This window comes from Hetaerina americana, unplaced genomic scaffold (assembly GCF_022747635.1).
Source record: "Hetaerina americana unplaced genomic scaffold, ioHetAmer1.1.p SCAF_4, whole genome shotgun sequence".
Classification (NCBI taxonomy): domain Eukaryota; kingdom Metazoa; phylum Arthropoda; class Insecta; order Odonata; family Calopterygidae; genus Hetaerina; species Hetaerina americana.
In genome coordinates, this window is record NW_027286985.1 from 96,944,932 (window position 1) to 97,017,020 (window position 72,089).

Below are 72,089 nucleotides of genomic sequence, written 5' to 3' on the forward strand. Positions count from 1 at the left end.
GAATGGCAGTCGATAGAAACAACATCAGTCAATGTGATGAGATTTTTGAGGACGAAGAAAGTCATGTCAAGTGTTAACAGGAGCTAATACACGAGAGCCGGTGGAACAGTTTACGTAATCCGGAATTATTTTTGACGAAGATGGTTAACATACGCGGGGCATAAGGAGAAGAATTGCGTTAGGAAAAAGATGCTTTTAGATATAGCATGAAATAAGGGCACAGGGTCGTTGAGTAAAGACGTTAAGAATTGGTCAGTGAACGCTTAGATAATAACTTCTATTTTTTCGCCACGGATACAAAGTTGTGGAAACGAGGTGATAGGCTTAGTAAGGAACAAGTGATAAAACTTTTCTGCTCGATCAATATTTCCACTAGATATTGATTTACTACACAGTGGTGTAATAAATCAATATCCAGTTGAGATTTATCAATTGTCCATTATTATGTTCGAATTCCACCATATCACGCCTGAAACTACGCAACTTGATGATGATAGGTGTAGATTGGAAGCTTTTCAAATGTTAGTAGGGAGATGGATTGAGAAGGTGAAGTTGAATGAAAGGAAAACAAATGAGGATCTAGATCTAGATATGGTGGTCGAGAAGAGGGAGTAGTTGGAAGAAATCATAAGGAGGCAGGAAAAATGGATGAAGGTCGTATTGATGGGCAGCGGGACGTTGAAGACTGTGATATGGTAGCGAATGTTAGGCAAGTGAGAAAGGGGTAGGAATAGGATAGGGATGTTGGACGGGATGAAGGGAGAAAGGAAGCATACAGAATAAAAGAGGGACTTGTTGTAATGTTGGATATCTACTCTTGTCCCATGAGGAGAGGCAATAATGTGTATCTTTGTTCTTCATGTGCCCAACAAAACCTACCTTAAACGATAGACTACCTGAAAATTAAAGTTAAGATCCTTAATTCTAAATGTACGGCAACTTCAAACGCTAGTCTTTCAAGCCTCAATTATAATTGTAATATGCGTTTCATCGAAAAAAACACACAAGAGGTTAATTTTGTATCCCATTAAAAACAAATATTTCGATAATAATGTACAGAAGGAAAACTAATGATTCTACACCATTATCAACTCCACGCACCACCTGTCTTCCCTTCTTCCTCTTCAATGCGACTCCTGGTCTGCCTGCCTTTCTGATTTGAAGAGAGAAGAGAAATCCACGGATCCTCTCCCTCGTTCGATTGCCGTCACCCTCCTGTGCCTTCATTTCGACAGTGAAGTGGACATGATAAAAGGGCGCCATCCGACCCTCAGGTGCGAGGAAAGAAACGGGGGTATTGAGGCTGCGAATGAGTGAATAAGAAATGAATACTACTTATCCGCTCGTTACTCCCACGGCCTCCTCCACCGCAGCTGCGTCCACTACGGGCTGACGTGGTGTGCCCAACTCCGTGAAGACGTTTGTCCTTCCCCTGCCGGCCTCCCGAACCCCTTTATCCCTCCTCAACCCCGGTTCCCCCCTCTCCTCTTCCCTTGCCGGCCGCCTGCCCCGCCTTCCGCAGGGCTGGGGCGGGTGTCGGGGTGCGCGGAAGCCTGCCCTGCCCCCGGCGACGGAGAGAGAGGCGAGGTGGGGGGGGGGTTACCTCTGCAAACCCCGCGACGCGCGCCACTGCTAGCCCTTGCCCAGCGCAGTGTGTCTTTCGTTAAGTTTAATGATCTCGTTATCGTGGAAGCAGGACTATTTGCTGGCCCGCCCACCTAATACTCCCTAGCTTTTCCCACAAACCTCATTCTTTGCTTAGACTTTCCTCATTGTTATTGTACTCTATCTTCACTGTCATTTAATTTGAGTATTTGAAGGAGTATTCTTAATTTATATATGTATATGTATGTATGTATGGGTGTGTATGTGCGTACTTATGTATGTATTTATGCATGTGTATGAATGCATGTATGTATGTTTTATGTGTGTATATGTATGTGTGTGTGGATATGTATGTATATGTGTATGTATGTGTATGCATATAGGTATATATGTGTGTGTATGTGTGTGTCTATATATATGTATATACTTTTTTCTTTTCGATGTGCAAATTTGGATTAATGAATTTATGTCTATCTCTATGTGTTTATGTTTAGATTTGAATGTAACTGTAAGTTTAAATGGCTAATATAATATGTATATGACGATGGGTTAAATGGAAGAAGGGACCATTTGGTCTCAATTTCGCCCAAATAAAGACCGCTATCTATTTATCTATCCTCCGAAGTATCTATTATTAATAATTAATTAATTTTGCTTTTTTGTGTGTGATTGAGGTATACGTGGGTCACTGTTTCCCAAACACTCCCAAATGGCCTAGTGTGTGCTCCCTATCCTACTACCCCTAGGACGGTAGGAGTTTGCATAATTATTTTTAGAAATATCTTGCTTCTCATTACTCCGCATGTGTTGTCAATGTATTTAATTTCTCCAATTCAATTTCAGTAACTTAATAATATGTATACTCTGTAAAAATGATTGTTACAATGTACATGTATCTTTCCTCTAATTAATAGGGTTTTCGCAGGTTTTTCACACCCCCCTTCTCTTCGTGGGTGTTTTTCCTGCGTGGGTTTTTACTAGTTGAGCAATGCCACGCTCTCCCTAGCTTTTCCCACAAACCTCATTCTTTGCTCAGACTTTCCTCATTTTATTGTACTGTTGACTTCACTGTCATTTAATTTGAGTATATGTAGGTGTATTCTTAATTTATATATGTATATGTATATGTATGTATGTATGGGTGTGTATGTGCGTACTTATGTTTGTATTTATGTATGTGTATGAATGCATGTATGTATGTTTATGTGTGTATGTGTATGTGTGTGTGGATATGTATGTATATGTGTAGGTATGTGTATGAATATAGGTATGTATGTGTGTGTATGTGTATGTATGTGTATGTGTGTGTCTATATATATGTATATACTGTTTTCTTTTCGATGTGCAAATCTGTGTTAATGAATTGATGTCTGTCTATATGTATTTATGTGTACATATGACTGTATTTATAAGTTTAATGGCTAATATAATATGTATATGACGATGGGTTAAATGGAAGAAGGGACCATTTGGTCTCAATTTCGCCCAAATAAAGACCACTATCTATCTATCTATCTATCTATCTAGTCCTGCGGCTCTCAATTCTCCACCTTCCTCTCCAGTGGCTTATTTGCATGCGACATATTTTCGGCTTTTCTCTCCTCTGCTCGATGAATATTCGTCACGGGCTGGGGGTGGCAACGATTACCATACATAGAGGTCACTCGTGCCAGTACCCAATTGTATTCTCGCATGTGAAGAGGCCACCGAGCAAGGGCGTAGGTTAAGTTCATTTTAATCGCCAAAACAAGCGCGAGAAGAAATACATGCATTACTTAGGATCGAGAATAAATAAATTTCTCAATTTAATTAGGGATTTGATTGAATATAAAATATTAATGAAGTACAAAGCAGAGTTAATAGAAATGTCTTCGGCTCGATTCACTTGGTCGTAAAAGCTGATTGAAATCAATTGTTTGTTGATTTTGTGATTATTCTGTGGAATATCTGACAGAATCTATGTTCACTTCGTCGTTCCTTTCTTGGTTAACATATTTCTTCCACTCACCTCTTGCCCGCGTCTTCATTTTTCAGTTAATCATTAGGAATGAAGACGTACAACGTCATCTTCAGGTGACGTTGTACGTCGAAACCCGGGTCGTGTGTTTGTGAAATAAATCTGTGGAATTACAAAGTATTATTTTATCCGCTTAAGAATGAACCGATTCCATAAAATAACGCCTGAAACCATCGATTACATTAGGAATGAGTTGGGAAGTTAAACGAAGCCTGAGTGAAAGGAATGTTGGGGTCTTTAACAACGTACTGAGATTTTCTCTTGCCAAGTAACATTTTCTCAGGGCACGCGATGACCCATGGAGCCCTTGTACCTGCGGTTGCAAGCGAGGTATTCCCATTGAGAGTGAGCGTGCGGAGATAGATTGATGATTAAAATGGAAATTACTACCCTCAGTCCGGGTTAGTGGCACAATAATGCAATTAAGGCCGTTCATTTTTATGATGTAAAGTTTTGTCCACAGCCACGCATTCCCATGTCACACCTTTCAACGGGATTAAGTAATTAAAAACGTCCAAGTAACAGGTCATATCATAATTCCATGCTATTTAACTCCTACACTGGAACTATTATTAGCCTATTTTTTTGCTGCACGATACAATTAGCTAGGCTCGCCGACTAAAAATAAATTGCGACTTCTACATAATATTGCTCCATCTCCACCTTTAATATCCTACGTGATGTATCTCCTTCCTCTCGACAGAGCTACAGAAGGGACTTGGTTTAAAGAACAAAATGATAATATACATCGATAGTGAGCCATGGCAGACCGCACGATCAAACCTCGGTTTATCCAACTATGTGAGGGGCAACCAATAATAACTGTTAAGTACAGAATGTGTACTTTGCAATACGATCGGAGGTTGAGTCAAAGAACGTAAACCAGAAATGACATTATGAGGATGAAATAACAGGAGAGCATAAAATTTCCATTGGGACTTCGTAATGCCAGCTTCCCATTGAATAATGGCGTTTCATAATCAATCGGAAATATAAATCCAAAAGTAATATATCAGTACTTACGTTTCAAAATGGCACTACGCTGCGGAAATATAGTGGTAAATATGATTTATATAGAGAATCAGGTACTTAGAAAGTATTGAGAAAACCTTGCATCAGAGTGGATTGAATTACAAGGACCGAATCACTTTATGCTTTTAAGCGCGAATGTATGTACATATCTCGTTGCATGCATGCGTTTGAAAAAAGGCGTTTTGTCAGTTATCGGTCAGTCTAGCTGAGCGACCCAATTCCCTTCTTATTCCCAAATCCTTGAGCACACTGCTTCGGCGAAAAAACCCGGTTCTGTCCGCTCCCCAAACATCATCTTTCAGGGAAATAAAAGAGTCCACAAATGCGGAGGAAAATGAGAATCGAATGCCGCGAGTGTGATTGCATATGCTGTTTGATGAGTGTGCGTCTGATTTGGCGCATTGAAAAATTATTGATGAAAGCATAGTCATAGTCTATATCACGACGGAGTACTACGTTCAATCGATCAGCGTGCGATTTCATCACATTTTCCTAGAGAAATAACTTGGACTGACACACGTCGAAGCAAGGAGGATGCTTGAGGGATCCACCCAAGCGTTAAGCCGTGGCATAAATAGATCGATCTTCTCGTTCGAATCGCATCGAGAGTTGAATCGACCTCTCATGAGAAAGATTGCTGCGTCATTGCCACCGCCTTGACGACGGCGCGCGTTTTCGGCCAAAGGTTTGAGGATTTGTCGATGGAGTAAGTGGTTTCAACCGATTATACACGCTTCCACTTCCCTCGTGCCGATGCTGTCTGCTCTTCGAGGGAGTCCGCAAATCCACAACCACACACACACATCGTAACGTAACCCACTCAAACCAGAGGACTACCGGTATAATTTTAGAGATGCAGTGTATTCATAGGGGTTCTCAACCGGTCGATCTCGGCACGCCGGTCAATCACATCTGGCGTTTTTCGCCAAATCTTTCTTTGCCCCTCAATTACGTGTTTTTACAACCATCATTTTAGTTGATCCTGGCTAGGAAAGCTAAACAAACGGTATCTGCTTTGTATTTAACCGTAGAAACAGATATACTGACCTATCTTATTCACAATATGTGGAAGGAATTTCATAAAATTAATTTTCGAAACTATTGTAAGAGAAAACCTGCTCATTGTCAACCGTTCGTTGATTTCTGAATTCGATGAGTTCGATTCCACGATAACGCGTCGAAAGTAAAATAAAATGCAAAGGAAACAAAACGCACTTACAGAAATAAAGTGGTTTAAGGTTGAAAAAAATGATGATACTTATTGCATTGGGAAATACCAGAAATAAGTATAAAATATTAATATTAGAATTCGAATGGATTTTTAATACTCCATAATCACGGTAATGCAAACAAAATTTGAACACTCAAACCAAACGTAAGCAGTCTAAGATAACTGGTTTACATGATGCATGTTTTAAAAAAATTAATTTTTTTTAAATATTAGCTTAACCTCAGTATTTGATGTACTTTAGTTATTATAATTTTTGCAGCCACTGAATATTTAAAATTATTCAATATCCAGACCTAATCATGAACACTAAAAAAAATAAAAAATATCATTAGCACCTTTAATAGGGATATGATTATTTTTTTACTATCATTAGGAATAAAAGTTGCTCTAATATACTGCTCACCATTGTTGATTCCAAAGAAAATTAATGAGAAAATACATTTTTTAACACTACAAAACGAACACAGAATATCCAGGAAATACTGAAATGCGGGGAGAAAATGTCATTGGACATGGAATTTGACTACGCAAGCGTTTTTGACAGTCCCAGAAGGACTTTTTCCGATTTTTAAACAATAAAAAGGATATAATTGTGTCGGTGAATGATTAAAATCTTTAGAGAATGATAGTTACGAGAAGAATTGAAAATCTACATTTAAATATTGGTAATCCACTGCAAGATGCTAAAAGTTCACCTATACGTATTGCTCCATTTTCCTTTCACGAATTTTCATTTTCCTTTTCGAATTAGCCGACGTAGTTGATCCTGCGAAATTAACGATAGTGATTCATTGAATTTCGAAGGCTGCACAGCTTAAGAAAAATATTTAAATGAAGCCATTGCAAATAAGGACGAGATGAACAATTTCTGTTCATTTTGTGTCGGAAAACGCGTACCATATTTTTAAATTGATTTACATTATGGCTGGTGGACCCTCAGAGACTGGGATCGGTCGAACATCTCTCATTCGTATTTAAACTGCTGGCTAGGTACGCAGATGCAGGATTCAACTTTCTCTTGTTCCTCTCCCCGAATATTTGCCTTCCACACACAAGACTTGTAGTTTTATTCTTGTTGCTGCTCAATCTATATTCTCAATGTGCTTGGTCGATGGCATTTTAGAGGTCCTTGCGGGTCCTCTCGCGTTTCTGCGACAACTGTGATGTGATCTGCAAACCGAAGGATGCTCCTTTCTTCGCCATTCACCTTAGTTCCTTTGATACTTAATTACATAGCTTAGAAAAATTACATAGCTTAGGTATACTATATATATATATAGTATACCTAAGCTATGTAATTTTTCGGGTATCAGATCTTCCTGGGAAACCATAACCGGCGCAGGGAAAGGAACTGGCCCCTGATGTATGAATTTCACACGCCGTCGGGCTTAGTGGTGGGTGAACTCAACCATCACCCATTAAACTGACCTTCGGGTTGATTACTGTGTTTATGGTTTCACCCAGTACTACATATATATATATATATGTAGTACTGGGTGAACAATACATATACATATATATATATATATAAATATATATATATAAATATACAATATATATATATATAAATAAATATATATATATATATATATATATATATTGTATAGTGAGGTGTTGTATCTTTGTCCTTCTTATTGTTTTATTTTAGCATCTATTTTCTTTCCACTTTTCATTTACATAGTTGTAAACGGATACTTGTAGGGTGTAGAGGTTATTTTTCCACGGTCGTAGCTCCTTCCAAGCTCTTCCAATATCTTGTAAATCTTTTTCCACTGGGCAATAGTCGAAGGCCTTCTCTAAGTACACGAATGTCAAATATAATAGCTTGTTTGCATGTATCATTTTTCGGCCAGCACCCTCAATCTGAGTATTGCCTCTCTAGTTCCTCGGTTTTTCGCGAATCCTAATTGATTTCCCGTTCAGTTTACCTGTACTCCTACCGTTGCATCTGTTCTTCGGTTAATAATCCAAATCAGTATTTTCGAGGCATTAGACATCAGACTCAATGTTCTGTGCTCTTCGAATTCATGTACTCTTGATCTCTGCCATTTATGAAAATCATCACACTCCAATCGAAATCCTCTGGTAGACTTGATCATTTCTTTGTTTACATTAACAAATTCTGGTGCCTCATCGCTCTTCAGATCTCTCACGGCTCTGTCGAATCAGCTTCTCACAGCTTTCGGACCCTTTTCGTATTTTTCTATCGAGATTTTCACTTTGGTTAGGCAACCACCAAGTGTTCTAGGCCCCTGAGAATAGTTAGTACTTGTAAATGTACTCCCCCATTCTCAACCAAATATCTTCATTTTTCCTTTGTATATTTTCATGAGCATCTCGGACGTTGTGAGATTTTGTTTTCCCTTCTCTGAATCGACTCTTAACAGTGACAAATCAGTTTCGCTGTACCCCTCTCCTTTTTGACATTGATTTTCTCACAGAAGGTACCTATCCATCCATCCCCGACCTCCTCCAAGTCTCATTTGACTTGGTTCCGCTATTTGCGGAACAATGCGTTTCCTCTGCTTCATTTCTTGGATTCTTGTATTTTTTGGCTTGCCTTTGTGAGTTCTCTTATTCTCTCAAGAGTTGCTCATATGTCGCTTCGACCATTATATTCTTCATTCTCTTCCGTCGCCATGCTATGCTGTCTAATTTCTCCGTTCCACATTTTTGTCAACTTTTCTCTTGCTTACTTTTCTTCCATCATCTCTGTGCTTATTCTTGGTTCCTGTGTCACTTTCTTCATCTTCTTGTATCGCTCTCTAATTTTCAAGACCACCAGGCTGTGTTCGCTATTTATATGTGTGCTTCAGGAGCTCTTAAATTTCGTAACTTGGCTCTTGTATCTCATTGGTGACATTGGTGCTAGGACAATAGTGTAATCAATTTATTTATTTTACCCTATCCCCGACATCTTCCATGAGAAATGTGGGATGAGGTGTAAATTATCGAATTGTACAAGCCATTCACATCTCTGCACTGCAATCTAAAAAAAAACTGTTTTCCATGTCATGTGCTTTTGGTTACATTCTGTAAAATTGAATACGAACCAGACAATTTAATAAATTGGGGAATAAATGTATGAAGAGGCATGATGATGAGTATTTCTTCATCTAACGAGGGGAACGTGTCGCTGGGTTGTTCTTCAAACAACGGTGATGTCGAATGAGCAAGGACGTTTGGAAGGCTGAGGGCCTGCCACCTGACCTCGGGCATAACGACACCCTTCGCGGAGACCTCCTCCCCTTGGGCAATCCCCTGAATCATCCATTCCACGCCCCCGCCCCCCCCATCATCATCCCTCGACCCCCGGTAAACCACCTCCCCCTTCGGCCCAACCATCCCCTTGCCTGTGAACTTGACCCTCCCCTCCCCCTCCCAGTCATGAGCAAATGACATCCACGACAAACACCAACTGCGGAGGCGGGAGATTTAAGGGGCAAACAGGAGTAGGAAGGGGTCGCCAGGGGCGTGGTTGGCTCCGGGGAGACACCCTCACCCTCCCGGAGATGGACGCACCCTCAGCCGGCGACCTCGGTTGAAAGAAAAACCACCAGCCGGAGGAAGTGGGCCTTCGGGATAAATTCCTCGGCAAGGTAATAATGGGTTGAACCAATTCCACGATGCCTTTATTCATAAATTGTGTCGCGATTTATACTCCCTGTTCTTTATACTTCCTTGATTCCCGGATGTAAGGTGCGGAGGACGGATAAGGGTCAAATAGAGGGAGGCACCCGAGGGCCGGGCGTTTCCGTGCCAACAGAACACCCCACGGCGAAATTAGAATTCTGTTCACGGGACGAGTCGGCAGCACGTCGTCCCGGCGCCCGAAGAGGCGTGCCGAAAGCCCACCGGTTGAGCGCGTGCGTGAGCCTCGCGGTGCTGGTGCTTTCCGACGACTGAACTGCCCCCATTGGAATCCCCCACGGAACAGTGATCTCGGAAAGTTCCATCGTTTCCATATTGACATTTTTTTTCAAATCCTTAAGTAAATCATGCAAATGTGTGCTGTTGGATTTCTTGTTTGTGCGGCGATCGATAATAAACAGCGTTTCGGTGAAACCCTTATCTTGGAATCTGAAAGGAATTTCCATCGAGTTTTTTTTGACATGGATTGAAATTTCCCCCTTCGGGACAGATTATATACGCTACTTGAAAAACAGGGGTATGCGTCTGAAAGGGAGGGACTTTTCCATTGAAAGCATTTATCTGCAGTCCGCGTGAGCAACAGCAGTCTCTCCTTATCTCCAATCCCCCCTCCCCCTCGCCCCATCCACCCCACTCCCGTCACCCTTTGATGCAATGGGCGCAATTGATCCCCGCCCGCACTCTTCTTGTCCGAAATTCGCGCCCGGCAGCCAAAGGGTGGTGTACGTCATTCCCGCTCTCTTGTCATTGCCCCCATGAACAGCGGCGCGGTCGGTGTATCCTGTAATACCTTCACGGCACTATCGGCCGGCAGTAATCATTAATTGATGCTGAGTTTGAGTGGAGGAATACCTGAGACAGAAAAAAATACGTACGCACTCTTTGTCATGAACTCGATAAATGCACACTTTCAAAGTCACGGTGTACTTTGAAAAAACAATTTATCGCCAGTATTAATATTTTCATTGAAAATGGAGCGACAAATACATTGAAATTAGGAATCGGATCGTATTGAGAGTGTACTTTGAGTCGCGTTTTACAGTTTAATGGAGTAATTATGAGGGGCAGTCAAATGAAAACCGAACCCCCGCCAAAATAACCAGTCCGCGCACCAACAAGGACATAACCCAGTAAATGCGTGCGTCTGTGAGTTGTCAATAAGCAGTTCTCTTACCACAGCGATGGCAGTATCGATACGTAAAAAGCTAGCCTCCAGATTTTAGGGCTCTGAGTGTGTTATGGCGGGTATTATTCGGTTTTCATTAGACTTCCCCTAGTAATGTAGGCCTCATCGCCATCACTGGTCAAATGTATTGAAGACTCATCTCAGCACTCTCCCGCCCTTCCCCATCATCACCTCTGATCTCCCCCCACGTCCGTACCCTCGTGCTCACTCCCTCGTGGCAACCACCGCTCCCTTAGGGCACCTCCCAACCCCCTCGCCCCCTCCCTCTCCCCCTCACCCCTTCCCAACACTTGCAGAGCGCCGCGAAATATCCATCCCTCCTTCCTTTGGGAGTTACCACTTACCTTGCAATCCCCACACCTCACGTTGGAATCCCTTCGTTTGTCATTTTACCCGTCCACTTGATCACTACGGCACTGCAACACATTTCGAATTCTTCCCATATCTTATCTTTCCGGCTGCTGTCGTTACTCATGCCTCATCGAATTCCACTGAGGGAAGCACGATTCTGAAATGTTTTAAAATCTAGGAAACTTGAGCTCTACGGTCTCATAAAATAACAAGTAAATGAAAAATTCTGTAGCCGTAATAAGTTTTGTACCATTCGTCCCGCAAAGAAAACTAAATTACGACGCACACCCTCCTCTTTCCCTGGTTGTTGTTTCTCTCTTTACTTTGCTCGCTTTGAGTTATATTCTCCCATTAGTGAGGGCCTTTTTGAATGTGTGAGTGAGTGTTTGCCTGAGTGCTCGTTAGTGTGTCAGCTCTGTGGTTGTCTCTGGCGCGGAATTTGTTCCCGTAAACAGTCGCGGATAATGCGTATCTGTTCATAAACCCAGGAATTGTTAAGGGAATCCCTTTAACCCTATCAAGGATCCCATTTTGGTTTGAGTGTGTGTCTATCTGTAGTTGGACACTGGCGAGGAAGTAACATTCCCGCAAAATAACACAGAAGGATATTATGGCTGAGAGGTTGTAGTTGGTCATCGTCGTGGAATTTCTTTTCCCATAGACTGTTTGCGGCACATTTAGTTTTCTTTTTGGGACGAGTGGTGCTAAATTAATACGGCTGTAGGAGTTTTCCTTTAATTTGTTATTAAAATGTCTTAATTAAGTGATTATTTACCTCCAGGCTTGCGTTCTATTCCTCCGGGAAATCTGTTTATTCTATTGGAATGCCTGCTTTTCTTCCGGTCTCTTCCGAAAATACTGCCATTGTTTTCTCCACAGTTGCTGATTCCGCTTAAAATAAACGAGGGCGGTCTTCCGTTTCATATGAGTTTTTATTCATAAGTTTAATGGCTGGCAACCTATCTCTGTCTCCCTTAGCTTTTCTCTCCCTGACTAGAATCTTTGTTCATATTTTTGCCTTCGCCTTTCCATCGCCTCCTTCTGCTGTCGCACGCCCGTCTCCTCCTTAGTTCGCTCTCTGCTGTAACAGCCCGATTACCTGTCGGGAAAACGCAGCGAACTGATTTCCATCTTCAATCCAGGGTTTTTCCTTCTCTAATTTACCCACATCGTGTGATGATTTTTGGTGGACAGGGCTATAAAATATTCTCCCAGATATATCATCTGGATTTTGAATGAATGCTACCAGAAACTTGGTGGTTTCAAACTGTTAAACTTGAAGTCAGTTTTTGGTACAGTAAAAATGTCACACCTATCAAAGATGTCTTGCTATCATTTTAAATAAGCTCAGCAGCAACGCCATCGATTCCAGGGGCCCTGCTATTGGGCAGGCTCTTATCTGTCACGTAGAATTCCTCTATCTGTCCATTAAATTATCTCCTTTTGTCAATTTCGTCTTTTAATCTTCAAATATTTTTGACTGAGATATCTTCTATAGCAAAATTGATCTCAGAATTTTTCCTCTCTTCACCTTCAAATCAACATATTTCATCGTTCTTCACACGAACTTTTTACATCTTGCGTTCTTTCCCGTGCTATATCTCCCCTATCACGTGGATGGCTTCGGCCTTTCCATGTACCCCAGTTGGATCATTTTCCATAAATTCTTCCGTCCGTATTCCAATGAATTTTTTTTCCTTCGAGACAGTTTACTTCATATCCTTTTTAGTACAATTTTCCATTTTCATATCCCGCGTTCTTGTACTAAATTACTCTCTGAAAGTATTGCTTTTTTTCAGTGGTTCTTCTTGATGAAACTTTCTATCTTTCGTCGGAACATTGCTTTAGGGCTTTCATTAGTTCGCTCGCAGTAATAATAATTATTTGGCCATCATCCTTCTGGCAGTCCAGATGTCAAGATGCTCCCACAACTTCGTCTTCCAAAGCCTTTTGGAAAAAAAGGCTTCCTTTGAGTTTCCTGTAATTATTCCACTCCCATCTATGTGATTATTTTTTTCTGTTTCTTGCATTTATGTATTTTTAATTTTCTCGCACTTGGCCGTTAATCAGTCATGAGTACCGTCTGTATATCCATCAGAAGAGTTTATATGACCTTCGGCTTCATTCCCTCCTCCCATGCATACTCCCTCTTCTGCGCTAAAACGTCATAGGCTTGGGCAGAACATTTGAAAGTAGGGACCCCATACATTCTTTCCGAAAAATCCTTAAAATAAGCGGGTGGGGGAGGGGACAACATGAAAAATTCGTAATTCTTTACTTCGTGTCGTAGGGGCCGTCCCCGTTTCAAGTAAGATAAACCTTTTCTCCGTTTGATCTCTGTTTTCCCAATCCGTATTTTCCGATCGTATTTTTTATTTTGCCTTTTTCTTTACCACTCGTGGATCTCGTGCCGATTATTCCCTTCGTCTCCTCCTGCGTAATTCTGCTGCTCCTCCTGACAATTTAATTTCACTGGATCCTCTGGAGCCATTGATCGCATTTTTCAGAAGTTTTCTAGTCTTCCGCTTTTTCGAATTGATTTGTGAAGAAGTTCAGCTCTCCTTAAACGAGTGCAAGGGCTATATACATATGAGGCATTGAGAAGCCTCAGTGAAGTTTGAAGTTGAGGGACGAACTCGGCTGCGTGCGACACGGGTGGTGCGGCGAGCTCGCTTGGAGCGGTGGGAAATTCCCCCCCTCCCTCCTTTGGTCTTTGGCGACGCAAACTCATGGCGCGGAGAGAGGAGCCCGCGTGTCCCGCTTCCCCTCACCCCCCTTAAAGAGGTGATTATGATAATTAATTTCCGATATATTCATCGAAGAAGGGAGAGGGGTCACGTCTCGTCGGTCCCCCTGCCCCCTCCCTTCGTATCCCCTCGTCCTTTTCCCACTTGGGGAGAGCTGTCCTCGATAGCGGGAGGGGGGGTGTGTATATAAATGTCGCGCGCGCTATTGGCGGGAGAGTCTATCGCGCGCGCGCGCGTCGTCCCCTTCCGTTGAGCGAGTGTGGTGGCCTAGCGGAGAGAGATAGAGGGAGGATTGGTGGTGCGGCGGCGACGACAACGGACGTGTCGTACACCGAGATCGCCTTTCTGTGGACTCCGACAAGGGGTTCGTTCGCCTCCGCCTTCCGCGTCTCCTGCCTCCGAGTGTCGTGCACCCTGAGGGTCGTCGTGGGGAAGCTCCCAGGTTTGCGGGTGAGCCTGTACATCTTCGGGTCGGCTGCCCTCCCTCCACCTTCTGGAGGGCCCTTATGTTTCACCTTCGTGGCACCGATTGCTATATTTTTCTAACTTAACGCAACCTTTGCCCGAAATTAAGTGTTAAAACTTTCTTTGTCAAAATGTTTCCATTTATAAAGACGTGAGAACTGATGATAACCGAAAAAATTGATGTCATGCTTTGATGTCTCGGTGTTAAATGGACTTTATTAGAAAACCACAGACACAGTTATCAATTTGAAGGTCGGTTTGATAGGTGATGGTGGTAGAATTCACCCAATACTAAGCCCTATACGGCGTGTGAAATTCACTCATCAGGGTAATTAGGAGTTCCTTTCTCTGTACAGACTATTGTTTTCCAGGTGCTCGAAAAATCATACAGCTCGGGTGAAGCTGAGGGTGTCCAGAAAACACGAACGAACCCGGGCTCTCCAGTGCTCTAGGCCTGAACTAGCACAGGCGCCATTAAATTGAATATGCGTTTCATTATATTTTTTTCGATTCGTCCCCTGAAGCAGTTTCTATCGAATTCAATTGGTTTAGAAGTAAAAGGAAAATCGAAATAATGGGACCTCTCTCACCTTATACTTCATAAGCCCTATAGTCCTTGCTAGTGTCAAAAGTCTGCCTTTCTATGGATTACGGCGGTTCCCAGTTCGAGTGATCCGATGATTAAAGCCGCGTCTCCGTATTTCTTTCATACAGAGTCGGTTTGGTTGAAGCGTCATTCAGTGTCGCTGAATCTTTACCGTTTACTGTCCTTAGCATATTTTTCGCAAATGGCGGAAGTTCTTTCCCGAATCCGTGTCTCGTGACGAATGACACTTTGTTCGATTTCGGAGGGCGGGAATTGTGGTCTTGACAACGGATGTCTATCTAGGAAATATATTTGTATTCCCCCATAGCATATGTTTAAGTGTTTTTTTGCTATAGTTCGATTTCAGAGAAGAGAAATGAAATACTGGGAAAAACCCATGTTTTCAGAAAGACTCCGTAGTTTCCTTAATTACTGCAACATTTTAGCTTGTTAATTATTGTTCATTATATCATTTAGATTTACTAATTTAGGAGTTCATAGACCAATAATTGCTTTGCGATCGCCATGTTAACGACGACGCATTCAACTGAATGAACAGTAAGAAATCGTAGCAAATACCCGTAATAATACACTTCCATTGTTGATAGTCATTTATTTCGAACTAAATTTCGACCTTACTTCATCACAAAACTAGGTCGAAATAAATTTCTTTCGACACTCAATTATTATTTGCTAAGAATCGATCACGTTCGCCTTCCGCAGCATAACGCTTGATTCGATACAATTGAATGAACTTAGTTGATTCAGTTGAAAGCGTCGTTATTAACGACGGCAGTGATATCAAGGATGCTATCAAGATAAGCATGATTGAATTTATCTCCTATAGTGCTGAGAGCAGTTTTTTTTTGCCTGTTTTGGCAACGCTCGGGATATTATTGCTTTTGGTTCTTCGAAAACAATTGCGTAGTTACCCTTTGAGGATGACCGGAGAGAGGAATTCGACTGCGGGTTGAGTGGGGCTGTTCCCTCCCGCAGTGGGTGTCGGAGCCGTAGGATTCGGTCATTTGTGGTCTCGGGGGGGGGGGGGGGAGGGAGGTTGGGGGGTCGCGGTGGCGTCATATGGATAAAGGGGGAGGGGTGGAGCAGGAGCAGAGAACAGTCTGTTTCCCTGTGTTCGTTTCTCGTCTCATTCGTAGAAGAAAAAATCCGCCGTCCCAAAGAGATCTCTTAGCGTGCTTTTTCAGGATCTATATTTAGATCCTCGTGTGCGATAGTCCTTCGTCGGAGGATGTTTGGCAGCAATGGAGAAATGAAGTGTCGTTGTCCGGTCAGGGGTGGACGTGCCCGTGGATTTCGGTGCTATCTCAAGTTCAGAGGAGGAGACGTTTTTGGCATTTGACGGATATTACGAGTCTCGTTAGTCCGTTAGTCGTTTTTTTTGTTCTGAAAACGTGCCAGGTTTAAAGGGACACGCCTCTGCACAGGATAGATGACCACGTGCTTGTCACTTCAGCTTAAGTCGTTCCGCCGCTTTCCTCGCCGCGAATCTTTGCTCCTTTCAGCCGCACCTTTGGTGCTGTGTTTGGCATCTTTCGCTTCCCATTCGTCCCGCATCCTCTGCTACTTTGAATGGTGTACTCTTGATTCCAGGGTTATTATGGGAACATAGCCCTTGTGTTAAGGGGTGCGACTCGGGAACATTCTGAGGGTAAAATGTGTCTGAAGGAAATTAATAAGGAGTCAAGAGGGCACGTGACCAATAGGGAAATTGAGACTCATGAGCCTCTTGGCCCGTTAATTGCATTAGCATGCATAAATTGATTTAAAACACAAATGCAACCATCTTATCATCCAATTACTCTAGCCGCGCAAGACTGAGCGAAACGAAAGGTTTTGAAATGAAAAATTAAGTGATAGGTTACCTATTACTACTCATCGCTCCAGTTGGGAGTGACAGAAGTGCCTGCATCAGGGGCAAGGAGAAAGGAGAAGGTAGGATGAGGAAAGGGGTTCTTTTGCCAGGGACACTTTACTGAAAGGGTTCGAAGAAAGAGAAAAATACGGGTGGGCTACTGCGTTGGAAAGCAACTGACGACAGTCGGGGGTCGAAGACAAGACAGTCATCAACAAAGATGGGCCACTCTGGTGATCTTGCAATGGACGCTTGAGTTTGGTGCCAATGCCACACGTGTCATGTGGGTTATGGACGATGGCACTGCTTTCGAAAAGGAGGTTCTCACGAGATCATCATTGTGTTATTTAGCCCTATCGGCGATCAGAGAGGTTGCGAGTAGTAAGATGAAATGAGATTGTTCTCTTTTATAATGAAAACCATAAGCTTTAAGAACCAAGGCATTTTTTCTCGGCGAGACGGTGTGGTCAAAGAGTTGGGTACAGTTCTTCAACTATGACCTTGAGATATAAATCTTCAAGAGTAGTGGTTCAGTATATACACGTATAATTATTTAGGGGTAGTAGTAGTAGTTTTGAGGGGAGGCGACCAACAGCTGAGGTCATTTGTGCCACAGGGAATGGACAGGAAAGGGTGAAGGGTGGAGAGAAACCCGGCGTCGGCATTAGCCTACTCTTTACGAAAGGCGCCAAGGGGTCCGCAGCTAAACGTCCCATCCGACGGACGGCGTACTCACTCAAAGTGCCCTCCACAAAGCACCTCAAGTAGGGATCGAGATACCTCTGAAAAATATTCGAATTTGAACCCGGGCCCTCTGGGTGGGAAGCTAGTGCGGTAGCCGCCTCACCATCTCGACCCCTAGTTATTTAGGGAGGTCGCCGTAGTCCAGAGGTGGAGCGTTGGAATACCGACAAGAGGGCACAGATTCCATTCCCGGGAAAGGCTCTCGAAGCGCCTTCATCTCCACCTAAGCTATGTGATTTTTCAGGTAGCAGATCTTCTCGGGATACCATAACCGGCCCAGGTAAAAGGAACTGGCCTCCCTACCCTGATGTCACACTTGAGGGCACAATAGAACACAAAAATATACAGGGTGCACCAGCATAACTTCCTTTTTTCAATACCAACTTGCATTGAAAAAAGGAAGTTATGTTGCCGCACCCTGTGCATAGAAAGCACATAGAAGGACACTCGCATTTAAGATAACTTAGGGCCAAAAGGTCAAACTATCTTAAACGTGAGTGTTCTTCTACGTGTTTGCTATTTATACATGTATTTTTGGGTTCTATTGTGCCATCTATTGTTTCTCAAAAAATGTTTACTAAAGTGAAAATAAGGTCATTCAAAAATGTGGCGATTTGTATAAAAACTACAAACACAAAATAAACAGACAATTTTAGTTTTTGAATATTTTGGTTGCCCAATTTTAAAATTGATGAATGATATGTCGCCCTGTTACGTATTTTGGTCGAGGTACAGCGTGCATTGGGTGAGTGATCCAGAGACGAATTCGTCCGATTGAGTGATCGATAGAGTTTCCGTTCTTGTTTGTGATTTTGAGACGAGGGCAGTAGCTCCTCGTGCGTTTCTCACAAGAAGTGTTTTGAGGGCGAGAGGAAGACCTGGAAATCCACGTGCGATTGTAGTCTAAGGTCGAGGAGAATTGGGCGGCCGTGAGGCTCGTGCTGGCGCAGAGGAGACGGGGGACGGAGGGGGTGTGTCCGGGAAGGGAGGGTCAACACGTCATCGCAATGGAGCAGGAGCCGCGCCAGTCGTGACTGCTCCCTTCTCCTCCCATTCCGCTTCATAGCCGCATCGTTTACATGTACGATGCTACAGCTTTGTTGTTATTTTTATTCAGAGTGAGGAAGTGAGGATTCAGAGAACTAAACGCTCGTGGGTTCCACGTATTCTTTCGAGTGCAGCGACCTCTTTCGCAGCACATCGCATTGTTATTGATTGCTGAGCGTCCGCAACGGAAAATAATAATGGGTGCGCGTCCGATTGTTAACTTGGATTCCCTATCCGTCCGCGTTTCGTGTCCATGTTTTGGTTTCGGCGAACACCGAGTTGCGAGAGTGCGGCTTTTAATGTGACCTGAAAAAAAAGGGGAGTGAGACTCGCCGCGCAAACAATCGTGAAAGACAAGGCTGACAAGAGCGCTGCGCGCGGGGGACGTGCCCTATCAGAGTGCACACACGTGCATGCGCCATGCGGTCTCAGCGGCGCGGCCCGTGCTATTTCCCGCGACGATGGAGAGGTTGCGGGTTTGGCGGAGGAAAACAGACGCCGAGAGAGATAAACACGTTATTGGCAGGTTGGGCGCGTATTCCCGCTCCACTTATCGCGAGAACACTTTTGCAATGCCCACTGACTAGATTTTCTAACCCTAGGACACAGTTACGCCGTGTTAATACTTTTTATTGTTTACTATTATTGATCGATAGTCTGAATGAAGAATTAGGGACACCATAAAGGTGCTATGCATTATATATATACATACATATATATATATATATATATATATATATATATATATATATATATATATATATATATACACACATATAATTATTATTGTTTTTTTAGGTAATCCTCCGGTTAAGGTAGGCTTTTGGATGGGCACAGCTACTAAATAAATATTTTGTGACTCCGAATGAAACAAAATCCAGCATCCTACTCTACATCAATACTATATATATATATATATATATATATATATATATATATATATATATATATATATATATATATATATTTATTTATATATATCTTCGAAATGGAACGCTCTTCAGCGACGCGCAAATATATAAAAACACAGATGTAGAGTTATAAAACATAGAAACACAAAGAAAGGACACTCACATATATAGTTTTGACGTTTTGACGGCTCGACCGTCGTCATCAGAATGGCATTCTCGGGGAAGAGCGGAGAGGGCATGTGCGAGAGAGGGGTGAGGGAAGGAGAGGTAAGGGACCAATAGGAAATGAACAAGGGGGTGGGAGGGGATATGTAAGCAGCTTTTGGATGCGTTCAGTGGGCTTGGTTCAGCTCGGGGGGTTTAAATGACGGGGACACCCAGATGTGCGCTATCTCACGGGTTCTCACCTCTATGATACTTGCATATTTGGGAAGGGTATCAATCACCGAAACGGAGAGTTTCCTGTTGGTCCCTTACCTCTCCTTCCCTCACCCCTCCCTCGCACATGTCCTCTCCGCTCTTACTCGAGAACGCCATTCTGATGACGACGGTCGTGCCGTCGAAACGTCAAAACTACATATTTAAGTGTCCATTCTTCGTGTTCATATAATTTAAAAATCTACATCTGTATATATATATATATATATATATATATATATATATATATATATATACTATATATACTATATATACTATATATACTATATATACTATATATACTATATATACTATATATACTATATATACTATATATACTATATATACTATATATACTATATATACTACGAGGGTCATCCGGAAAGTAGTACCCGTTCGTGAAATAAAGACACAAAAGTAAATATTAACAAACATAAAAAATTTTATTTGAAAGAGGATACTTTAAACTACTTCTCAACATAATCTCCAAGCAAATTAAGGCATTTGTCATAACGTGTGACAAGTTTCTGTATTCCTGCTGCATAGTCCTTCGCCGCCAGCTCATTGAGATACACGAGGGACCCATCTTGCACAAATTTTTGCATAATGCAGATGGTGTTTAACAATTTCATGAACAATTGTTCGAGAAACATTGGGAAAATGCTCACAGATGTCATCAATTGTGACGCGCCGATCGTTCCTCACGAATTCGTCAACTGAGCTCACCAGTTGGTCTGTAATGACAGACGGTCTCCCCGAACGCTCATCGTCGTGTGTGTTCCCCCTCCCCATGTTGAAGTTGCGACACCACCGCCGAACAGACGACTCGTCCATTACATTGTCTCCATACACCTCCTTTAATTGGCGATGAATATCACATGGGCGAACGTTTCTTGCATTGAGGAATTTAATCACTGCCCTCACTTCACAACTGGCGGCGTTCTCAATTTTTTTAAACATTGTAAACAATCACAGAAACAACACAGGCAATGCTAGCGTCACGCAACTTGGCTCAGAGAAGGCAGACAAGCCACTGAAGCTATCTGACCTCGTCCAGCGGCTACTCGCGTCGTCAGCACTTCATGCGGCACGAACGGGTACTACTTTCCGGATGACCCTCGTATATATACTATATATACTAAATATGTATTTATATGTACAGTCTAAACTATATAGTATACCACAGGGCAGTAAATACTAAGTGTGTTTACTAAATGCAGTCCGAAATAAGAAGGCTAAAGGGAAAATTTACTTGTTTAAAGAAGGGGACTACAATGGCCTATAGTGTATGCTACAGAATCAATTTTTAAGTCTTAGGAAAGATAGTTATCATGGATATACTGAGGATATGTGGAATCACGTCCTTGAGATCTCGCGCTCTGTAGTCTACAATCTCATTCCCAGTAAATTTATAAAATATAACACGGAACCTAGATGGTACATCACGGATGTTAGAAAGGCCTTGCGACTTCAAAGGCTATGTCACGCCAATATGAAATATAGTATATTAGGGATGATATCATCAGTGGCAATAGGAATGAGATCACTTGAAAAAATATCATATGATGGAAAAGAACGTTTGCTGGAAAATAGTAAGCCTACTAAATCCTCCGGGTCCGATAAAATACCCGCTCGTATATTTAAGGACCTAGCTACGGAAACCGCGCCGTATCTAGAAAGTAATATTTAAAAGTCGCTGGTAGATCACAAGGCAGCCAGAGATTGGAAAATGGCTATTGCAACAACAATATTTAAAAACGGAGACAAGGAGGAACCGAGCAATTACAGACTTATTATCCTCACATCCATTTCGTGCAAGGTTATGTAACATATAGTTGCTAGTTCGATCGTGAGAAACCTCGGTAATCAGAAGTTATTAATGAAAAATCAACGCGTTTTCCGAAAAGGTAGATAGAAACAACTTGCGATTTTTGTTCATGATATTCTTATTTCTGGGGAGAGCAATGTGCCAGGGGATGCGATTTTTCTAGATTTTAAGAAAGCCTTCGACAAAGTACCTCATTAGAAACTACTGGTAAAGCTAGAAGCATATATAGCATAGATAAAAATATCCGGGGTTGGATTAAAGAGTTTTTAAATGGTCGAGTACAAAGAGAAGGGATAGGTGGAGTTAGCTTAAATGCAATGGAAGCCACTACAGGTGTCCCCAGGGAAGTGTCATCGAACTTCTTTTATTCCTACTTTAAGTTAACGACATTGACTCCGTACACACTGGTAAGATACGTTTATTTGCTGACAATTCAGTGGTTTACTGTGCTATCCGTGATCATGAGGGCACAACAGCGTTAATGAGATGACCTTAATTCTGTAAAACGCTGGTGCGACACTTGGAATTTGGAATTTAAACTTAAAAAAGTGCATAATGATAATTTTTTTAAAAAAGAGCAATTCCCTCCTGAACGCCAACTTCATCGGGAGCACTGAATTAGAATGTGTAGACCCAATTAAATGCCTAGGTTTTACCCTGACTATTGGAACAACAGAAATTGCACTTTTACACAGATTTAAAACTGTGTAAACGTGTAAATTTGGTTTTTCTCATAATGATGAACTTCCTCTTCATCTTGCCTGTATCTGTTGAATATATTCCTCACCCTCACTCACGATCTCCTCTGGGTGAAACACATACGGGCAATATGTGGACAAGCTAACAAAAAATTAGGATTTATTAGAAGAGTACAGGGTAAATGTGATGAAAATGTCAAAGAGAAATGTTATCTGTCGGATGGAGGAGGAGGAGAACAGAACAATAAGTTTGATTTCGCACGCAGATAAATTGGTGCTACTAATCATCGGTGAATAAATGGAGTGAAAGGGATGATGATTGCTTGTTGGATGATCAGTTTGGGTCCAGGAAGTCTAGAGACACTCGTGATGGCAGGGTAGTAATTAGCACCAATAGAAAGGAACATAGATATAATCAGTATGTATTTGTTTCTTAGATTTATTAAAGTGAACTGATTACAATTGCCAAAGAAACTGCTGGAGATGCCACAACAGTAACTTTTAATGGAATCATCCGCTAATGTGCATTTCAATGGAACAATTTCAAAGTGTAAAAATCATTCGCCTTGACTGGGATTATAATTAGAATTAATGAAATCTATACAGAAAGAGTAGATTGGAGCGATAGACCTGTTATCTGCAGCTTGCAAATACGTCAGGTAGCTGTTGTGCATAGAGAGCCAGGATAAGAAGTGTTTATAGGGGGTTGTCTATTATCACCGGTGCTTTTCAACTTTGGCGTGGGGAAAATGGTGAACTTGACCATTGGAGGGACTGGAGATCGGAATGAAAGTTGAATCCGAATCCGTAAAATAGTTACGTTTGCGTATAATCAAGGATTAGTTCGCCATTACGAGGGAAGCAAATTTGTATTGTCCCACGGGTTTATTGGTTACGTACAACGCATTTTGGTTCACAGAACCATTTTCAGGTACAAGACAGTTAGTTCGCCAGTCAGCCAAGAGGTTACATACGTTGCTGAGAGCATTGGGAAGCCAGTGAGATTGATATGGGATTACAGCTAGTGTGAAAATAACAAAGCTTATGAGGCTTCGGAGATCGAGACAAGCTAAGTTAAACAAAAAATAGGAGCTCATGAACTAAAGCAGGTTGAAAAATGTGACTGAGATCGTCACAGTATGTGGGGCAACAGAATAAGAATTACGTTAGGGAAAGAAGCGTTCACCCGAAGGAGAGATTGATGGCCGGGAAATTAAATAAGGTGGCTGAGATAAGATTGGTGAAAACTTAGGTCTGGCGTGTGGTTTTGTAAAGTTCGAAAAATTGGTCGTTGAAGGAAGATGAAAGACGCAGATGGTAGAGGTTTTCGAGATTTGAAAAAAAGGTATCATTTACGAAAATTAATTAGTAGTTCTTAGCGGAGGCGAGCAGCAGCCGAGTTCATTTGCGCCATTAGAGATCAATCAAACGAAGAAATACTAGGCTAGATGAAAGGGGGTTGCTGGGTTGAATCCAAAGCAGGCAGGAAAGGTGGTTGCAGAGCGTTTTGATTGACGACGGGATGTTGCAGAAGGCTGTCAGTGGGAAGAACATTAGGCAAACAAGTAAGAAGCAGGAATAGGAAAAGCTTGTTGGACGGTATGAAAGGAGAATATGAACAGTGTATGAACTAATGCATTGTGGAGGGTCAGGTTGTGGGCGATCTTGTTAGGGGATGCTAAGAAATGTACAGTCTGTGGTCCATCCAAACACTTCCCTCAAATGGTGGACCACTAAATAAAAATACATTTTAAGATTAGTTGTTACAAAGAGTGGTTTTAAGTTGATCATTGATTAAGTTACCCTGTCAAACATTGTATTTTATTCATACATCATCTTATTCTTTTAGACCTAGGAAAGAGATCAAATACTACTGGCTACCTAACCGGCAAAGACTTGATCTAAGTTAACAGGCGATAGAATCATGTTTTCATGTAGGAAAGGGGAAAAATTTCATGTTAAGGAAAAATATTCACTCAAATTCGTATTTGATATGAGTGAATATTTTTTATTATTCCGCTGAGATATAAAAACTGTTCTCTGAGTGACATAACATGGTAGTTACCCCAGAAAATATACCCTAATTGTGTGGGTAATATGGAGCTAAGGAATGGAATACCCAAAGCGAATCCATGAGGTGACTATCTTTTATAAAATATTGCAGCATATACTGGAGATTATATATATATATATATATATATATATATATATATATATATATATATATATATATATATATATATCTGGAGAGATATTTGAAGAAACTTTAAGGGAGTTGATTCAAAGCCAGACTTAGCCGTCTCGCTTTCAAGGCACCCTCTTAATGGATACTATCTGAGCAGTTATAAATCCTGGTTTGCTTACCGAGATGGGTGTAATTGTTTGAAATTGGCGATTCCTATGGCCCTAAGTTGGTTATCTTTCCTCAGAATGCGCTATTCCCACCAAATGTCAAGAAAATAGCGAAGAAACAGAGGTAAAACAAGGGAAAATTCTATAGGTAATTTTTATGTTTCCTTTGTATCCGAGTGTTTTGTGTTATTGAAATAGTTAAATGAAAGTCATTGGATCGTTTTTTATGAGAGGGTGAATTAAAATATTGTGAATCGTCTGCGAAATGGTTAATTTTGTTTTTTGACTTTAAATTGAAATGGAATTTCTAATTCACAAATGTTTATTTTTCTTTTTCCATGGCTGTCGGTCCGCGGTTCCGATGACAGTCAACGGAGATATCAAGCAAACATGGAAGGTCCTTCACCGCCTTACTCAGAATCCAAAGAGCCAAGGTAAGAAAGCTGAGCAATTTCATTCGTGATTATGTTGGCAATAATAATTGGTATTATTCGCAGTCTAGCTTTTCGTAATGTTTTGAGATCTCGGTTTCCCCTATCACAGTTTTATTCTAAGGAGCATGTATGTTAAGCAGTTTGCAAGGAGTCAGTCGAAGAGGTGTCCTAGCCATTCAGTGATGAGCGTACCCAACTCTGAATGTGGCAATTTAAGAAAGAATTCGCCTCGCCTTCGGTGAAGCTCATCAATAGAAGGCAGGTGAAACTCCTCCCTCCCTGTCGACTTCTCTAAAATGTAGTCATCATTATTGCCCGCCTCATTTGATTTCAGTCTTCAAAAACTTTTTTTATATATATAAAAGTACCATTTAAGTAGTGGTAGTAGTTTTAAAGCAGGCGACTGACAGCTGAGGTCATTTGTACAATATGGGAAAGAATGAAAGGTGAAGAGAAACCCGACGTCGACATTAATCTACTATTAACGAAAGGCGTCAAGGGGTCCGCAGTTTAACGTCCCATTCGACGGACGTGTTACTCATTCTAAGTTCCCTCCATAAAGCTCCTCAAGTAGGGATCGAGATACCACTGTAAAATATCTGATACCTCTAGGATTCGAACCCGGGTCCTCTTAGTGTGAAGCCAGTACGTTGGCCATCGCACAATCGTGACCCCCCTATTAAAGTTTGTTGTGAAAATTTACTCTGTCGAAGTAATACGAATCGATTAAAATAATTTGGTGCTGGGATCTCAGCATTGATTACGACTTTATCGACTCATTCGACGTTCCTAAATATTACCAGAGCTGACGAGAAAGTAATGCACGTTTCGGTCTAGTGTGGAGGTGGATTGAGCTAGAGCTACCATCTTTGTGTCTAAACGTCCCTAGACTCAGTACAAATCTTGGTGTGGTAGTTTACAGACCGTGGTTCTTATACTTCGGTCACTGTGAATTGTTCAAATGTGCCCTGCAATAGAAAATACAGCGAGATCTGTGATTAGGTTTTTACTGTCAAAAAACCACAAGCCAATTGAATTTCATTGGCGACATTTTAAAATGGCCGCAACAATGTTCACGGCGAGCACGGTAGTGTTCGGCCTAGAGAGATGACCTGACAGTGAAAATCAATGAAACAGTTCGTGAAAATCGCCGATTTACGATTACGGATTTCTCGTTAGAATTGGCTAGCAATACAGCGCTTTACAGTGACGTAGAATTGCATATTGGCGTAAACCAGTGATTGAAATGCCCGCACACCCATATTTAAAAAAAATGTAAGGCGACAGATTTTTTCAAAGACGGAATTGAAAACCTCGTGCATATTTATGATAAATGCCTCAATTCAAATGGTAACTATGTTGAAAAATTGTTTAAAAATGAGTCTTTCAAATGTATGCCATTAAATTTGTCTTGTCACTAGGTTAATTAGTTTTTTTTAAACGTAAGATACTTGCTGCAGAGCTTTCGTTAATTCGTTGCCAAACGGCTCTGGGCAATCTCTCGAACTGGAAGACATGCCCAAAACTGATTGTTTCTAAGTTGAAGGAATAGGAGTTGTTGCAACATGGTTTGTATCGTTTGCTTGTCGTCTCTCCCCAGGCCAGCCTCGAACGGGAACCTGTCGGCTGGAGAGAAGCCAGAGGGGGAGAAGAATGGTGGTGAGGTGTTCACAGTGGCCGCGGTGACCTCCAAGGAGAAGATGGCCGAGGGCAGCGGCGAGTACAACCCGTACGAGCACCGGATTGTCGACCACCCTACCACGTAAGGACGAGGATAGTGCTTGCCGGGGACCCACCAAACCCCCAAACCTCGTAAGGGGGGGGTTCGTCCACACCCCCCCAAGGCAACTATAGCCACTTAGAGCGCAACTGTCGAGCATTTATTTCGACCGCTTCATCGTAGTAATATTTATTGAACGGAACATCCTTAAGATTAACCGGCCTGAATGCAATTTTCAACTCACTGTCTCTCGTTTCTCTTGAAATGCAATGCAATCACTCGAGCTACCGTTTTCCTTCCTGAAACTCTACCCCCCCTTCCGCTCTCACCTTCAGCACTTCGATATAAAATCGATCGTCAGTCCACGAGCATTGCTTGTCTTTCTTGATGCTGATGTCACTCTCGTGCACGTCGCCACTGCGGCGTAACTCCATTCAACACGTGGTCTAAATGGTGCTCCTGCTTGCATCTCAGCTATCGCGTGGCTTCCCTTTGTGATCACGGGTGACAATCGCCTTCGGTGGGGCTTGTCGTTCATTTTCAAGCCGAAAGATGTGATTGTCTTCTGGATTTATTGCACGCCAATTACTTTATATCCGTACATACTAGGACCGTCCCAAAAATGAGTAGAATAAATTTGAGGAAAAAATTTATTGCAGATCAAAGTACAAATTTCTGAAAAATTCTTCATGAGAGCGTCCTTATGTATCGACACACCAATGCCAGTGCGACCACCATTGTGGTATGCTTCCTGTAAGGCATCTAAAGGACCCTCATTCAGGCACCTCGTCATGGCGTCTTTGGCATAATCCAGTGGTCCAAAATGGTACTCAAAGGGGTTGTACTTGGCTCGTACTTATATAACCATATCTCGTCTCGTCACCTTTTATAAAAAATTCGGATCCCTTTCGCCGTGGTCCAAGAGGTCCAAGGCAAGATTGTAACACAAGCAGTCTTCCGACGGCACCTTGGGGACCATCTTGGTACACCTTTCTCATGATTTAATCCTCTGTAAGAATGCAATGCACTGTGGTTATCTGAATATTGCACTCTTCTGCTAACATCTTTACACTTGGAGGTCAATCAGAATTGAGCATGTGTCTCACTTTTGCACATTTTCATCACGCTGTGTTGCTGATGGATGTCCATGGTGTTCCTCATCGTCAACCTTCTCGTTACCCTCCAAGAGCTTCCTGTAAAAAGCAGAAAACCATCATTTAGAACATTCCTCTATTCCCATAAGTATCCTTAACCATGATCATTGCCCCCGAACCCGATTTTCCGAGTTTAACATAAAATATTATCGTATATCATTGCTCCATGGAAAGTGGCATCGTGAATTTCTGACGCGACCCTCGGACAGCAGTTCAGTCTAGCAGTGAACTGCAGACTGTGTATAATTAACTATGGTGGATCGCGTTGCTTTCCTGAGATCCCCCAGTACCTTTATGGCCACAAATCACCCCACTTTAGCCATGTGAATTGTTGTTAAAATATTATTCTACATATTTTTGGGACTGTACCTGTACACGACACACCTACTTTTGCACAACCTTCCATTTCTCATGCAATTGATCAAGTGCAAACACATCCTTTCTGCCACGCTTAAATCCACTCTGTACTCTCCAGATCATATCCAATGAAGTTACCTACCCTCATCTCTGAAATAGCTGTCCACCGAACACTTACCCTTCTCTTTCTCTCATTCTCAATCCATTCCTATGTGATTCGAGTAATCCGTTCTCTTTCTCAATGTTGCCAATTTCCTAGGATTCATTTTCGTTCTTAATTTCAGTTTAAAATGCACAGCACTGCTCTCATGATACTCGGAAAGTACTTTTTTCTTCGTCATATATTTTATTATTCACGACGTAGGTTTTGACTTACAAAGTCATCATCAAGTAAAGTACAGAGGACACACAACTTTATATAGTAGACAGAGAAGAAGGGGGAGGTGTTGGTGAGGTGGGAGGAGGGGAAAGAGAAGGGAAACTGTTGTGTACGGGGGAAGGGGAGAGGGCGGTTAGGTATGGCGTCACGGGGGAAGAGGGACTGGGGAACAGAGGGAGATCCAGGAGGGAGGGACCGGAAGGAATACGTCAGGTCATTAACTAAATAATTAGCCTTTCTCGTTCTAGGAAACAACATAACCTTTGTTATATTTAGATTTATTCTCATCACATACCCATCGCACTGAATTTCCAATTCTCTCAGCAATGCTTGCAACCCCTTGGCTGTCAGACAAACTAAAGCTTGATCATCCGCAACCCTAACTTTTTAAAGAATTCTCCTCTGACTTTCATTCCTGTTCTTCCCATGCCTCCTTAATCATTTCCTTCACGTACACATTGAACAGCACAGGTGATTGTGAACAACCCTGTCTTACTCCTCTTCCTGATACTGCCCACCCGGACTCTCCATTCCCCACTAGCAGTAGTAGTATTGGATGGATAGGGAAGGATGAAGGGTGGAGATAAACCCGGCGTCGGAATTAGCCTACTCTTAATGATAGGCGCCAAGGGGTACGCAGCTTAACGTCCCATCCGACGGACGGCGTACTCACTCAAAGTGCCCTCCACAAAGCACCTCAAGTAGGAATCGAGATATCTCTGAAAAAATTCAACACCGCTTGGATTTGAACTCGGGCCTTCTGGGTGGGAAGCCAGTACGGTAGCCACCGCACCATCTCGATCCCTCCCCCACTAACAGCTGAGCAGTGTGAGACATATACAGGTTTCGGATAAGTCTCCTGTCCATCCAATCTACTCCTATTTTCTGCAATATATTCATTAATTTTTCCCAATCCTTTGTATCAAACGTCGTCTCAAAATCTACGAAACAGACAAATACATCCAGATGGCATTCTATATTCCTCTCGATTAGTGATCTCATTACCGCAATGTCATCACGCGTGCCTCTCCCCTTCCTTCATCCAAATTGACCATTCCCTAAATAATCGTTTGCCCTGATTTCCATTTCTTATTAATGGTCCTGAGAACCACTAAACTGCGTGCGGAACCAAACATATTGTCCTGTAGGCCTCACATAGTCCTTCCCCTTTTTTGGTATAGGAACTACCACTGAGGCTAGATAGGAGTTAGATGAAGTATGCCTGGCCCAACGCTGTCTTCACCTAAGTAATGTTCTATTCCCATGACTAAGCTTCCTGGCATAAAGCACCTGCCATATAGTTCCTCTATGTATTCTTCCTCCTCTCTTGAATCTGCTGTAGTTCAATTTATGATTTTCCTGACTTATCTTTGATTATTTGCGTGGGTTTTCCTGTCTTATTTTTCTGGCAGTGCTTTCCCCTTCTTACATCGCGCACCAATTTCACCTTTCCTTTGGTAATCGTTGAATATTCTCGTACTGCGTTTTCCGCCACACTTCCTCTGCTTGTATTGTTTCTCACTTAAGGTCGTCATTATACTCCCTATACTTCCTTCTGCTAAACTTATTTTTTATGGTTTTCCATTTCTTTCTCTCGTCTATCTTCCCAATCATTTCGCCCATAATCCATGGATTTCTTGTACTTTTCCTATTTACAATTCCTATAATTTCATTGGATTTTCCATATCTCCTTTTAAATATGATTTCATATTTCTTCTGTAGTACCCGACTCCCCGTACTCAACCATCATTTACCCTACTGGCTGCTTATATCCTTTTATTGCCTATCGTATTAATGCTTCCAATTTTCTTTTTCCCAAATATCTTTCCCGCTTTATTCCATGGTATATGATTTCACGCTTCATTATTACCATATATAATTTGAATTTACATCCACTCTCGAGAGACTGTGGGAATTAACACGCTGTACCTAAATCTGTGCCTAAGCATATTGTAGTCCGACTAATATCTTCCTGAATCGTCAGGCATTTTGCTCGCACACCTACACCTATCGTGGTGCTTAAACTACGTATTCGTTTCTATACCGTAATCCCCTACCTCACTACAAACTTTTGCTTCACCTACAGTCGCGTTCCAACTCACAATATTTCCCTCCAGGAACATCCGAGATTATGTCCTCTAACTGATCGTATACCCCATCGAGTTCTTCCACTTTATGATTGCTTGGTGGCAGGTATACTTCCTGAACAATGACCAAGTTCGTCGGTTAAGCTTTCACTTCTATTGATAGCATTTTATCAGTCACTCTATTTTATAATGTTTCTTTCTACCTTTTTGTTCATTATTATTTACAACCCTGGCTGGCTCTCTTTCCTTCCTCTGTGCGTTTATCACTCCAGTAATTCCCGCTATCCTTCCATTTTAAATCGATTTGTCCTAAAGCATCTATATTTCCTCTTTTCTCCGCTTGATTTGTATTTTATAATTTTCCTCTCATCAAAATCGTCCTAGCATTCCAAAAGTCCCTATTGTTCCTAGTTCGCTCCTCTGTTGTGTCTTCCGTGCTGTTACTGTCGTTTTCACCTCGCAAGGACTTCATGAGATGATGACCTCAGAAGCCTTGCCTCTCACGCTCCCAGACGAGGCACACGTCCGATTGGGTCAAGTCGCGTAGTTGGAAGGACTAATTTTCTCTACACTTTCCGACATAAAAATCTTGAATAACTGAGATTGTTTCCTGTTGCCTTCTGCAATAGTGTTTTTAACGTGATAACATCACTCAACAGCCTCCACACTGGGGTCAGACGCCTCACAGAGGAATAGACGCTGCGCGGACGACCTTTCGTCTGGATCCTAACCTTCGACCTATCTGGCTAGAGTAATACCCTATCAGGAGCAAATATCGTGGCGTCCACCAGCACAGTTCTAGGGGTCATCGGAATGAACAAGCCCTTCCAACACGCCATGGTTATAGTCCATGGTGAAGCACTAGAATGGATTCAGAAATATTAGTTCATGCATGAATTTGAATATATTTTGCCTCGCATAGTCAAATCCTCAAACACGTGCCCTGACGTGCGGCTGTATAGGTACGTCATGCATTAATTGGCGTGCATGACTAAAAATCATTAAAATTTGGTTTTTAAGAAAATACATTCGCATGTTTGTGTGCGATTTTGTAATGATAATATATTGATTGACGGAAGAACGAATTAATGGATCTGTCTCTGACGTATCTTGTCTCTCTAATTCCTTTCAAGTGATCAAATCTACCAATATATATTTTGATACCATAATAATTCCCTCGAAATCTCCAGAAAACTCAAGTGTAAAGTCTTGCCTGCTCTCTTCGAGAATCAAGAAGCACACAACCAATCCTCTAACAAACCCGTCACACTTATTCTCTTTCCGTAGCAATATTTAGCAACCGATATGGATTTGCTGTGAGTCTCTTCCAATTTCTTGATTGACCTTTCCTCCCTTGGACCCCAAATATTTGCCGCGCATTCTTCCTGCGTCTACCTTACTCGAGCAATCATGGTGCATGTGGAAATATTGAATGGCCAACATTGTTAGTAATAAAAATATGGTTTATAACCATTTATATATCCTTGCGATCTTTAATTTTGAGCAATATTTCAAGGTTGTGTTGTTGACTGATTGATCACGCCCATCCATTTGGAGCCGTTGGTCAAAGGGGGGAGCTAATGCTTGCTTCTTCGTCACCATCCACAGGAACATGGAGACTCTCTTCCACTTGCTGAAGGGGAGTCTGGGCACGGGGATCCTGGCCATGCCCATGGCCTTCGTCGACTCCGGCTACGTCCTCGGCATCGCAGGCACCATCATTATCGGCCTCATCTGCACCTACTGCGTCCACCTCCTGGTGAGTCAGTGTCAGCGTCCACTCGCTGGTATTAGTCGCGCCTTTTAAATATTGTATTTTCCAGTATCTCTCCACCAAGGCCTTCCAAAAATACTACTTGCCCTCAGAGTCATGTAGTTTTAAGTGCACAGGGATTTACTTTCCCAAAATATCTTTACCACTTATGTTTTCATTGAAGAGTGAGCACTAGTATTGTTGACCTAACGACCAGAAAAAGACTCGCAGTCTGATTCGATACACGGCGACAGATGGCAATGTGGTCGGCGGGTAACATGACTACACTCGCTGCTTGACAATGAATTAGTATTGTTATTAAAACTCACATGTGCAGATAGAGAATGTCAGGTGGCACACAAGTCCCAAGTATTGCAATCAAACTTGCCTTGGAAAAATAACATGACATCTCAAATCCAATCAATATCAGAAAAGATAATAAATAAAATCAGTCAAGAAACAAACACACTTTAAGGGAACTTCCAAGCACCCATCTCTTACTTAAAAAAAGAAAATCCTCATCTATCATTAACTTAAGTTTCCCAAATCAACAAGAGAAAAATCAAAACTAGGATGCTCTATTGATGTAGATGAGGAGGAAAAGAGCACCGATCACGCTTCTCTGAGGCACGCCAGTGGTTGCATTTTAAAGAATCGGACCTAATTTATTATCAAGTGCCGATTTCTGTTCATTTCCAGACTATCTGCTGCGTAGGCATGGGATCTGTCGGGGCTAATCGCGACTGGGCTCAACTCATTGCCCGTTCAAGCATTCCTTCTCATCTTCACATTCCCGCTGTCCTCTTGACAAAAACACCATTTTCATCTCTCTCTCTCTCTCTCTCCCGCCCTCCTATAGATCAAGTCGCAGTACGAGCTTTGCCGGAAGCGGAGGGTGCCGAGCCTCAACTATCCGGAAACGGCTGTGGAAGCGATGAGGGAAGGACCGCCCTTCATGCAGTCTTTGGCCCCCGCCGCTGGGTAAGTCCAGCGGGCTAATTGATATTCATGAGAGTATTCGGAATCTTTGATATCAATGAAATCAAGATGACAAAAAATACCCCATAAACAGCCAAATCCTCCAATTCATTGCAGTAAATTTTTGATGATTAAAATTCATGGCACTTGACAATAGCAGCCATGTGGTGTTCATTGAATAAAAATATGAATTCATGGGTAGACTGTTTTTTTTTAGGGAAAGTGGGTACTCTGTAAAAAAAAACTCGGGGTTTATCGCTTTCAAAGAGTAATCACGTAAAGTGAAATCCTCTCGAGTCTTCCACCGGTTCAGTGAAACTATACACCAGTGGAAGACCCGAAAGAATTTCTCTCAACGGATACGCCGGGAGGGCACCAGATTTTTCCTGTAATCACGTACCTTCCTTTCCCCCACACTATCCCACCAAATGGTGTTTCATAACCTGCCGCACAAAGTCAAGTGTCTACGAGATCTGTTCAAAACTTTCCCAACTTTTTTATTGCAAAAAAATACTCCACTTACAAATTATTGGTCAGGGTCCCCTTCACAGTAGTCTAAATAGGGGGACGTCGTAGTCCAGTGGGTAGAGCACAAGGATACTGACTGGAGGGCGCGGGTTCCACTCCCAAGGACGCCTCTGGGCACCCCACAGCTACACCCAAGCTATGTGCTTTTTCGGGTACCAGAACTTCCTGGGAAACCATAGGTGGTACAGGGAATACAGATCTACCTCCCCCTCCATTTATTACCCTGATGTGTGCATTTAACACGCCGTTGGGCTAGGCTATGTGTTGGGTGAACTCTACCATCCACTATCAAACCAGCCTTCGTGTTGATAATTATGATTGGCTATACGAGCATGAGCTCTTAGCTACATAAGAGATCAAGTTCAAAGTATTTAAAATTATTATTTTGTCAGTTGATGATTTAAAAAATCGTTGTGCTCTGGACGAACAATTGTTTAACGCGTTAATCAATTGTAACAAATATCGGAAGTGATTTTTTACAACCAGGAACGGTCCGAAACGGCTCTCATGTTATAGACATGCGCCTCCCACGAAGAAAGCGTCATTTGCGCGAAGAGCTAGCGAGAATGTGTTCCAACATTCATGACGATAAATAGTCATTTTAGCGACCTAAGACTGCTGCATGCTAAGATTGTTGCAATTCTCATTTCAAATTTTCACTCATTGAGGATCACACCCAAAACCAAGAGTTGAGAAAGAGTTTTTACTGGCTGCCCTAAAGGAAGAAGTGCATCACAAATCCCGAACAAAAAAATAAGCCAACTCCATTTTGCAGTTTTGTTTACCGATTTTTTAATCAAGGAACTGTCTGTTAAATCAATCACAGCTCTTGTTGTTGAAGGGTTTCTAGGGATCATTTCTGATAATTTTATGAAATTGTTACATTGTTTCATGCATTCTTTTTTTTTGTAAGAAAGACATTGATGCAAAATCTCTAAAAAAATTCAATCGTAATAATTAAGATAGTTTGAATGAACGATTTTCACGGCACCACTTTGGGGGAGCGCCACCACAGACGAGGGTTCGAAAATTATTGGAGGTGGAAAATGTGCAGAAAAAAATGATTTCCTAATCGAAGTAAAACCTCTGAAATGCTTCAGGATATAGTCGTCACATCGTCAAGGACGACAAGTGTGCAGTCTACTGGTAATTGGCGAGAATTTTTCGATGTTAATTATTGAAACCCCTGATTAAGTTTAGCTTCTCATGAAATTCATTTTCTTCCAGGCACGTCGTGAACATCTTCCTCCTGGTTTATCAACTCGGCACCTGCTGCGTCTACATCGTCTTCGTGTCGAAAAATATCAAAGATGCAAGTATCGCCTCCAAATGACTTGGCCAAATTAGAATACAAATAACATTAGTATCCAATACTATATTCTGCTCTAAATCGCTATCTCATGTAAATTTAGGCCTGTAAAAAATAAAAACCGATCCGTTGTCCTTCGTACAACTAAATTAAGGCTCTTCAGGATAATTTAGAGTTTAAAAAAAGTGGTATTAAACTATTAAAAACATTTCGTCCAATAAAATGATTGTTTTCGCCTGCATGCTTGGCGTGTTTGAAATGCATTACGCAAGTCACTGAGTGAATAAAGAATGCTTATTCTTCATCCACGCTTGGGTGGCAAATTGACTGTCATTTTATGTTAGTACTTTAGATTCCAATTATGCTAAATTTTATTCTAAGTATGCCTATTCAAGTTGCTAATTTCTATTTCTAGAAAAAAATCATATAGTAAATGCCTGTCATGGCAATTATCACTTCTTCCAGAGGATATTTTACTAAGGCTCTTAGGTTTTATAATGTCCCGTTAAAATGAAGGTTAACCTTAACCTCCAGTTAAGGCCAATACTTAGCTTGTGTTAACGTTCACATCAGCTAACCATTGAATTTAACGAGGCATTACATTATCGAGACTACATCTTTCAGGGTAGCAAGTTGGAGTGGAGAGTATTCGCTCCACTTTAATTGACCCAGGCGCGTTTTAATTCGTCATGGGCAATTCACATTATTCCTTTAATTAAACTTTCTTCAGAAATTCTTCGATACCTCGTGTTTACTTTTCATTTGACATTCGAGACTTGAGAATTGACGTTTCGTCTTCGAGTTAAGGTGTCATTCAAGGAGTAGATATTTGTTATATTGGGCCTCGCTCCTACCTTCCGCAGGTGGTGGACCACTACACGACACCCTTGGAGGTGAGGGTGTACACGGTGATCCTCCTGGTTCCATTCATCCTCATCAACTGCGTGCGAAACCTCAAGCTGCTCGCCCCCTTCTCCACGGTCGCCAACATGGTCACCCTCGTGGGCTTCGGCATCACGCTCTTCTACGTGTTGGCGCCGGCGTCGATGGGTGACGGCAAGGGCCTGCCCGACATCAGCTCTCTCGAGACCGTAGGCGAACTCGCCAACATCCCCCTCTTTCTCGGCACCGTGCTCTTCGCGCTTGAGGCAATCGGAGTGGTAAGGAAACCCCGGAGGCCCCCCTCCCTCCCCAAATTCCCCCTCCCAAGCACTCGCCCCCCGAAATTACCAGTGGCGGAGATCACGTCCAAGTGGTCGGCATACGAGATGGACATCCATCTTCAGAATCACATATCTCGCGTGCTGCACAGGCATGATGTTTGTTTCCCTTCTCCCAAAAAGAGGTTAGACGGGTGTGAGAAAATACTTATTAGTCTTGGGTCATAAGAACATCATATATTTTGAAGAATTAATCATTCACATAAGAAACACTCCTCATTTCCCGGGTGTTCTTTGGGCTGGGAATTTACTCTAACCGAACTGTGTGTGTATATAAATAAATAAATAAATAAATAAATAAATAAATATATATATATATATATATATATATATATATATATATATATTTCGATTGATTGGTTTGAATGTTTTTATTTGATGTAATAGGTATGTGGGATTTAAAACTCCATAGATAAATGTCAAACGTTCTATGGCGGCATCGAATAATTACGGAATTATCATGTATATAACATAAATGTCATACATAAATAAATCACTGTATATTAAGTGCACTTTACTAATTAGATGAAGTGCAATATTATGCTGATACAAGGTTTGTATAAAAAAGTATCGGAAAAATAGATAGATATTGCAACAATACCTCAAAATTCTTCAAAGTACATCCCTTGAGCGTCGACATACTTTTGCCAGCGCATTTGTTTACTACTCAAAGGCTCCCTGGTTGGCGGAAGATCGTTACAGGTATGCGAGTAAGCCGCCTGAAAACGGCAAGACATCTTCGTCGTCGTTTTTTGGCGGCACTTAGGGTCCCATGGTGGTGTCCTTTGAGGGAGGATTTCACTTTTGGGAATAGGAATTAGTCTGCTGGTGCCGAGCTTGGACTGCAAGGGGGTGGGGGAATCGTTGCGATGTCGTTTTCTTGCCGCTTTTGGTCGGCCGTCAAGACTTATGGGATGAGTTTAGCGCAGATCTTTCGCATCGCCAAATGTTTAGTGATGTGGTGTGCCCTGCCATCTTATCAATGCCAATACGATCTGCGAACACTCAGCTAATGGTCAACCAAATCCAATACTTCACGCACACGTTGTCCTCTGTCCTTGACGCCGACAGCCGTCCAGCGCGAGACACGTCCTCCGTGGGACCTGTCCTCCGCACTCTCTCGGCCATGTTTTAAGAGGGTGTGCCAATTAAAAACTGTCCTAATGCTTTGCTTCAAATCATACCCAAAGTCTCCGTACCCGATTTCCTCCAGTCCAACGCAAAATTTGATTGCATACTATGGCTATTAAATCGTTCGATGCATTTCGCGCTTGCACTGAGTAACTCCGCAGGGGTCAACTAAAAATACGATCTAGCCTGAACAAACGCTCGCGGGAAATTAGCGCTTGGCACGTGTTGAAAGTCAGACTGCCCACCAAGGAGCCTGCGCACTGTGACGTACAACCACTTCAGCAAAAACGTTTGCCGATACTTTTTATACAAACCTTGTATGTATGTCGGTTGTGAATTCTTAGAATTAATCTTGTTTTTAATTTCAAAAAATGTCTATATACCAATAAAAAATACTTTCCTTAGACCCGTCCTATTTCCTCTCTTTGTATCTATAGCATTTCTTAACTTCAAAATTTACTTCAACTTTCTCAGGAATCAATTTATCTTAATATATTGGTAACATTAGTTTTACGAGCATACAAGGCTTTCATTTCCATTAGTATTAGAGTTGAATATGTTGTTTCATGATTTGCTGACAGAGTCATACACATATATTTCTTTGGAAATTCTAATACTGTGAGAATTTAGACACCATGATCCAGGAACCCGAAATTGAAAACCTCATTCAACACCACAGGGAGAGGTTCTTTAAAATGGCTTGATCAATTAGAAAATCGTAAGAAAATCATTTAATGTCGGTTTCAAATTGATGTTGACGCGTCATTATATCTGACTGAAAAAAAATCAATTCCAAAAAGAATATGTTGATAATTGAAAAATATGATTCGATAGTTTGTAGAAAACAATCACATTGCATGTTATATTTCAAGGATATCAATGCCTGAGTTTGAAAACCCATCTTATATCTTGTCCGACTCCTTCTTAGATCATGCCTTTGGAGAACAACATGAAGACACCCAAGGCCTTCGGTGGTCCTTTCGGCGTGCTCAACTCGGCCATGTCCCTCATCATCACCCTGTACGTGGCTCTGGGATTCTTCGGGTATCTCAAATATGGAAACACCGCTGCTGGGAGTATTACGCTCAATTTACCCAAAGATCAAATGTAAGTAATGCGGCCAGCTGAATGAATTCTATTAATTACAGGATCTGTCCCAAAAGTAAGAAGCAATAAATTCAGGGAAATATTATTGCAGATAAAAGTACAAATTATTAAAATACTTCAAAATAGCAGCCTTGTGCATTTACGCACCGATGTCAGTCAACAGCTGTATGCTCCCTGGTGGACGTCGAAGATAACTTTGTTCCGTCAAGTCCTTTGGCAAATTCCAAAGAAACTGCGGGAGATGCCGCAACAGTAACTTTTAACGGAGTCATCCGCTAATGTGCATTTCAATGCAACAATTTCAGAGTGTAAAAATCATTCGCCTTGACTGGGATAAAAGCCCCAAAATTTCAGAGTTTAAGAGGACGCCTCGGTAGCTTAAGTGGCTAAAGCACTCGACCGGATCCCAGTCAAGGCGAATGATTTTTACACTCTGAAATTGTTGCATTGAAGTCCTTTGGCGTTATCGAGCGTTCCAAAATGGTTACCTTTCAAGCTCCTTTTTATTCTTGGGAACAGAAAAAGGTTCGGCGATGTCATATCGGGCTGTAGGGCGGCTCGTTCAGCGTTGCCTCCCTGTGCTTGGCCAGGTCCTCGGTACCTCACGAGGGAGGTGGTGCATAGCCCGTAGCCTTTCGAGGACTGTCCCTGAGGCACAAACTCTCTGGAGTACACCTTTTGATTCTATAAACGCGATGATCATCGTTCAGCTTAATTTTGGGACAGACACTGTATCACTTATACATAAGTGCATGCTAGAATGAGGGCTCTCTTTTAGGAATTGATTGAGTGTCCCGTTATATATACGCACGCATCCTCAAAGAAACTACGGGAGATGCCACGAAAGTAACTTTGGCGGAGTCATCCGCTAATGTGTATTGCAATATAACAGTTTAAAATTGTTAAAACCGTTCGCCTTGACTGGGATAAGACCGACTTTGAAGTTGCTGCATTGTGTTAACCGCACATATTGATGATGCTTGCACTCTTATTTCCTGGTCGATGCCTCGGAGGCATATGTCTGGCTTGGGAAACAGGGCGAAGGCTCTAGCGGCGTGTAGATTGTGGAGGATGCATTCTTCCGCGTTTCACAGCATGATTTGCTTTCTGCTGGCAACAGTTTCGCCAAGGTTACAGCGGGCATCTTCAGGTCGAAGCGGCGATGCCATACGACGGCAATTTTGGCCGTCGCTAATTTTGCGACTTAATGGCGTTTCTGCTCTCTAACTGATCGGATTCCGAAACAACCGCTTCCAAGCTATGGTAACCGTCTTCCGGGTCGAAACTTTTAGGATGATTAGCGATCGCAAACATTCAATGGCGTCCCGGATAAGCCTAGGACAATAACGTGAGAGATCACGTTGGCTTCATCCACGTTTATCCTATGCCCAGGCTCAGGCCAGGCATGTTCTGCGTCTGCCGAAAGAAGGTGGGAGTCGAGCGTAGAACATGCAATGCTATTCATCTTTCCGTATTATATATTCGCTAATTCATGTTTTTTTTCCATTACTTTACAGTCTGGCCCAGTCCGTGAAAATCATGCTGGCTTTCTCGATCTTCATCACGTACGGGCTGCAGGCTTACGTGACCGTGGATATAACTTGGAATATCTATTTGGCGCCGAGGATGGAGAAGAATTCACATAAGCTCTTGTGGGAGTACGCAGTTAGGACGTCTCTAGTGTTGGTGACCTGTAAGTTGCATGACATTTGTTCAGTGATATATTTTTCTCTCAAATCATTCGCACACACCTCTCTCTAACCAATGCAATTTTGGTAGTTAAATGCCAAAGCTAATTTCAGGGAAAAATTTAAGAATGTCAACTAAAATTTCGAATCAATTGGTGTTGAATCTTAAAACCTTAAACAGCTAGACATATTTGAAACAAATGAATTCATATATGCAGAAGAGTGAGAAAAATTATGGAAATATTTTGAATTGGGTGATAGCTTTAGCAATTTTAAGCACATTTTCTCTCCTCGTTATAAGTTCAAAACTCCTTAGTTACAGAGTCCCGGCAATGCAAAACTTAAATGAGAAACCTCTTCCTTGTGACGATTTATTTAAATGCTTCCACGAAAGTTTTGTGGCGATGCCGAAGATTTTGACGCGTTTTCCTTTGCTCCACATAATAAAAATCATCTCATCACTCATTACTGAACTGGCCTCGGAATTTCCTCTCTCCGTCTACCGCTTTATATTTTCTATTTTCCCTGTCCTCAATATCTTCATAACATTCCAAATCCTATCCCAACTGGTTGGGTTCTCCTCTGTGCCTTCTCTGCTGCTGATGATTACGTTTAAAATTCTCAAGGATATAGCGTGATTATGACCGCGAGCTACCGGGCATAATACCAAGCCCAGTGGGCTCTGTACTAGTGGAAATATGTCTGCGTATCCTGTGCACGGGTGTTGCTCAAGCCATCTGGAAGCCTACTGCTATTCTGAAGGAGCGTGGGTTTGGATTAGAAACCCTCATTGCTCTTCGTTAATATTCCTGTTGGTTTTATTTTGGGCAGAGTGCAAATCTTAGGTGCAAATCGGAAACATATTTTTTTTAGCATTCACATGATGGCAAAAAGATTAGTGTCAATGGAAAGGGAATTTATTTTTCTAAAAAATTTCGAGAATATCTTTATTTGATTTTGGAGATACGAAATATTATTGAGGGAAAGATGCATTTTGGATAGAAGAATTTTTCGGAAATATCAAGTTCTCTCGTGAATGATTTGGAATTGTACCCGGCGAAGGGCGGAGCTCCATTGAAATGCGCCTGTACACAATATAGACAGAACTAAATATATCTACCTTTACCTATTGGATTAGTATGATCGCCTTCCCCAGGAAATGTATTTATTACGTCAAAATATTGATTTTGAAATTTATTTTTTTTAATGTTGAGTTCAATGATTAAGAAATTTTGGCATCTAACAGATAAAATAGTTCTTCGTCTTTTTTCAAATTTACAGTAACCTATAGACATTTTAAAAATTAAATACATAACATTAAAGTAGGAATCATTTGATTTTAAGTATATGAAATCATGATCATTAATGAATGTATAGGAGAAATATCTAATATTTTTCATGAATAAATTTGAAGCGTATCTTTGGGCCGGTAATGGAGACATGCCATTTTATAATTTGTCTCACAATCAGTGAATAAAACGCCCATCACCTATCCATTTTCGAGTGCTTCGCCGGAAGGCGACCCTCTCTTTCGTCCTTTTTTCTATTTTGTTACTATAAATTATTTTCTATTGTGAGTACATGCAAGATACATGACAAAATTATAATTGTATATAAACTATAACATTATTTCTACATTTTAGTTGTTATTGTGAAATAATTGAACAACCTCTGGTTTATGGAAGGGAATATAAACTCTCTCGACATTTCCATCGGCCCTCACTCGTCTTTCCCAGCGATCTGCATTCCTCACAAGCACTCGATGGGTTGTCTTTCCTTTGATTTGGCGGTACATAGTTCCAGCTGGTGGTGAATTCTTGTAGATGAAGGATTGGATATTATACACCCTCGGATCTAGTATTCCGAAAAGATTACTTCCTTTGCCAGTAGTTTATTTATACAACACATTCGAATTGTTGGGACCTGACACAGGACGCATGATTAGAAAAGAAACCAATTGCTGGTCCTGCCTGTTTACTACGCTCATTTGATGATTATAATAAACAATCACTCCAGACTATTACCTCTCCTGATTTAACAGAAATCCTCCCGGTGTCAAGCATTTCACTGTCCTTATGGTGTGTGGAGAGCCCACGATCTTCCTCCCTACCCCTCTATTGAATCACGCTTTTTTTCAACAGAGGTAGCTACCCCAGGATGAAATTCTTAATTGACATTAGGTATTTATACTACAGGTCATTTTGAAGATTCCTGCGAAATGCTCACTTCCCCTTTGAGTTCTTAAGTTGGCTAGACTTGCAATAATATACAGTGTATATAAGAACATTTAAAATATTACAATGAATGCCTGTACATGATACAACAATGCACAGAGAGATCATATGCGCACCATTTTAAATTGACATTATTTTCCACAATGAATAAGAACAATTACAATAAGTACATGATACAATGGCGCACTGAGAGATTACATGCGCGCCATCTTCCTGCAAACAAGTGGCCAGCGCTCTTCTTTTCGCAGCCTTCGTGTTTCTTCTTTTCCTTCGTGTTATTTTATTCCTTGAATAACACTTGATTACCCTTATCAGTGTAGTCTTCATAGCAAAGGTCCCCTAATGGCTCATTTTGGAATATCAGGAATTCTTTCGGTTGAGTATACTGCAATTTATTTCTGTTTTACAATTTTAACTACTCCAGTTCCTTCCGAATAGTGGAGATCCTGAATGATTCGCATGTGATTACTATGATACTTGTAGTTTTGGATTCTATATTTTTCCAGATATTAAGTCATAATATCTTTGTGACTCGAATTTGAGGCAGATCTGTATTCTGTGTGTAATTCTGTCTTCCAAGTCTCAAGTTTCACATTTTCCTGAGGGCAATTTGCCAATTTTCTCAAGGTAGGACTGAAAATTCTCATGTCCAGTTAGTGTCTGAGTTTTTAATTGTAATTCATCCTAATTTTTTGCCTGTCTAATATTGGATTGAGTGTTTAATTTGTACGTAATACGGTCTCCCACGAAATATTGTGACGAAGTAAGATTTTGTGTTGGATTATAGAATATCTGAAACTTTTTGATTGTATGAAAGATAATCCGCGAAATATTTCTCAATCTGTTTCCTTCATCAAGATATGCATTATCGGTAAAAATGGAAGCGCGTCGCCAGCAAAAGTGGGGCGGTATCTTTATTGCAGTCAAGAATTCTTGCATCAGCAGGTAATTCCGGGTAATGGTTTGGAAAGCGTTTGGCGCTCAATTAAAAGTCCTCAATACAAAAGAGTTTATGAATGCGCATTTTATAGGCCACCGCACGACAAAGATAATTCAGATCAAAGATAACTCAGATACTAGAATCAGATAAGCAAATCAAAGGTTTCTTATCCCAATACAACGATCGCGACGTTATGATCAGTGAAGATTTCAATGCCCCGTCTATTGATTGGAACACATATAGTTTTAAAACATGGGGTAGAGACATACATGGCTTTAAATTCATTTGCTTGGAAGTCGATATTGAATTCTTTTGCGTGGAACTCATTGCATCAACTTGTCACTTCACCAAGTAGGAGCGATAGTATTCTTGATTTGTTAGGAACGAACATACCCGAAAAAGTCTTAACTATAAGAACTATATAAGGAATTAGTGACCAAAGGGCAGTACATGTTAAGTTTCCGCTACACGGGGTTACAAAAAAGAAGCCAAAATGAAAAAGTTACTCATTTGAAGAAGGGGGCTATAATGGCTAAAAATGTGTGCTACCGAACCAATTCGCAAATTTTAAGGAATATAGCAATCACCGAAAGAATGAAGATACCTGGAATCACTTTCTTTAGATCACGCGCTCAACGTTCAACAAGTTCAGCAGCAAATGCTAATTTTTTGCTGCATTGGGTCCGAAATAAGAAGCCTAAAAGAAAACCTCAGTATGCCAAAGAAAGAAGTCCACATGATGACGCGGGGGTTCCAATACTTAGAAGGTTCATTCTTTTTACCTGTACCTTCAAGAGTAAAACGGAGAAATAGCCCTAATTTTATTCATCAGCAGTTCGTGGTAATCATTCTTCTGTCGAACTGCTTTTGTGGGCTGTAGTTGCATCCAGAAATGTATATGCGGCAAGGTTCGTTTCACTGAATACCGCTTCCCAACAAATCGGTTTTCAGGAAAAAAATAAAAAATTCACGTGTTTATACATACCCTCGAATAGTTGATTACGAAAGAGAATGGGCGTTAAAGGAACTGAAATGAAACTGTGGGGGCAGTTGAAATCCCCGCGGCACTATTCTAGAGTCAGGGAAAACGTGGTAGGAAAAGTTATGCGCTGTTTCGTAGTATTTATAAGGTAGGCATTTGGTCCGAAGATGTGGGATGGTGATTGTTAGTTCGTGAGGGCTATAGAATAATAAGTTCGATTTCGCACGCAGCAAAAGTGGTTTTCAGGATCGCCAATAAGAGGATGGAGATCAGGGTAAATGATTACTTGGGGATGATCAGTTTGGGTTCATAAAGGGGAGAGACACGCGTGACGCCAGTGCAGAAACGAGGTCACTAATTAAAAAGAATAAAATGCAATTAAAATGTATTTACTTGTTTCGTAGATTTCGAGAAGGCGTCATAGAGTGAATTGGGTGGTATTAAAGAATGTATTGTAGAAAACAGATCTTGATTGGAGGGATAGGAATATTATCCGCAATTTGTGCTCGTCTCAGACTGTGTATGTTAAAACTTGGTATAAATGATGGATTTGTGCGGAAGGCATGGGATGACTACTGATGTCCATGGCAGCTCCTCACTTCATTTAAGTGCTTAACTTGAAGTCAACGTGGGGGAGACATTGTCCGTCAACCAAGATGATAGACGTAAATTAGCGACTTTTGAGATCTGGATGTGGATAAAGTTGGAATGGAAAACAAACGAGGAAGTACCAGCCAGAATAATATAGGGGAGAGTGTTATTGGGAGAATTCCAAATGAGGCAGGAAAGATGTTGCCGTACACTTCGATTGTCGAAAGAATGCTTAAGACTGTGATAGAAGGGAGGATGTTAAAAGAAAAAAGAATGGTTAGGGAAGTGAAAGGATAGGCATGTTGGGCGAAATGAAAGAAGGCAGAATGTGTACGGGATTGAAGAACAGTTTAATGTAGTATTTATTGATTGTCAGGCTGTGTCTTGATTGGCGGAGATATGAAATTTCGGAGTGTTAAGTCAGTGAACATACAAAACCTACCTTAAACGGAATGAGACTAGTAGTAAAACAATATCTGCACACACGCTCGCACATACTCGTGCATTTTCGAATTGCAGGTGACTTCTATTTTGCAATTTCGGACCCATGGTACAGTATCTGTCGAAGAGCGCAATTTGACCGTACTTTGACCTTCAAATCAAAGCTAAATGATGTCGCTTCAGGCAGCGGCGCGGTACCTAACCACCTGGATCTCTCTCTCTCTGCTCCCTTCGCAGTTCTGCTGGCCGTGGCCATCCCCAACCTGGAGTTGTTCATCTCGCTATTCGGAGCACTCTGCCTCTCCGCTCTCGGCATCATCTTCCCGGCGATTATCCAGACGGCGACCTTCTGGAGCGGAAAGGTCGTGCACGGCCCGACCTCCGTCGAGGACGGCACCTTGGCAGACAGCAATTCCACCACTTGGACGCCGTGGAAGAGGAACAGGATGATCGTCAAGAACGGCTTGCTGGTGGTCTTCGGATTAGTGGGTCTGGTCGTCGGCACGTACACATCGATCAAGGGCATCATCGAACAGTTCTCGTAGACGGGCGGACGGACAATGTGTGAAGGAAAGGTCGCTGCTCTAAGATGAGAACGATGCCAGTGTGCCTCCTCCCTGTTTGCGACGGCAAACGTCCCGGGACTTGGCTCTTGTAATTTAGAGCCAAGTAAAGCCCATTTTCCCCTAAGATCTCTCCTTAAGCCGGAGATTCAGTTTGCTTCTTCCAACAGTTCAGTTTGCTGGTATACTGGCGTTTATTGTATTTCACTGATATTTGAGCAACAATAACAGCTTAAGATGCCACCATAGTCATTACGATGAAATGTGGTGGTCAACTTTGGAATTGTAGTTGTGAACGAAAGGCTGAAATTTACTCAGTGAGCTGCCGTCAGTGTAAGTCTCTATGAAGAGTTCTTTTTAGAATGTTTACCTCTTCGTTGCCGGAGTGATTCTGGCGGTCACCACAGACCGCACTGGATCAATAATGTCACCTGTTGGAAGTTCCAACCAAACTGCCGAAACTTGTCTTTAAAGTTGTGATTCTAAGACGATATAGATTGGCGTCTGTTGGCAGTTGATTTTCAACGAAAGGCACGGGCTACTGTTTCTCAATGACTGCATGTCAAGCGTCAAAAGATACAAGCTAGCGATTCAAAGAAATGCGTTGACTATTCTCCCAGAACATCCTCTTGTTAAGGATCCAGGTGACGAAGACGCAGAGCGCGGGTCGAGGGAGCCGTCGCCGTTGAGGAAGGAGAATGTATGCGATTGATTTGGACACTCCAGGGGGCAGCTAGAGCCTTCTCTCAGGGAGGGAAATGCCCCATGGGTCGGGAGAGAAATATTTCCTTCCAGCAGTCCTTAAATTTGTGGTTGTTTCAAGTTATCGCCACAGATCAATTTTTTTCATTCGGAATGACCAAAAGAAACTAGAAACTAAAAATTCTGTAATTCATCGAAAAAAACTATATTTTTGTACATACTTTCGGCCAATGAAATTGAGACGGGTGTTATAGGGCAGTTTCATTAATAAGATTCAGCTGTAATTATGGAATGTTGTTCATTTTGTGGAAAATTGGAAGATGAGGCTTTTACGGTTTATGAGCGGTTAGGACATGGCATAGTGAATGGGAGGCACCGTAGGACTGGGTGCTCCTTGGGGGGTGAGTAGGGGGACGCCTTCGGGTGATGCGCTTCCGGAGCTCGTGGTGCCACGCGACCTGCGCATCGTGATAGACCTCTTTCTGGTCACTCATCAATTGCGGCTAGTGCTTAAAAGAACCGCAAATACTGTCTCCTACTCAAGACAATGCAGAATTCTTCGAGGCATGGAATGACTACTGACGTCCATGTCAGCTCCTCACTTCATTTAAGCGCTTGACTTGAAGTCAACGTAGGGGAGATAATTTTGTGTACCTGATAAAGACAAGTTTGAGTATTGCTTACTATGCAAGCGAATACTAACCTTTAAAATAATGTTTATCATTATTACCTCTATAGTTGTGAATTTGTACATTATGTATTCTTACTGTGATTTTTAAAAAGACCCATGCAAAAACTGTCATTACTTAGTTTTATGGTAGCCATTGCCACAGAGACGAAAACTATAACTTATTCTGTTATATATTTATGTTTTTGTAGATGTTTTAATATTTTGTATGATCAAAGCGTGTAAAAAAACAATTACCAAGCTCTCAATATTTCCTCTTAAGAGGATTGATAAAGTTTCGACATTGAACCATCTGTAATTACTGAAAGTATCCGTTAAAGCAATAAAATGAAATTGCACTTGCGACATGGTGTTACTGTTCCCTCGAGGAATGGCACCCCTGGCGTCAGTCGTCGACGGAACTACTAGTGCTTGAGTTGGAGTCCCGCGGAGGAATACGGTAAGCGATTAACCCTGCTGGCGCCTAAAAATGAACATTTGGAAGGTGAACCTAATCATTTATTTGCACATATATCCGCCCACCCTTAATCGCAGAAATATCTTTCCATTTTGCGTCACGTAAGTCGGAGTTCGTGAGGGGTTCAGATGGCCTGAATCGAAGCCACACAATCATCAATTATCAACTGGGCGAAAGTATGTTTTCTTGGGTGATTTATTCCATATTGCGCCAACTCAAAGGCTTTCACCAATTTAAAATAACGTATCAGAGTTTGCATAAGAACAAAAAAAATATCCCCGTTAAATATCCAAACAATCGCAATGTCAAGGAAACATTATCTGTAATAGTGGTTAATTGCCGAAGTTTAAAAAACAAAGTCGCAGAATAGTATCACCCTTTAAAAAAAAACAGGCTCATATAATTTTGGAATCGAGAGCTCGAATAATCCAATGATATTGCCGGCGGTGATATTTTACAATAATCCTTTTCCGTTTACAGAAACGACAGAGGAAATAGAATCGGGGGCGTTGTCTTTATTGAAGTTTAGGATTCTTGCGTCAGCAGTACGTGAGTTAATTAATGATTTGGAAAGCGTTTGGTATTCAATTAAAAGTCCTTAATCGAAAGAATGAATTCAAGCGCATTTTACAGGTCGCTGGACGAGAGATATAATTAAATACTAGCACTAAACCACGAGATCATAAGTTCCTCATCCCAAATAAATGGTCGCGACTTTATAATCGGTGAAGGTTTCAATGTCCTATATATTTATTGGACCAGAAATAGATTTAATACGGGGGTTAAAGACATACCAGGCTTTAAATTCCTTTATGTGGAACTCTAGGAACTAGATTGTCACTTCAACATCTGGAACAATAATATTCTTGATTTGTTAGGAACGAACATACCCGAAAAAGTCTTAACTATAGAAACTATAAATGGAATTAGTGACCAAAGGGTAGTACATGCTAAGTTTTCGCTAGATGGTGTCAGATATAAGAAGCCTAAATGAAAAATTTACTCATTTAAAGAAGGGGGCTGTAATGGCTAAAAATGTGTGCTACCGAACCAATTTGCAAATTTTAAGTAATATAGTAATCACCGAAATACTGAGGATACCTGGAATCACTTCCTTTAGATCACGCGCTCAACGTTCAACAAGTTCAGCAGCAAATGCTAATTTTTTGCTGCATTGGGTCCGAAATAAGAAGCCTAAAAAAAACCTCAGTATGCCAAAGAAAGAAGCTCACATGATGACGCGGGGGTTCCAGTACTTAGAGGGTTCATTCTTTTTACCTGCGCCTTCAGAGTAAAACGGAGAAATACAGGGTTCGTCCGGAAAATAAGTGTACTGATTTTTTCCCGCCGCTCCAGGCGCGCCCAGCACCGCTCTGATGGGCTGCGATTGGAGGGGGGTATGTTGGCAAGCGACGCTGAAAAAAGCAGTCGGCTCTGAGCTGTGGTGTAGTGAGGAGCTCTGTTAACGCGAACCTCCACGCTCGACCCACGTCACGGAACGCGATGCCGAAGTTTTTGGAGCAGCGTTATTCCATAAAATTTGCGGTAAAGCTTGGGAAATCGTCTACCGAAACTGTCGGTATGATTAACCAGGCTTACGGGTAGTCAGCCATGTCCAGAAACATGATCTTTCGGTGGCAAAAGATGTTCGTGGAGGGCAGAGAAGAGGTTGACGACGAACCACGGCCTGGACGCCCATCAACGACACTCACCGACGAAAATGTGCGAAAAGTTCGCGATGTACTGAACTCTGATCGTCGTCTTAGTGTTCGGATGATAGCAGAGCAGTGTAATGTGCCAAAACAATAGTGCACGAGATTATTAGGGAGCAATTACAGATGCGAAAAATTTGTGCAAAGTTGGTGCCGAAAGTGCTCAGTGATGATCAAAGACTCAATCGTTTGGAAATCGCGACACAACTTGCGGATCACTGCAAAAATGATCCACATTTTTTAGAGGACGTTGTTTCGGGTGACGAGACGTGGATCTTTGAGTACGACCCGGAGTCGAAGAGACAAAGTGCGGAGTGGCACACTCCATCATCACCCCGTCAAAAGAAAGCTCGCATGAGCAAATCTCGGATCAAGGCGATGCTCATTGTCTTTTTTGACAAAAGGGGAGTCGTCCACTACGAATTTGTACCTGAACGACAAACTGTAAATGCTGCATTTTACGTCCAAGTGCTCGACAGGCTTCGAAAACGAGTCGCCCGTGTCCGGCCAGCGATCAAAAACATCTGGCGGCTGCATCACGACAATGCGCCGTCTCACACCGCGCTTGTCGTGTCGGACTTCTTGGCCAAGCACGGCGTTGCAACGCTGCCGCACCCGCCCTACAGCCCGGACTTGGCACCACCGGACTTCTTTCTGTTCCCGAAGATAAAGAGGAGTTTGAAAGGAACGCGATACGGGACTTTGGACGCCGTCAAAGAGGCCGTGACGACGTGTCTTCGAGAGGTTCCCGATGATGCCTTCGCGGGAGCATTCCAGGAATGGGAACGCCGCTGGAACAAGTGTATCGACTCACAAGGGTCCTATTTTGAGGAATATTAGCTTAAGATATGTAAAAGTGTAATACATTTTTTTTCCTGAGCTCAGTACACTTATTTTCCGGACGAACCCTGTAGCCCTGTCACTTTTAGATGTTTCCCGGCAGGAGCACGTCATCATGCCATCTAACTGATCGTACATCTTATCGAGTTCTTCCTCCTCATGATTGTTTAGTGGCATGTATACTTGAACAATGACCAATTTTTCCTGCTTTTCCTTACACTAGTAATGATCTATCTTACTCTAATGTCTTATGTTTAATACTGATACTATCTTATGTTTAATAAGTTCAGTACGTCATCCTAGATCTATGCCAAAATCTAATGCGGCCTAGAATTTTTTACCCAACATTGACAGAAATTTTCCGTTAGTACTTACTTTTAATGTTGTATTTTAATCTGGGTTTAGTTATAGCAGAATTATTTCTCCAGTAAACCTCTATGGGTTTCTCTCCGAGGTCATCAAATTCTACTAAATCCACTCTCCTTCATTTTGTAGAAATGGAGGAGACTGAAGAGATCTATGAAGGGGACGTACCCTCCTTCTCGGTCTTCTTACCACGTCTCTCTCCTTTAGCCCCCCTCCGCATTCTTCTCCCCCATCCATATCAATGCGTATTCTTCTGGTTCATTCGTGATCATTTCGTCCAACTGAGCAGCTACGCTATCTACTCCCTCTCCAAGGCTGTTTATCGGCATGCAAACCTGAATTAACATCAGATTGACCAGTTCTGCTCCTATTTCCACTATTAAACATCTCTCGTTTACCTTATTCCTCGTTAGCAATCCCTGCCCACTTTCATTCCTACCTCCAGTTATTCCCATGCCTCTTTGATCATTTCCTCTGCATACAGGTTGAACAGCAACGGTGATAATGGGCAACCCTGCCTTACACCCCTTCCTAACACTGCCCAACCGGACTCCCCGTTTCCCACCCGCACCTGAGCAGTCTGAGACATGTACAGGTTGCGGATTAGGCTCCTTTCCCTCCAATCTATTCCTATTGTCTGCAATATACTCATTAGTTTTTCCCAATTCACTCTATTAAACGCATAATAAAATAAATATATTAAACGGTTGGGGAATGTCTGTTTAATCTACTTAATAGGAGCGATGTGAAAAGAACCGATAGAAACTACTGATGGAATTTAGTCGGCGCGCGCAAGTAAAGTAAACGAGTCCCTACATTTGACGAATGTAACTTGACCAGATCTCACTCTCTCTGATTGCATAATGTTCCATGGAGGGGGCACAATCGGGTAGCTCGCCCTGCCGTCGGCGGCCTCTTGTCTCCCGAGGAGGCCGGGGGTACGACTCGGAGGAGGAGCGAACGAAGGGCGGGTGGTGGTGGCGACCGATTGCTTCCACCGGCTGAACTCCCTCCCTCCAAGTGCAATCCTGTCCCTCCTCTTGCATATTACATTCCACCACTCTTCTTCAAGAGAGCCGTCATTAGTGGCTATAATCAGGAAAATGTTATTTAAGCGGCGGGAATTGATTTGAGTGACCTTTTTCCGAGTGCGTACTTAGTTCATCACTGCCGTGACCTACATTTCAGATGCACCCAGTTTCAATAAACCCCGCTCCTAGTTCGTGTGTCCCTGGAAACGTAGTATACTCATCTATCTGTGATTCTGGTGAATAATTTGGCATGCCTCAATAGCACGAGATACTCAATAAATTTTTATTTCGGAGTACGTAGAATTCGGGTACCTTTTATTAAAATTCGCATATTATTCATTACCAAATCTTATTGACTATCTTCTACAGTGATAACCTTTATGCATCTTAAAGCAGAGGGACCAATCAAATGACACCTGATTGGGGGAAAACCATATATATACGGGAAAAAAGAGGCAAACGGCATTCAGAAGCCCTGAAGACGATGACCGAGTCGGGCATCGAAACGTCGGCCAATATGGATGAAATAACCCAGTGGAGGACCCGAGAGGAATTTACGCAGCTGATACGCCGGGAAAACACCAAATCATAAATGTGGTGAATGATGAAAGTGAGGTTCTGGCAAAACAATGTCAACCATGGTGAGAAAACCATATGAGAGTTTTGTAGGAAAAATATATTAAGTATCGCAAACACATAGTTCAAACACCTCATTACACAGAGAAGAGCACAGGAAATATTCTGGGAGAAAGGTTTAGATAACGGTGAGATGTAATCGAGTTTAAGCATAGATATAGCAACAGAATACCCAACACTAGGAACAGAGGTAGATTACCTTCACAAATCATTGCTGATGTAAGTTAATGTAAAATTTAATTGAGTGAGGAAAGGAAGACAAAAAAGAAATAAAATGGAGTATATATGCCTTAAATGGAGACAAAGGAAAGTCCCAGGAGAAATTGATAAAATTTACATCCATGCATAACAATTCAATATTTAAGGAAATGGGGAAAAAAGAGTTATATTGGCTTATTTTTTAAGCAGGAATTTTGGCAAATCAATTGGGTTGGGCAGATGTTCAAGTACAAGACATAATTATGGAAAAGTGTTACAATCTTTGCATAGTGCATTTTAACACCTCTGCTATACACAAGTATGCATAAACAAGAAAGCATGTACATTAAATAACTATGTTTGAGAAGTGTTTTAGAAGGATGTCACAGTTATACTTAAGCAATTAATAAGAATTATGTTAAGTAAAAAGGGTTTTTCCTAAGGTGGACAAGTGGATAATAGGTAGCTTATGCGTAGATTTAACTTGAATGATAATTACGCAGCCAAAATGTTGGAATCTCGTCTAGCGCATTTCAAAATGGGAGGAAAATATACCTATGGCCACCTGGAACCACTTCAAAGGATTGTGTCACAGTATTTTCAGGATAATTAATAACAATTGTGCTGGGTGAAAAAGAGTTTTCCCAAGGTGTACAAGAAATTGATAGACAGCTTAAGTATTAATGTAAATTAATAAAATGTATTTGCGCCAATTATGTCGATATCTTTCCATAGTTCATTTGAAAATGGGAGGAGGATGCCCATCAGATCACCTCAATTAGGAAGCGTTTTAGAAGAAGTTGGTCACAGCATTATTAAAGTAAATAATTTTATTTATTTATTGCTTTATTCACCATAAGCTGGTTCTGCATGGTTTTGTCATGAAACAAAAAATGTGCATCAATTGTGTTAGTATACACCACATGGAAAGAATAGGATTATTTACATTATATAGGGATATTTTACAATCAATGTTTTAGACTTTTCTTGACATAATCCACAAAATTTATCAGCGGAGTACAAAGGGTGTAATAAACAAGTATGCTTTGAAATTATGCTCGAAAATATTTGAAGATGCTTCCAAATCAGGGGGAAATATGTTAAAAAATTTGGCTCCTTGGTGATAAAGTCCTTCACCACTCAAATTAGATGATCTTGCCTCAATGTGTGGGCCAAGTTTAGTACGCGTATATTATGATGATGGATATTTAGGTTTTTTCATATATATGCTTGCTAATATTAACAAATAAGATTAGATTGTAAGCAATAAGAGTAGGCATTGGCATAATTTGCAGTTCATAAAAATGAGACCTGCAGGAGTTTGTGAAAGGTACATTTAAGATAGCTCTCATGGCCTGCTCCGGCACATTCAAAATCTTTTGGCAATGGCTTGAGTAACCCCAGAATATAATGCCATATGTAAGTCAAGATTGAAAATTTTACTGATAAATACATTTAATAAGTAGTAGTAGTAAGCTAGTATCAAAAAACAAATATCTCAGCTGTAAAATAAAATTATTAATTTTAGGTAGCAGTAGTATTTAGGGCAGGCGACTGACAGCAAAGGTTATTTGTTTAGATTTTTTAGTTTAGATTTTAAGTTGTATATGTGTATATGAGAACCATTTGACTGAACACCCAAGATATTTATGCTGCCAGCAAAATTTAAATTCTTATCATAGAGTTTAACTGAGAGTCAAGGATTTGTGCCAAAATGTATGCAAAATGTTTTTTGTACAATTATTGACAATACATTGTTTTGAAACCAATTTTGAAGGCATATTGCTGTGTAGTCTACGGTTTTTTGTGGTTCAGGACTTGTTTTGGTATTTATTAGAATGGTAGTATCATCAGCGAAAAGAATTGATTTGGCATCAAAGATATTTATATAATATATTTATATCATACATTTATATAAAGCAGAAATAGCAAAGAACCCAGGATAGAGCCCTGAGGAACACCTGTTTTAGCCTCTTTTTCAACTGATTGGTAGTTGGCGTTCTGATTTGTAGATTAATTAACATGGGACATTTTAACTACTTGATGGCTTCCCTGAAGATATGATCTGAACCATTTACATGAGATGCCCAAAAAACCAAATTTTTAAAATTTCCTTAACAAAATCTCATTATTTAAATTGTGAAAAGCCTCAGTAAGATCAAGGCTTTTCCAAGGGATAGGCACTTATTATTCATAGCATGTAGTACATTTGTAATGAATCCATGGAGTGATGTAGATGTTGATTTACCTTTTCTAAAAATTTGTTGTTATTTTGAAAAAACAGTGCTTTTCTACAAAGTTTACAATACGTTTGACACAACCTCTTAAAAAATTTTATAAAAACAGGGATCAAACTATTGGTCTATAGTTTCCTATATCATTCTCATTGCCTTTTTTGTGCATTGGTATAGCTTTGCTTAACTTCAGGTATGATGAAAAAATACCTTTAGACAGAGACAGGTTGCAGAGATACTCAAGGGGCCCAGTTATGTAAGGGATGAACCATAAAACCTTAAACTCAGTAATCAACCCAAAGGTCAGTTTGGTAGGTGATGATAGAGTTCATCCAGTACTAAGCCCAACGGCTTGTGAAATTCACCCATCAGGGTATGGGGACCAGTTCCTTTCCCTGTGCCGGTTATGGTTTCCCAGGAAGACCTGGTACCCGAAAAATCACTTTAGCTTGAGTGGAGCTGCAGGTGCCCAGAGTACCATTCCCAGGAACCGAACCAGGGCCCCTCCAGTCAGCAGTCCAACGCTCTACCCCTAGAACTACCACGACCCACAATTTAAGGAATAGAAAACTTAATTACTTTGTCCAGTATATGATCTCTCCCTGAACAAACCCTATTGCTAAGAGTATGCTGATAATTGCCATATGGGCTATGCTGATAGTTTCATCTCTGATCACAGGATATAAAAACATAGAATGTCGAACTGTTTGTAGATGGGTGACAGATTCAGAAATAGAAGTTAGATTCATGACATTGGAAACAAGTTTTATTGGAGTCCTAGAAAAAAAACATTCAAAGTATTTGCAATGATAATGGGATTTGAATGCACACTACCAGCTGTCATGAGTTCACATTGTCTGCGAGGACTAATTACATTTGTTTCTAAAAATATGATTTGCCAAGAAATCTGGATTTTATTTTTTTAGTTAGTGGATAAAATAATAGTATAAGAACATTTTGTTTTTATAACAATTTCCTTAAGGAATTTACTGCATTGTTTATATCCTTGTTTAACAGTTTTATTTTCAGTTGTTTTGGCTAGCTGATATAAATCCCTTTGTTTTTGCCAAGATTGATTATTTCGCTTCTTAGCCACGTATGCTTTTTGTTTCATACATTCATTACTTAATGGAAAATTTGTTCCTTGGTAAAAGTTGGCTTTGTCCAGAAATGCATCCATTTTGTCACCAAAAGTAGTTTTAGTATAAACCTCACACCAAGACTAATTTTTTAAATCAAAACTTAGAAGCCGCAGTTGGCACTCAAGAAATTTCTCCTATAAACATAATGTGAGTTACAGCTTTTATATTTGCTGACTCTAACATCTAACAAAATTCCTCTGCGGCCAGAGAAGCCAAAGTAATAAGAATTATGCTAGATGAAAAGATATTTTCAAAACTGTACAGAGGAATGAGAAGAAGTTTATATGTAGATGTAACCTGAGCCATCATCGAACATCCAAAATGTTAACATTTTTCCTTTTTGCATTTAATGCACATGCAAAAACTAGGAGACAATTTGAGTCATATCTCCTCAATTAACCCTTTGCACTCGGGTGCTTTTTTCTCGATTTCCTTAGTCTACTCGGGATTCAATTTTTTAAATACCCCAAATTAGCTAAGCGTGGCGCTAGAATGAAAAACTGTCATACGAACTTATTTATTTGGATTCTTTGACATAATTATTGATAACTTTATTGATAAACCATAATTTAAACTCTATAATTTTTCATGTTATGATATTTTTGAGAGCATTCACCAACATGAAGACCTGGTTTACATTCACACGTCTCAGAGATATATATCGTCTCTCATCTTCCACCTTTGATTTTTCGGTCAGAGCAAACCGCACAATCTTTATGTTTTTTGCTAGGGTGAGGTGTGATTATATGAAGTTTTCCATCTAAACGTTGCTCTATGTTTGTGGATGGTAATCTAACCCTGGTCGTTAGTGTACCATCTCGGAATTCTCCAAAGAGATTGTGTACTAGTTTCCTAACAAATTTCACATGCGAGATCGGTTTTTCATTTTTTCTTTGCTGGCATCCTTTATACAATATCAATGAATTTACAACACTGACCTGAAGCCCCCAGAAAAACAATTTACGCCACCATTTTAGAGTTTTCCTCATGAAACAGCTGCTTTCTAATTCTTTGGAATACTTATCCATCGTGAGGAGGGGAATATCGTTCAGAATGAGCAACTACTAGCTGGTAAAGCATTCGTCCAAAGGGACGAATCTGTTGTGTTCTCTGTTGTAAGAGAACCCTCTTTCATTAGGGAAAACACCTGCGTTATGCTTCTAGAAACGTAAGTAAACCTCGGAGACTAAGATAAGGAAGGTTTTTTTACCACAGGAGGATGATGCAACCTCAAAAAAGCATGACTCCAGGAAAAGGCCTAAGGTTCGTGTTTTACTATGAATATAATAGATCATATCTTGGACCCTCCTACTCAAGATTCCTGACTATGCAATAGATAGGAAAAGAGCAGGCAGAATGTTTGATGAGACAGCGGACACTAGGAAGAAAAGGAAATGAAAGAGTCAAAACTAGAAAGCAATGAACTACGAATGAAGGATCAGCTGACTGAGATAACTTTACATTCTGGCGATCTTTTTTCAGGCACCAATAATCTCTAAAAGACATTGCTTTACATTTAGCTGACTTCCAAGTAATGAAAAGCAAACAATACAAATGAAAAAGAACTTACAACACAGTAAATCGATAACAAAAAACATCTGCGTAGGTGGTGGCATCCTTTGGGAGACGGCATTTATGTCGACGACGACATCATGGGTCGATACTATTCATTTATAAAACCAGCCATGCTATTAATTAAGCTTTAACTTTCCTTTTCCTTTCATACAGATGGTTACAAGAAAAGTTATTGGAAAAATAGACAAAAATCCCAATTCCCCTCGTGGTGAAACTCCGTGTCGAGTGTGGCTTGACATACGAGCTGCTGCCATTGCTAACCGTGTCGAGTCACACTTGACATCCAAGTGCAAAAGGTTAAGAGGCATTTTAGGAGATACTTGTCACACTATTATTACAGCAATTAATAAAAATTATGCTAGGAGAAAAGATTTATTTTATGTGTTAGTGTAAATTAATAAAATAAATACACAGCAATTATGCTTAAATCTTTGTTTAATGGATTCCTAGATAAGATATATACAAGCATATACAGAAACTATGAAAAGACACGTTAGGTCACCTCATTTGGCAAGGGTATTAGAAGAAGTTGGTCAGAGTATTATTAGGGCAATTTATAACAACAAATGTGAGTAAAAAGATTTATTTTAAGCTGAACAAGGGAATGATAGGCAGCTTATGGTTTGATGTAATCTAAACAATAACTTTGTGGCTAATATGTTGATATCTTTGCTTATTTAAATTCAAATGGGCATTATACATGCAATATGCATACAATAGGAAAAGATGCAGCTAATGTCATCTAGTTTTGGAAGCATTTTTGAAAGAAGTTTGCCACAGTATTATTAGGGCAGTTCATGAGAAAAATGCTAGGTGAAATGGATTTTCCTAAGGTGTATGAGTGGATGATAGGTGATTATGTGTCCGTGCAAATTAATAAAATAAATATGCAGTGAATAAGTTGGAATCTTTGCTTAGTGCAACCCAAAATGGGAGGAATACGAGTACATTAAATGTATGTACATTAAATGTACTCGTATGTACATTAAATCACCTCAATAACAAAACATGTAAGAAGATATTTGTCACAGTATTACTTGGGCTATTAATGAAGAATATATTGGGTGGAAAGTTTTTTCCTAGCATGTACAAGTGGATGATAGGCAGCTTATGTGTCAACGTAAATTAAACGATATTTATGCATCCAATATATTGAATTATTTTCCTATTGCATTTCAAAATGGGAGCTGCACAAGTGTATGCAGAAACCTGGAGATGATGTACATAAGATCACATCAATTAGGAAGTGTTTTAGAGGAAGTTTTTTGCAGTGTTAATAGAGCAAATAATAAAAATTCTGCTGAGTGAAAAGATTTTTTCAAAGTTGTACAGGGAAATGAAAGGTACCTCATGTGTAGATGTAACTTGAGCCATCATTTAACTGTCAAAATGTAAAAAATTTTGTTTGTGCATTTTAAATGTGAGCTTTTTATGCATATGCAAAAACTAGGAGAGGTTGTAAGTTATAATACCTCAATGAGGAAGCATTTTTGGAGATATTTGTCCAAGTAATATTGCAGCAATTAGCAAGAATTATGCCAGGAGAAAAGTTTTCTTTAAAGGTACACAAAGGGTTGATAGGATGCTTATGGTGTCATGAAATTAATCAATAACTTTAGAGCTAAAATATTCATATGTTAGCTCAGGGAAATTCAATACGTGGATTATACATGCACATGCTTAAAATAGGAGGTGTACATTGGCCAATGTCAATAAGGAGGTATTTTGAAGAAGTTGGTCGCAGCATAATTGGGACAATTATTAAGAATGTTGTTCAATAAAAAGATTTTTTAAAGTTGTACCGGAGGATGATAGGCAGCTGTGTAGATGTAACTTGAGCCATTATTATACAGTCAAAATGATGAAATGATTGCATAGTACCATTTAAAATAGGAGCTATCCAGTATATGTATAAATTAAATGAAGAAACTCATTAGCTAACCCCAATGAGGAAGTATTTTGAAGAAGTTTGTCTCACCATTACTTGGGCAATTATTAAGAAATATACAAGGCCAAAAGATTTTTTCCTCTGGTCTGCAAGAAGAAATGATTTATTTTAAGCTGAACAAGGGGATGATAGGCAGCTTACAGTTCGATGTAAACTAAACAATAACTGTACAGCCAAAATGTTCATATCTTTGATTACTGAAATTAAAAATGGGCATTTTATATGCAATAAGCATAGAGTAGGAGAAGATCCGGATAAATTCACCTCGTTTAGGAAGCAATTTTATAAGAAATTTGTCACAGTATTATTAGGGTAATTATTAGTATTTATGACAGGTGAAATGGTTTTACTTATGGTGCACAAATAAATTATAGGTGTCTTATGTGTCAATGTAAATTACAAAAATAAATATACAGCATTTATGTTGAAATCTTTGCTAAGTGGCTTTCAAAATGGAATGAAAATGAACATCAAATAACCTCATTTAATATGTATGGAAGCAGATATTTGTCACAGTAATATTTAGGCAATTTAATAAGAAATATGTTAGGTGAAAAGATGTTTTCCTTGCTTGTACAAGTGAATGATAGGCTGCTTATGTGTTACTGTAAATTAAACAATAATTATTCAGCCAATATGTTGAAACCTTTGATTCCTTATCAATCGTAAGAAAAATGACATCTTAAAGCTATCTCTTCCTAATTTTCATGACATCTCTCCCACCATAGTACAATGACACTATTAATACATTTTCAGCATCATTGTCATCTAGACATATTTCCAATTCATAAAAGAAACTTAACCTCTCCTTTAACCTTTCCTCTACAAGTGGTCCTCAACATATTTTCTCCAATAATCTTGATATGTTGCTCAGAATTATCCTAATGTTTAACAAATCAAGCTCCTCTACGCGGTTTATTTTGGAAATCCATTCCACTTCATGAGGATGCCATATTTACAGTAGGGGCACACTCTGGAAGAGACCTAACAAACGAAAGATAACTTTGCGTTTAGCCTCCTCATCACATTTACCCAGTACTCTTCTAATAAATCCTAGCTAATTCACTGACTTGAAGAAGGCCGAAAGCTTAAACAATCTACAATGTGAGTTTACGTGCTATCTATTTTATTTTGTTTTCTATTGCGCCGTCCAAATGTTATGTGTGTGTGTGTGTATATATGTATGTATATATATATATATATATATATATATATATATATATATATATATATATATATATATATATATGTATATATATGTATATATATATATATATGTATATATATGTATATATATATATATATATGTATATATACATATATATATATATATATATACATATATATATATATATATATATATATATATATATATATATATATATATATATATATATATATATATATATATATATACAGGGTTCATCCGGAAAATTAGTGTACTGAGCTCAGGAAAAAAAATTTATTACACTTTTACATATCTTAAGCTAATATTCCTCAAAATAGGACCCTTGTGAGTCGATACACTTGTTCCAGCGGCGTTCCCATTCCTGGAACGCTCCCGCGAAGGCATCATCGGAACCTCTTGATGACTCGTCGTAGACCTCTTCTCTGCCCTCCACGAACATCTTGTGCCACCGAAAGATCATGTTTCTGGACATGGCTGACTCCCCGTAAGCCTGGTTAATCATACCGACAGTTTCGGTAGACGATTTCCCAAGCGTTACCGCAAATTTGATGGAATAACGCTGCTTCGGCATCGTGTTCCGTGACGTGGGTCGAGCGTGGAGGTTCGCGTTAACAGAGCTCCTCACTACACCACAGCTCAGAGCTTTCAGCGTCGCTTGCCAACATACCCCCCTCCAATCGCAGCCCGTCAGAGCGGTGCTGGGCGCGCCTGGAGCGGCGCGCCCAGCCCAGGAGTCAGTACACTTATTTTCCGGACGAACCCTGTATATATATATATATATATATATATATATATATATATATATATATATATATATATATATATATATATATATATGTGTGTGTGTGTGTGTGTATATATATATAGTTATATATATATATATATTATATATAATATATAGTTATATATATATATATATAGCTCCAGCATATTTTCAGTCTCACTTGGAGAAGGCCTCTGAGAGGGCCGGAAGCTCGAACAATTTACCGTGTGAGTGTCCTTTTAAATGTTGCTATTCTGTTCTATTTGTGTTATATTGTGTCAGCCCATATATATGTATATATATATAAATATATATAAATAAATAAATAAATATATATATATATATATATATATATAGGAGTAATGATTCCAAAGAAACTGCGGGAGATGCCGCAACAGTAACTTTTAACGGAGTCATTCGCTAATGTGCATTTCAATGCAACAATATCAGAGCGTAAAAATCATTCGCCTTGACTGGGACTCGAACCCAGATCCCTCAATATCCGGTCGAGTGCTTTAGCCACTTAAGCTACCGAGGCGTCCTCTTAAACTCTGAAATTTTGGGGCTTTTAAAGGAACTAGATGTTATGACGAAATAGTGTATATATAATAGATATATAGTATGACGAGTCCCAGTCAAGGCGAATGATTTTTACGCTCTGATATTGTTGCATTGAAATGCACATTAGCGGATGACTCCGTTAAAAGTTACTGTTGCGGCATCTCCCGCAGTTTCTTTGGAATTTGTCAAAGGGAAAACACCATAAGTGTTTAAAGTTGGCTTTAACCTCGTGGACAGTGGCGCCTCGCGCACGACTACGAATGCATGTGACATTGTATGTACGGTATTTCGTCATAACATCTAGTTCCTTTAAAACCCCCAAAATTTCAGAGTTTAAGAGGACGCCTCGGTAGCTTAAGTGGCTAAAGCACTCGACCGGATAATGAGGGATCTGGGTTCGAATCCCAGTCAAGGCGAATGATTTTTACGCTTTCTTCAAGAGAGACTGCTCTTGAGAGCAGTCTCTCTTGAAGAAGGCCCCTAAGAGGGCCGAAAGCTCGAACAATTTACCGTGTAAGTGTTCTTTTATATGTGTCTATTCTTTTCTATTTGTGTTATGTTGTGTCAGCCCATTATTGTGCCGCTCGTATGAGTTTTTCCGGACAATCGTTATATATATATATAACACTTTTTGAAAGTCTCACGGACGTGAATAATAATGTATAACACTTAGCACTAGTGGACACCGACAAAAACACAGAAACACACAAAAAAGAGACTCACTATTTTTCGAATTTTCGGTGGTCGTCGTTACCACTTTTATCAAGGAAGAGAGGGACAGAACTGAAGGGAATACGAGGGCTGGAGCGGTGGATGGAAGGGGAAGGTGGGGAGAGAATTCCGAAGGGACGGGTTTGGAGGGGCAGCGTTAGAAGGGTGGGGAAAATGTAGAAGGTGATGGGGGTGGAAGGGGGATGAAAATATAATTGAAGCAGGGTAATTAATGCCTAATATTAATTCATGGCCAGTTCCAGGACTCCAAGAGCCAGATGAAGGATTGCTCTAATGTTTTCAGTTTCAGAGGAGGATCAGAGGGTGGGAGGGATGCTATGATGGATACACTATAGCATTTATCAAAGGGAGTGTTGTGTTCGGAGGCGTGTTTGGGGATAGGGAGCATATCAATTAAGGAAGAGTTTTTGCATGAGGCTCGGTGGTTGTTGATTCTGATACTGAGGGGTGTGGTGGACTGCCCAATATAATAGGCAGGGCAAAGTTGGCACTTCAGAAGGTACACTACATTGCTAGATGTGCAAGTAGAGGAGGGAATTGGTGGGAGAGAGTTAAAAAGCGGGTGGGAGAGGGATGGGATTTTGGTTTTGAAAATACGGCATGTTTTGCATCTGGGTTTATTGCATGGCGTTGGAGTGGTTTTAGGACGGGTTGGGGATTTAAGGAGTGGATTTGTTGATTTGAGGAGATCGGATAGGTTGGCGGGGCGTTTGAAAGTAACTGAAGGGCATTTGGGAGAAAGGTTTGCGGTGGCATTATGATTTTTTAGGATAGGGTAGAGGTCTTTCAGGATTGATCGTAGAGATTCTAAGCCCGGAAAGTATGTTGTGCAAATTGAGAGAGGGTGGGGTTCCGCGGTGGAGGAAGGTTTGGGAGTGTACGCATGTTTTCGGATTCTTTTGTTCAGGAGGGATTCGGGATAACCTCTTTTGAGGAGGGAACAGTGTAGACTTGAAAGGAAATAATCAAGGGAATCAGGGTCATTGCAAATTCGGTGTCCTCTTATGGACCTCAAATATTCCCTGCTGATATGAGCGACGATGATAAGATACTAAAAGTGAGCAGGCGGAAAACATAATAATACCAGAAAGTTCGTGCTTAACAGATATCTGAATAAAGATGAGTGATAAATCAGAATCTATACCTACGACTGTGTACGTTAAACAACTTTTCCGAAACCGACGTGTACAAAAAACGTTGCCTAAGAATGAATGAATAACTCAAAAATCACGTCGATTCCTCAATAAAGTGATTGACATCGGGGAAACTTTGTCTCTACCGTTGACAGGCCCGCCCGACACGCTTTTTTGCTATGCTGCAATTATCCTTATATAGCACAAAAATGTTGCACAATAATCAGCCAAAAATTTGCAAAATATACCAACTGAAGAGAATCGACCCAACATGCACACACCGTATTTTGAATCCTTGGGGAGGTTTCTACTGATTTAGGCCCAGTACGTGCTGACAGCAATGTGAATAATTAAGGTAGGATATCGTTAGACACAAGATCGACATTCGCCGTGGTCACACTTGCCCGGTTGATTGAGAGTGTACTGTCCACTCGACTACCAGACGCTCGAAACACTCCCTATCACAGCGTATGCCGAAAGAGTTGAAAGAGGAAATTCTTCTTTATATGCCTAGTATCTTCGGAAAGCTTTTGTATGCGTGAATTATCGTTGGCAGTTAAACTTAATATTCAATGGTCGTCGTAAAATATGCTCTACCGACGTTTCAAACTAATATGTTGAAAGAGTAAAGAAAATGACACAGTACCACCATTTCAGCCAGTGGTTTCGAACCCGCGTTCTATGTAAAATAATGCCTTATTTTAGTCTGGTTTACTCCAAGCCGCAAGTGATATTGTCTTGACATCGCACAGTGCCACGGAACTGACGTCTTCTTGCTGTCAAACCCTTACCTCTCCCCGTCGATGGTCACCGGCTGACCGAAATAATGTCATTGGATCTTTCTAAAGTTATCTTATTATTTGATAGAGGAATTTACTGAACTTCACTTTCTCAGCCAATAGATCACACGTCTCAATTTATTAGGTGTATTACTAGTACTCTTGTTTTCAATTAAGTTTTCCTCCAAAGAGATATTTTGCACGTTATTTAATAGTTTTTTACTGAATATATTCCTTTTTCCCTTCCACCTCCATATCCCCCCTTATCACTTACCCTTCCCACCTGGTGCTTGAACCCCCTGCCACACACCTTTTTGGTGGATCACGGGGTATTTCTGTAGATGTAGATCTCTGACATGACGAAGTCAACGAGTTTCACCCTTTCCCATCGATCGCTGTTAAATATCTTAATTATATTGACGTCCTCGGGGATTTTCCACCGGGTCAGAGATTCCGCTGCCGAACCCCTGAACCTGTGGGAAACCCGCGGAGGCTTCAATAGAATAGCATTGCGGAAAATCATCAAATCTTACATATCTAAATTACATTGAGCATTGATTTCTTTTCCAACTGTACTCATTTTAATTATACTGAATATTTATTTATTACTTTTGTTCAGAATCGCGTTGTAAAATAAAATTTGGTAAATTTTGTAAAACTTAAGCGTCTTAATAACGGATGGGTCCACATGTCAGAGTACCACCATAGTAACAAGTTCCATTCAATATTCACTATTAAATGCGATGAATTCACAAAATATGAAACTTTATGTTGACATTTATCGGTGGCAGAGCACGCCTCTGGGATGGGGGACCTACCATATTTCAGTTAAGAGTCTAAGTCAACAAGTCAAGTCTCCCAATTAAATCGTTTTTCACATAAAGCAAAATCCTTTCCGCAGAAACCTTGAGCAAAAAAGTAGCGCTTAGCGTTAATTCTTTTTTTTTCAAATTTTGGCGACAGTTTGTAAAGTTTTAACTTTTTTAAAAATGTCACAAATCAGAAAAAAGCAATATTTGTTTCTTGTTTTTCTGGGACTTCTTTTGTCAGCGGTAGAGACATCGGCGACAAACACGAGGCCCGATACCTGGAAACCTGAAAAAACGTATTGGATAGGCATCGCTAGAAACCAATGACGTCACATAGGGAAAATTTATCGCGTACTCCCGCTGACAATAGTTTTGTGAAACTTCCTTCCTGGTCGTTATTTATTTTCTCAAAACGAGTCGTCAAATTTTTAGAACGCATGCTTTCAATTCCTCCCTCTCCCAGCCATCCCTCTACCTCTGCCTAAAATATCGCGGGAATTGTGTCAATGCGATAAAAGAATCGGAGAAATCATTTTGACTCTGGGGAAGAGCATCGTTGTGCCATGACGTTGAACGCCAAGAGCTTCCTCCCAAGCGTTTAGCGGCCCCCAGGACGTAGTCGGGAGATCACCGATGGCCGTACGGCGGTCCGCACGCGAGACAAGCAAAGGAGCATTTCCCGACGACCCGCGTCACACACACCCCCATCCTCCTCTTTCCCCTGGGGAGAACGGGAGGAAGGGGACCCTCGAGGACCGATTTCCGAGGGGGGGGAGAGCACCCAGCCTGCTCTCTCCCCTGGTGATCCCCGTCGTTCGGGCGTGGGGCTCCTCTTTCGCCATTTCCACTCCCCTCACATCCCCGCCCCGTCCCCCCGGCTGTCCTAGTGCCGCTCCCTCTCTTATGTAATTCCTGACGTGATGTCACCAAACGTGAACGAGACGACCCCCCCCCCTCATTTGGGGTCCCGTGGCGAGGGATGGTGACGTCTGCGGCCCCTAAGCATAAGCAAGTCTCTCCTTCCATCCCGTCTCTCTCTCTCTTTAGGGGGGGGGGGACGCCTCCGCTACCTGCCTGCTGTCGAGTGTCTCATTCCCTACCAGTGTCTATGGGGGCGGAGATCATAAGTTTCATGTCCAAGTGGTAGTAGAATTTGCCCTTCTTACTTTTCAGTTCTAATTTTCCACGATAATAGATGGATTGTTTACTACAATCTAAGGTGCATGTGTATGTTAGTTGATAGTATATCATACGCATGCATTAGCAGGTGTGTAAGTTAAAAAGGTTTTTGCATGAGTACATACGCACTGTAGGTTTGTAAAATTATGTCGGTTTTGCATGTGGTTTCATTCTCTTTTACGGTTGATGGCCTAACACCCCCCGCCACACCCCTTTGCGGCGGCTTGCGGGGTATTATGTAGTAGTATTTAGGGGAGGCGACCGACAGCTGAGGTCATTTGCGCCATTAGGGATGGACAGGAAAGGATGAAGGGTGGAGAGATACCCGGCGTCGGTATTAGCCAACTCTTTACGAAAGGCGCCAAAGGGTCCGCAGCATGACGTCCCATTCGGAGGGCGTACTCACTCAAAGTGCCCTCCACAAAGCACCTCAAGTAAGGTTCGAGATGCATCTGAAAAATATTCAACACCGCCGGGATTTGAAGCCAGTACGATAGCAACATCTCGATCCCCGGGTATTATGTACATGTAAGCATATGGGATAAACAGCATCCACTTCCCAAATCTTGCCTCTGAGTGGGCCGAAAGTTCAGAACTCAGCAGAATGCGTCGAAAATGATTGTTTCACCTTTTGAATGACGTTATTTATTGTCGTTAAATCTCCGACACTGCAATGGTTTTTTGAGTTTTGGGGATAAGAAAAAGGTGATTAGGGGTGAGATCGGGGGAAAAGGGCGGATGTGGCGGAATTTCAAAGCTCTGTCGCTTTGATTTCCCGTCGTGTCGTGGCCTCGATTACAGGTCGCGCCTTGTTCGATTCTGCAAAGGAGTCAGTAATCATGGAACCCAACGTGCTGACACTTTCGATAAGTGCAGTTCTTCGTGAATGATTTTCCAAACACTGCCATACCTAATATTGGTCTCATCCATGATCATTTGGATCATTACTCTTTGATCTAATAGGATAGAGTCTTCTTCTCCTTTCTTCACTGTGGCAGCATCGTCCGTGAGTGATGGCCTTCCACTTCTTACATCTTCTTGGAGAGACATGTGGTTAGTTTGAAAATTCCTTTTCCACCTCACAACTGTGTCATATGACGGGCTATCATTTCCATAAACAGCCATCATTTCCTCGTGGATTTTGACGGGCACTGTAATCTTTCAAACGAAGGAACTAAATCACACTGCCAGCCTATATATCTCTCCATACCGCGAGTTATTGCAATATGCGGCTTCCTGAAACAAAATAAATCATCGTTGATATTTATAATGTACAATATTATGTAAATAAGAATCAACTAATATTCAGGAGAAATTTTATCTAGACATCTCGGTTATTTCTAAGTAATTATTACTTAAATACGATACTTCTCCGTAATAATGACATGGCATTTCTTAGAAAAATATTTAGAAAAAGTTGTAAAGTTAAGTTGCATTTAGGAAAGGTAAAAATTATTGTAAAACAGATAAAATCTCATTTTGAAGATTCGAAAGTTTCAAATGAAAAAATTAAACTTTACGAAATGTATTCGTAAAGTAAAGAAATAAACATAAATAAAGACATATCGAGAGAAGTGACAATCAGTTTAAGAGAAGAAGGAAATGGGCGATCAAAAGCGGATAAATGTCCCTGTTTGAGAGACCTGAACGGCTGTCACCATCAATATAAAACCATAAAACAACATGAAATGAAGCCATCACATGCATGAGGCCTCTTCAAGATCGAGCATTTTTCAGCCCTGAAGTTAACCAACTCTAGAGGCGTTAAAGCGTTCACTGGGAACTTTTTTATCAAAATTTCCCCTTTATCCACTTATGAGCAAAACTGTTTAAGTATAGCGACAAAATGAATCTATTTATCTCCTCCTCATATTGTTTGGAAGATGATTGCATAAAGCACAACGCGTGCATAACTAACCGATAGAACCAGAGTGGTAGTTTTCACCGCACATTTGACTTATATTTTTCTCCATTCTACGTTTCTAATGTTAGTTTCCTGTATGGTGTAATGTTTTCGGGTGAGATACTGTTCCTCTAAAAAATTATCGAAGCACTTTTCTTCAATTTTAATTCTAGCTCCTTTGTCTTGCACCACTTTTGGATCGCATTTCGGTCATTTGATAATGATACCCTTTCCTCATGACTGAATGCTACCTGTATGTCCCTATGTACTCGTACCACTGCCTCGTCAGCAAACAGAAGAAGATTTTGCATCTACATAAATATCTCCGGATCTTTATTTCGGGAGAGAGCAATGTTCCAGTAGATGTGGTTTCAGAGATTTTAAAAACGCTTCCGACAAAGTACCTCGTAGTTAACTACTCACAAAGCTAGAAACCTCTGAAATAGATTAAAATATTCTGGGATGGATTAAATACTTTTTGTCATTGATTAGGCCTCATTTAGAATATGCTGCAAGTATATGGGATCCTCACATAGTTGGATTAATTGCCGTATTGAATCTCGTGCAGCGTAGAGGAGCTAGATTTGTAAAACGTCGTTATGATAAGCCTAGTAGTGTATCAAAAATATTTGAGGGGCTAGGCCGGGAATCACTAACGGAGGGAAGGTTGAATTACAAATTAAATCTCTTGTATGAATTGGTAGGATGTCTCTTTATTGATAGGGTTGAAAACGGATCATTAGTCCCATCATACTATGGCAGGCGAGATCATTTCAATAAAATTCGAGAGATTATGTGTAGAACAGATTGATCTAAGATGTGATCTTTTTCACAAACTATGAGGGTGAGAATCAAATGACATTTGTCCGACCGCGCTCGGAGGGAAAGGTGTTTTTGATCTAGGATAAAGTGGTGTGTAATCACCCCCTACCATGTACCCTAGTGGTGGCTCGCAGGATACTAAATAAATGAACACAAAAATAAAAAATAATATGGGTTGTGGCCTTGTAGATGCTGTGGACTCTAATCCAGCCTTATTTCAAGCCAGTCATCAAGACCCGCTCTTTCTGACCTTGCTGTAGTCTTTTGATGCATCGCTTCCGTGTTCATTAATGACTCCTCATTGAGTCACTGTGGACTGCTATTTGAGATATGAGGGAAGGTAACATCATGGGAAATTACCTTGCGAGTGTAGAGTGTATTTATGCGTGGTAGAGAGGATGTGTTTGCATCAGATAAATTGTATGAGAAGTGGGAGGATTTGCGAAAGCAGGTGTGTTTTGCATATCCTTGATTTGGGCGAGGGATGCTTCAGGGCGAACGGAAGACATCTGGGGAGGATTTCCAGAGAATCTTGAGTGAATGAGGAGCCATTAAGAAACACGGAAGCGATACATTAAAATATTACGGCAAGGTCAGAAAGAGCGGGTCTTTGGTTTGAATTAAGCCTGAATTATAGTCCTCAACATCTACAAGGGCACCACCCACATTCAATGAGGCAGGGCAGTTTGAACGAGATAAGAGAGAGTGCGTGAAACAGAAACGAAACGCACTTCAAACGAAACTACTCGTACTGGATTTCGATAAATACTTGTGTCACCCCAAATCACAATGAATTTTTCTTCAAACCTCAATTATTCATCCTCACTTGATTCCGGCTATGATGTCAGTCTTTCCCTCCCTCCGCCTACTTGCCATACCTTCTACCCTTTCACATAAACTTGAGCATCTCACTAACTTTAAGAGCAGGGACCATTATTAGCATGGCTATGAATCAATAGAAGGGTTCACCCTTCTTAGTTCCCAGTTCTGCGTGACCTGTCTTGGTATGTTGTAGGTCCGTCGTATAAATGGTTGCGGTTAATTTTTATTCTCTCCTTTTTCGTATAACATAGTACTACTTTATTTGGTGAACTTAAAACTTGTTTAGGACTAAGTCTTCCGCCAGCATGTATATAAATGCACACGATTTTTCGAGGCTTTAAGGAAATGTTATTTCACTTGCCCATTCCTCTTCCTTTTACATTTACATAAACCTCTACAGAGTAACCCGCAAACCGCCGCAAGGGCGTGTGGCGGGGGGTGCTTTCTTTGGTAGTGGTGAATCAACATTTTTCCCATACTTTGACTGCTGCTTTGCCTCTGAGGTAAAGTAGTGGACCCAAGTTTCATCTGTGGTTACAAACCGCCGCAGAAATTGTTTAGAAATATCCATTCTGATGCGTTTGTGATCCTGTGTCAAGAGTTGCGGCACCCTTCTAGCAGGTTATTTCCTCATATCCAATTTCACTCTTTAACTGCAATATATCCATTTAGATGACATCCCTACATCTCAGCGATTTCTTGCACTTTCAGTCGGCGATCCTACATCAACATTTTATGCACTTTTGCAATAACTTCGGGGTTGATGGCACATTTTGGCCGACCACTACGTGGATCATAATCTAAGCTGTCCAGACCAAACTTAAACTCGTTTGTCCACTTGGAAACTGTTGAATATGATGAAGAAGCAGAGTCCTCCAGAGTACTCTGAAAGTCGGCATGAATTTAGTTTGCTTCCATACCTTTCTTTACGAAGTATTTAATCACTACTCGAATCTCATTTTTTTATATTTACAAACCACTACACACGAACAGTAACAGAAGAGTCCGCAGCACAAATCTCTTCCCAGAGCTCTGTATCGTTAAGTATTTACTCATTAAGGATTACCTATTACTTCGCAGGAAACTCGTTGCACTAGCACTGACATGTGATGGTGATTCCGAGAACATTTCAAACCACCCTTGAACATATATTAACATCTAACATACCCATGCATATGCACTTACGAATATACCTTATGTCTGCGCAGTGTTCACTCTTGTCCTTGCTTGCTATTCGAATGTCTTTACTATTACCATTATTCCTTTGATTTCTTACTATTATGATTATTGATACTCCGTGGGGAGAACGAATATTTGTATGTGTCTATACTGAAGTCAACTTCTCTCTCATCATATCTTTGTGGTCTAACCTACTCAAATAGTGTGAGACCATAATAATTCCCTTTTTGTCTTAGGCCAACTTGTGAATTCTGAACCTTTCTAAAAGTCTCGCTTGTTTTCTTCTCATATCTAGCGATTCCCAGTCTTATTCATCTAAAATACCTGTCAAACTCGTCTTCTCACCGTAACA

General features: G+C 40.8%; 1 protein-coding gene across 1 annotated transcript; it reads left to right on the forward strand.

The window, feature by feature from the left end:
• The first annotated feature begins 14,069 nt into the window (after nt 1–14,069).
• LOC139691928 (proton-coupled amino acid transporter-like protein acs) lies at nt 14,070–48,024 on the forward strand. Its single transcript, XM_071589878.1, has 10 exons — nt 14,070–14,270; nt 25,110–25,175; nt 26,776–26,937; nt 32,481–32,631; nt 33,485–33,606; nt 35,359–35,443; nt 36,304–36,600; nt 38,720–38,898; nt 40,416–40,591; nt 46,012–48,024. Exons 2-10 carry the CDS (start codon nt 25,132–25,134, stop codon nt 46,317–46,319), a joined length of 1,524 nt encoding a protein of 507 aa, XP_071445979.1. The 5' UTR covers nt 14,070–14,270; nt 25,110–25,131; the 3' UTR covers nt 46,320–48,024.
• Nucleotides 48,025–72,089: the final 24,065 nt, after the last annotated feature.

What these genes read in the sequence shown, in the direction of transcription:
- LOC139691928 (XM_071589878.1), top strand. Translation starts at nt 25,132, where the DNA reads ATGGAAGGTCCTTCACCGCCTTACTCAGAATCCAAAGAGCCAAG. An exon ending in CCTACTGCGTCCACCTCCTG is followed by an intron (nt 32,632 to 33,484) that starts GTGAGTCAGTGT and finishes GCCCTCCTATAG; the next exon opens with ATCAAGTCGCAGTACGAGCT. An exon ending in TGTCGAAAAATATCAAAGAT is followed by an intron (nt 35,444 to 36,303) that starts GCAAGTATCGCC and finishes TACCTTCCGCAG; the next exon opens with GTGGTGGACCACTACACGAC.